Source organism: Macaca nemestrina, chromosome 11 (genome assembly GCF_043159975.1).
Source record: "Macaca nemestrina isolate mMacNem1 chromosome 11, mMacNem.hap1, whole genome shotgun sequence".
NCBI lineage: Eukaryota > Metazoa > Chordata > Mammalia > Primates > Cercopithecidae > Macaca > Macaca nemestrina.
In genome coordinates this window covers 113,626,722-113,698,810 of record NC_092135.1, presented here as the reverse complement: position 1 = coordinate 113,698,810, position 72,089 = coordinate 113,626,722, and the positions used below count along the sequence as shown (strand labels likewise).

At 38.9% G+C, this 72,089-nt stretch overlaps 1 long non-coding RNA gene across 1 annotated transcript; it reads left to right on the top strand.

Moving 5' to 3' along the window:
• Positions 1-17,950: 17,950 nt before the first annotated feature.
• LOC139357211 (uncharacterized) lies at positions 17,951-56,248 on the top strand. The gene is made up of 3 exons (XR_011610017.1): positions 17,951-18,178; positions 41,143-41,264; positions 52,034-56,248. It is a non-coding gene; the product is annotated as an uncharacterized lncRNA (long non-coding RNA).
• The last annotated feature ends 15,841 nt before the right edge of the window (positions 56,249-72,089 follow it).

Sequence of the window (72,089 nt, the reverse complement as noted above, 5' to 3'; positions counted from 1 at the left end):
CCGTCAAAGGGAGGGCATTGATTATACAGCACTTGTATAGCAGGGGATGGGAATCTTATGAGCCATCTTAGAATTCTACCACAGATATTTAAAAAGTTATTACAAAAAAATTACTAAACAATTAGAACTGTGCAAAACTTTATGAAGGAGAATTATAGGATTCCACAGATACTATCTGAGAGGTTGAGGGAGACTTTCTGAGACCAATGAGCTTGCACTAGCAAGCTGCTAGGATGAGAATGGGGACGGGGAGAGGAGAGAAGCAGAGCAAGTGAGATAACATAAAGGGAGTTAACTGATGTAGCCCTAAAATGAATCAAAGTGAAATCATGCCCTGGCCTGCGCTACTGTACCCAAATATTTAATTTCTGAAAGTAAAGTTGTGCATTTTCCATGTGAAAGGAAGCAAGCAACAGTTCTAAAGGTCTCCCCTTTCGACTTCCTTTGCTGGAGACCTTAGGGGTATCTGTCTATTTATAGCAGAGTCTGAGCTTCTCCCATAACAGGGAGATGAGGGCAACAAAAGGCTAATTTTGTTAGCTCCTCATTGGATGAGAGCTACCCAATTCCAAAAGGAGGTAGAATTAGGTGGCTCTCACCCATATTTTGCAAGCTTTCAAAAATATCCATAAGTGTGAGGTGTTGGGTGGTTCCATTACTTACAACATCAAATTAGAAAATTTAAGCATCATTTTTCCATTTGTCTTTGAACACTAACACAGCCCTTTGGTCAGAGTAAATGGAGAAAAGACATTTTTTTAAAAAAGCATTCAAGCTGGAAATCGGAATGTTCTTGTCAGCACTTTGAGAAAACTAACAGATGGGGAACTTCATGCCCACCGCTTAATAAATATGTGCTGATTTTGGCAAAGACTTGTGACATCCCACAGGGTTTCTGATCTACCCCTTTCCCTCTCATCCCAGCAGCCAAATTCAACTCGGTTGCCAAAATGGGAAACAAAACACGTGAGTGTCTAAAATGTATGCCAAATTTAAAAATGGAGAGAGTTTTCATTTGATCAAATTATAGGTCTCTTTCTCACCAAATTCCCTTTTTGTACTTTAGCATAAGTTTTAATTAAATGTCTTCTATTGGAAATACTCCGGAATGATGAGTTGGAATGCAAATGTTTGAAATCTGAAATACAAAAAGTACAGCCACTAACCAGCTTTACCAGCAACTTCAATGGAATAGAAACATACTGTAGAGTTCATTAAATTCCCCTTCCTCTTGAATAAACATTACATTTTAAAGGCTGTAGTTTAAACCTATTATAGATACACATGTCACTATCTGGAAGAATACATTAAATAGATGAATCACCTTTACCAAGTGACTCCCATATAAAGAAAGACTTCTAGACTGGGAGAAAGATAAAACGAACCTGGAATAATAAAATATTTTTTTCTTTCTCCTTGTGTTTCATAATATTTCTTTTCTCTTTTGCTGTTTAGCCCAGAACTTTACTTCCCACTGTCTGCTTCTTAAACTCATGAGATGGAAACAAGCAGGATCTCAGGAACAGCTGAGGATGGCCTGCCTTCTTCTAGTTGTGTTCTCAATGACTAATTCATAAACACAAGGTTGTGAGTCACCCCCAAATTCCCTAAGACCCTGATGACCATGTTAGGTAGGCAAGAGGAAAGACTCTGAGACCCAGTTCAAATGCAGAAGGTGGTTCTGCCGTTTAGCAGCTATTCTGACATTATTTTATTTATTCTTTCTTTATTTGTTTATTTTTCTGACTTTTTTAAAACACAGTTTATAACAGGCGCTGTTTCCTCCTGTTGACATTTCAGGCACGCTGTTGTTCTTTCTTCTGTCAATGGATCCCAATTGTTTTTGTAACTCACCTGACTATAACAGTTTCATAACAGTGTCTTGGGTTTGTTGTCAGAATTTTCTCCCAGAGTTTCTGATTTAAGAATTAGGTCCACAAATCTGTATTTTTAACAAACTTACCTGAGAGATTCTAATCATGAGGCCAATATGAGAAACATTCTACAAGGGCACATTCAATTGAGCAAATTTCCATCCTTTTATTCCCCAACAACAGGGAAACTGTAAAGAGGAAAAGATTTCGAACAGGGAAACTTATGGCCCAACAGTAAATTTAGAAGTAGGGAGTACCACCTGCTTGCTTTGTCTGGTGGGCATCCCTGAATCACAAACCTTTGAACCAACTCATCTTCCAGTATAATTCACTTCCAAACTATGGAATAACCTTCTGAAAACATCTCTGTTCATTCATTCATCCATTCATTTGACATTTATTGAACATCTGCTATGAGCCAGGCACTGTTCTTGGCACAAAGAATAGAGTGGTGAACACAGATCTGGTCCCTACCCTTAAGGGGGCTGAAATTTAGTCTTTTTTCAAATCATAGTCCTCATATATAGCCAACTAAAATATCATATGTCCTTTTGGATAATACCCTGCAAAGCATAATGTGAAATCACAAATGTACACAAGTCGCCTCTCTCAGACATTGGTTGAATGCTTACTATGCATCAGATTCTACTGTAGATATCTGGGATACATTGATGAGCACATCAGCCAAAGCTCTCTGCCCTCATGGATCTGACAGTCTAGATGGTGTGAGACACTAAGCAATAAACCTAACAAACTACATAATGCATTATAAGGTGTTGGTACTGCAAAAGAAACAAATTCAAGCAAGAAAACATCAGTTGAGCATGCGGGAAGGGTAGTCATGGCAAGGTTCATTGTTAAGGTGAGATTTCAACAGAAACTCAAGGAAGGTGAAATATTTTGCCCCCTGGGGTCTGAGAGAATAGCATGTGAGGCAGAGCAAACTGCTGGAAGAAAGGCCCTAAGCAGGGAGAATGCTTGGAGTATTTGAGCAGAAAGAGGGGGGACATGGAAGTAACAAGGGCAGGGCTAGGGTGAGGTCAGTCAGGGCCTTGTAGCTGTTTTGAGTGAAATAGGGTGGGGAGGCATTTCAAGGTTTCAAGCAAAGGGTAACATGATGTGACATGTTGTAAGAGGGTCACTACGGTCACTGTGTTGAGCAGTCTGTAAAGGGACAAGTATGAAGAATTCCAGATACACACTTTGGATGGCATTTGGCAGTATCTAGATCTAGTAAAGCTAAAGATGTACACACCCTAGAACCCAGCAATTTGAGGCACCAAGAGAGAACCTTCTCAATGTATGCAAGGATATATGTAAGGATGTTCACTGTGGCACTGTTAGCAGTAACAAAAATAAAAATCCACATAGCCTGAATGTCCATCAACGGGAGAATGATTCAAGAAATTGTGGCTCACTTATACCATGGAACACTACCCAGTAATTAAAAGGAATGAACTAGAGTTACATTATCAAGGTGAATACATTCACCAAATATAAAAACAGAGCAACAAAAATCAAGTTGCAGAAGGATAAACACAATATGACGTCAAGTTTAAAATATCCCAAATAGGCTGTGTGGTGTTTTATAGCCAGTGGCTCACACCTGTAATCCAAGCTTTGGGAGGCCTAGGTGGGAGGATCACTTGAAGCCATGAGTTCAAGACCAGACTGGGCAACATGACAAGACCCTGTCTCTACAAAAAATAAAAATGATTAGTCTGGTGTGGTGTTGCGAGCTTTTAGTCCCAGCTACTGGAGAGGGTGAGTGAGGCAGGAGGATCCATTGAGCCCAGGATTTCAAGTCTGCAGTGAGTTATGACTGCACCATTGCATTCCAACCTGGGTGACAGAGAGAGAGATCTTGTCTCTAAAAAACTGACATAAAATACCATGATATTACTTTCTGTGTTATGGCTATGTATATATTTAGTTTAAAAACTTAAAATGTCAAATGAAGAATACCCATTTCATTATAATTACACCTGGAGGGGGAGAGAGGAAAAGAGTTTGGGGAAGGATATAAAGATAATTCCAATGCAGTGTGTTAATTTTTTCTCTCTCTCTCTCTCTCTCTCTCACATGCCATTAAAAATACCCAAATGAAACTCTGCAAAATATTAAAACATTGAAGTTTCCATGTTTTTATGGAAATAAAATCAATAAAATAAATAACATACAAAATTATTTCTTTAAAATAAATAACAGAAAAGAGAAGTAATTCTATATTGCAATATATCTGGCAATTTTTAAGTTGATTTCTATCTCCATTTCTGAAATAGCACACATAATACTTATATATTTCATGAAGTTTTGTTTGCTGGCATTTACAATCAAAACTGTAAACATCTTATGTTGGGGCTCAGGACATAATACCCCAAAGCATGGTGCTTTGACATGTTGAATACTGAACTGAAGGAGATTGGAAAGGCCTTGGACACAAGGCCTTTCTGTCCCTCATCCACCCTCCTGTTTCTTGCCCAAATTCTCCTCAAAGGGAGTCACAGAAGCGAGAATTCCTTTCCCCTAAGGCACATCACAGAAACTAGAAATCTTCCCCAAAGCAAGTCATAAAACCCAGCAAGGTCACTCTTTTCCTTCTCCCTTCTCCCTTAAAGACCCTCATTCCAGAGGGGTTCTGTCAGACCCAGGAGGAAGAAATGCTACACAGAGAGGCCAAGAAGCAGCTGAACAGGCAGGCCTTGCTGGGTTACACCATATCCTCTGTCCAATCACATTTCTACAGGACTGTCCATCAAACCTAAGCATAAACATGAATAGTTTTCTCTGTATCTTTAGATCTTCATCCTGAAGCTCCCACGTTACATAAAACTTTTTAATTAAATAAATTTGTTATCCTTTTCTCTTGTTAAGCTGTTTTATGTTATAGGAGACTGACCACTACCCTTATGAAGGGTGAAGAAGGTGGCGCACCTTTCCACCCCTGCATTTGTAGATATTCTTTTAAAAATCTTTCTGCCTACTACTTTCTAACTTTTTTTTTTTTTAACATTTAACAAACTTTATATTGTTGATAGTGCATACTACACATCTGAGTTAAAAACAATCCTTGCCGATGTTATTGTTTGACTGCGGCAGCAACTTCTTTCAACCAGGATCCCTAAGTTCATGAACTTGTGTTCACTCGTGGGGATTGGCACTTAATGGCACCAGTTCTACATGCCCAGGTGACTTTCTTCCTCTGCCGTTTGCAAAAGCTGGCTGTATGGTTTAGGAGCCTTGAGTATTATTTGGATAGTTGTCATGTTATTCACAGAAGAGCAACCTGAGCAAATGGTATTTTATCAAGTGACAAGTATGTTTGCTATAATGTATTGAAGACAATTTTTCCTCCTCTCTGTCTCTCTTTTTATCCTGCTTTTGTATAAGAGACTTCTTTTAAAGCAAGTGTTTTCCTATTGGAGCATGTTATGGCCAAGAGCCCAGAAGAGGTGGATTTAGTGCACTGAAGTTCTGTTTTCAATTATCTAGAATCCACGAAACCACAGGGTTAGGTTTTAGAGGGGCCAATTTAAACGTTTGCCTTTCCAATGTAAATGTATAAAATATAAACTATTCAGCAGTACTGGGGTCTTTCTCAGTGACATGGGTCCTCTCTCTCTAGCAGAGTGCCTACTACACAGGCTTATCACAAAAACAGGCTTATAGAGTCTTCATTAATCAGTCTGTAAACTGACTAGACACCAGGATGTGCAACTCATTTTTTTCTAAGCTATCATCCACCACACATATTCAATTTAATATATTTCATTATGCTAATTTTTTAAAGAAGATGATATTTTTATTAGTTCAGCACATTTTCCTAAGACAAGGAAAACCTCTTACTGTTACCAATGCTTTATTAGATTGTTATGTAACAATTATATAACATTTTAATGTAGGAAAGTGACTTGAGATCATATGACACAGAAAAAAGAAGGGGTAGAGACAATGGAAAGCAGAGAGAGGAGAAGCAGAAAGAAAAAAAAAAAGGAAAAACTCTATGGCTTGCAGAGCACTGATGAAAGCAGTAATGTGTGGACCTTATGTTGGGCCCCACCCATGTTGGAAGCTCATGAAGTTGGTTTTGACAGCATTAGAACATGCTTCTGAAAAGTTGACTTAGCTTTTTTATTTGCAAAAATGTCCAGTGTTGGCTTTTAGTTTTATATTGTCTCTCTTCCTTCTACCCACCCCTCTCTCCCTGCCCAAATTTATGAACGTCTATTTCAGGCCAGCCTACTGGTAAGCTGCATGAAAGTCACAACATTCTTTTGCAGGTTTCTCTTGCATTAGAAAGAACAAGTAGTTTGAGTCACAGGTCATTTAAATCATCAATATGTCTTAGAGCATCCATTTCTTCAAGTGTAATGGAGATGATGATAATACTTATCCTATTGACCTCAGAGTGTTTCTTAGAGAAGCCAGTGGTTATATGAAATTGTCTGTAAATGCTACTGTGATGTTCACATTGTCAGTTATATTACTATATTACGACTATTAATAATGAAACAATGACTGAAACCTCATTTATTTCAATTAGCATTGCAATATGTGGTCCTGCGTTGCTCTGTCCAATATGGTAGCCACTAGCCAATGTGGCTATTGAAATTAAAATGATCTTAAATTAATATTAAATGATATAAAAGACAATACCACAGTCACACTAGCTACATTTTAAGTGTTAATAACTACATGTGTCTAGTGGCTACTTTATCAGACAACATAAATATTAGAACATTGCCATCAATGCAGAAAGTTCTACTGAACAGCACTGGTCTGAAGTTTTAAGGGATGGACTTTCAATCTGCTGAAATACAGTACTATATACAAATAACTTTCCTAACTAGTAGTCTGTACCTGTGCATTAAAGGGGATTCAAATTATTTTTACCAAGTTTGAAACTCAGCTGTGGTTCATGTAAGAGCAATCAAGAGCTCATATAATTATTTTTTTTAAAAGTCAGTTTTCCCTTAGCCCAATGCAACAAATACTGAAGTAATAAAATGTTTTATGCACCATAAACTGTTATTCTCTAGCTTTGTTCAGTGGAAACTCATTTAAATCTAATTTACTGTGACTTGGAATTTAAAACTTAGGATGAGATTAATGAGTTACTTTTGGTTACGTCATCTTCATGAGTCGTCCAGTGGAGCCTACACTGAAGTCACTCAGGACAGGTCAGCTTTATTCCCTTGTTGGCATAATGGAATGCTTGCTCTTTCCAAGTAACTTACCATATAACATAACAGATAGATCACATGAGGCTTGCAGCTGGCATTTCTCACCCACTGCCTTGGCCAGCTAGCATGACTGTTTGGATGGAGTGTTTTATGTAGCACAGGATGCCTAAAGGAGAATTTAAGAAGAACCAGTGGGAATCAGACTCAGGTCATAAGGCTGATATGCAGAGATAGTCTCCTTTGCCTCATACTTATGTGCTGTTTAATACTTCCTTATTATCTGTTTAGATTATAAGCATATGAGGCATCAGACATTTGTGAACGTTGTTTCAGGTTACAAATTAGTGTCTTTGGTAACAACGCATGCTTTTACGTTTCCTACATTTATCTATCTATCTATCTATCTATCTATCTATCTATCTATCTATCTATCTATCTAAAATCCGTAAATACCAGTGCAAGATTTCCAACCTTTATGCTTTGACTCTATAAGAGAAAACTGACTTTTACCAGAAGGGAGACTCGGATAATGTCTGTATGCATTTGTTGACCTCACGCTAGAGGTCCCGCTCCATTGAGTCTATGATCTGAGAGAGCAGTGAGGGTTGAGCAGAATACTGGGTTCAGAAGGTGGAATACAAAAGGGACTTGATGTTGACTTGGAACAGGAGGTCCTGTTCTTAAAGGGACCAGGGAACCGAAGAATTTAATCAGGTGGCTTCAGGAGACATTTGAAATAAAGAGGATATGCTGGAGAAACACAAGTAAGTGGGTATTATTACAGAAGACTGCCTCATGAGCAAGGAAGAGGAAATGATGTGAGGAGATCGATGCAGCCTATGATGATGGTCTTGGCTATTACCTTTTGCAAAAGAAGAAAGAAGCATGAGAAAGATATGGACAAAGCAGAGGAATCTGGTAGAATTCCATAAAAACCCGAGATGATCATTTCACTGGTGGAAAGAGAAGCCAGCACCAGAGAAAGAAATTTGAGGAATATTGATGAGAAAAGGCCAGAGGTTAAAATCAGGGATAATTTCAGTTCTCTCATTCTTTATTTCCCTTCCCTTCCTTTTCCTTTCCCACCTTCCTTTCCCTCCTTCGTTTGCTCCTCCCTCTCTCCCTCCCTCCCTTTCTTCCTTCCTTCTTTCCTCCCTCCGTCCCTCCCTGCCTTCCTTTCCTGCCTTCCTTCCTCCTTTCTTTCAGCTTTCCCTCTTTCCTTCCTTTCTTTATGTATTTAGATCTACTGAATATTATGCATCATGGAGACATAATGATGTGAAAGCCATGAGAAGGAATAATACAAACACTCCACCGTTCAGCTAGTAGAATAGCAGTTTTACACCGCTAGCCGGTTAGACCTCAAAGATTGTTGACTAAGTCAACAAGGGAAGGAAAGAAAATGTCATGAGAAAAGAAACACAGATTCATATTTTTTGCAGTTCTGTTCATCAGCAAAGGACTAAAAATATATTCTAAGTTCTGTGTAAATAGTTAACAATTGATTTAGTTCCCAGGTTGACCAGATTTAAATAAAGAATAAAAATCAACTTTCTAAAAAAAAAAATACACCAGACCTCCTAAGGGGTCACTTAAGTATTTTTGTTTTGAAGGAAAGGCTCAATAGAGATGAATTTCTCCTAGTTAATAAGACACCTTGACCCACAAAGAAAATTTTAATGAAGGCAAAATTAAAACCACTCTGTCATAAAGAATACTACAAACATTTAATGAAGTGTTATCTTGACAAATGTTATAAAGATTTGAGTATTCACTAAAAAAAAGCTGGGTATATTCAATTATATATATACATTTCTTAAATAATTTTGGTTTTAAAGAAGCTGTGATGGTGATGTGAAATATCAAAAAATTATTAAGATTGTAGGATATATCTTGCTTGAAGGTAGAGTTTCTGAGATGCTCCTTTTAATAACAGAGCATGAAGTATTTTAAACACGGAGAAAAGTTCCAAGAATATTATAATGAACACTAAAGTAACCACAACCTAGATTATCCTTTTAAAAATAAAATGTGGCACAGTCTGGAGATTTCTTAAAGAACTAAAAGTAGATCTACCATTGGATCCAGCAAAATCCACTACTGGGTACCTACCCAAAGGAAAAGAAGTCATTATATCAAAAAGACACCTGCACACATATGTTTATCACAGCACAATTTACAAATGCAAAGATACAGAACCAACAGCAACCTAAGTACCATCAACCCATGAATGGATGAAGAAAATATAATGTCGTGTATAAAAAACTGCATGTGAAATAGTGCTCCTGGTACAATGCCTTTTGTATAAAGTTCAAAAGCACATAAAATGAAACTTAATATATGTGTATGTGTGTATATATAAGACAAAAAGCACATAAACCAAATATATATAATATATAACAAAAACACATAAAACAAAACATATATACATTATATATGTATATATTAAGTTTTATGTATGTAATATATGTATACATAACATATACAATTTTATGTACATGTGCATACATTTATATATATATGTATATATACACACACAATGGAATACTACTCAGCCATAAAAAAGAATGAAATAATGTCTTTAGCAGCAATTTGGATGGAGCTGGAGGCCATTTTTCTAAGGGAAGTAACTCAGAAAGAGAAAACCAAAAATAATACGTTCTCACTTCTAAGTGAGAGCTAAGCTATGCGTATGCAAAGGCATACAGCATGGTATAATGGACATTGGAGACTCAGAAGGGGAAGGATGAGAGGTGAGCGAGGGATTTAAAAACTGCATGTTAGGTACAATGTATACTACCGGGGTAATGGGTGTACTGAAATCTCAGGCTTCCCCACTCTACAATTCATCCATGTAACTAAAAACCACTTTTATCCTAAAAACTATTGAAATAAAAAATACATAAAATAAAAATAAATAAAACATGGCAGATACAGTTGAAGCCCCTTCGTCATCCTTACTGGTTCCATTTCTCTCTCTTCCTCCTTAGAGACAATTCTGTCCTGACATTGAATATCCTTCATTTGTATCTTTATATTTTTACCACACATTTTTTTAACCTATAAACAATATTAAGTTTTGTTTTATGTGCTTTTGAACTTTATACAAAAAGTATTATACCAGGAGCACTATTTCACATGCAGTTTTTTTTATACACAACATTTTATTTTCTGTAAGCTTGACATCTATGTATCATCTCTAGTTTGTTTGTTTTAATTCTAAATCCTATCTCCTTTTGTGTAAATTGACAACTCCTTCAACAACAGATACTTATTGAGCATTGTTGTAGGTACTTAGGATACAGCAATAATCAAAACGAAGATCCCTTTCCTGGAGGAACTTACATTTCAGTGAGGGAATTTAAGACAATTTTTACAATTAACCTAATAAGCAAATTATATAGCATGTTAGATGTTGTAAATTGCCATAAGAAAATACAAGGCTGATTACTATAGTTTGGGGTGTAGAGGGTGGGATGAGAAAAAGTTGCAATTCTCAGCAAAGAAGTTCAACATGGGCCTTGTATGTTTTGTCTGGGACCATGTTTATTGGTAGAGGTGAGAGCAGGCATTGTTTTTGTTTTATTTCTGAGTTTTGTGAAATGCCCCTGAAGTTTCACCTTTATGTATGTTAGCTATAATTTTTAGATAACTCCATTTCTTAAATAAAGGACATGTTTCTTTGTTCTTTGTTTGCTGAGCATTTTTAAAAAAATTATAAACAAGTTCTTAATGTTACCAAATCATTTTTCCCCTCCAACTGAGATAATCACAAAATGTCTTTCCTTTCCTTCAATCTGTTACTATAGTTGATACATACCTAGAGTTTCAGATATTAAGCTATTTTATCACTTCTGGAATAAACTTCCCTTTGTCATAATGATATTTTAAAATACCCTGATGAATTTATTCTGCATGATAATGAACATATTTAGATATTTTTAGATCTTTTTTTTTTCTTTTGAGACAAAGTCTCGCTCTGTTGCCCAGGCTGGAGTGCAGTGGCATAATCTTGGCTCACTGCTACCTCCAGCCCCCGGCTGAAGTGCCTCAGCCTCCCAAGTAGCTGGGATTACAGACATGTGTCACCATGCCCGGCTAATTTTTGTGTTTTTAGTAGAGACGGGGTTTCACCATGTTCATCAGGCTGATCTCGAACTCCTGACCTCAAGTGATCTCCCTGCCTCGGCCTGGCAAAGTGCTAGGATTACAGGCATGAGCCCCCACGACCAGCCAACTTAAAAATCTATGTTTATGTGTGAGATTGTTCTATAGATTTTGTGTGTGTATGCTGTTTGTGGTCAGTTTTTTTGCTTTTGTTTTTGTTTTGTTTTGTTTGAGATGGAGTTTTGCTCTTGTTGCCCAGGCTGAAGTGCAATGGTGTGATCTCGGCTTACTGCAACCTCCGCCTCCTGGGTTCAAGCAATTCTCTTGCCTCAGCCTCCCAAGTAGCTGGGAGTGCACCACCACACCCAGCTATTTTTGTATTTTTTGTAAAGATGAGGTTTCACCATATTGGCCAGGCTGGTGTCAAACTCCCGACCTCATGATACACCCACCTCGGCTTCCCAAAGTGCTGGGATTACAGGCATGAGCCACCACGCCCGGCCTGTGGTCAGTTTTTACGTGAAAGTCATTAAAGACAAAATGAGTTGGGTAGTTTCTCGCAGGAATTATCTGTTTATTAAAGGTCTTGGAAAACTTCCCTCCAAAACAACCTGGGCCTTGTTTCTTTTGATATGGATGAAGGAAAAAATTTGGGTTATTGGTTTGACTTTTGTTCAATAGAGTATTAATTTCCTAGGGCTGCTGTGACAGCCACCACAAATTAGGCAGTTCAGCACAACAGATGGTTCTTATCTTACAGTTCTAGAGACCGCAAGTCTGAAATCAAGGTGTGGGCAGGTCCATGTGTTCTCTGAAGTCTCTAGAGAGAATCCTGCCTTGCTCTTCTAGCTTCTGCATCTGCCAGCATCCTTCAGGATCCTTGGCCTGTACCTGCATCACTCCAGCTGCACGGCTGTCTTCTCCCTGCATGTCTTCACACAGTCTTTGCTCTGTGCATGTCTGCCCTCTGTTTCCCCTTTTTATAAGGACACCAGTCATATAATTAGGGCCCACATTAATAATCTGATTACCTCGAAAAGACTTCATTTCCAAATAAGGTTACATCCTGGGGTACTGGGGATTCATATTTCAGTATATCTTTTTGGGGGAACACAATTCAACCCATAGCAAATAGGGAAATAGTTACTTCTTTTTTATTTATTTATTTTTTATTTTTTTGAGACTGAATCTAGCTCTGTCACCCAGGCTAGAGTGAAGTGGCATGATCTTGGCTCACTGCAACCTCTGCCTCCTGGTTTCAAGTGATTCTCTTGTCCCAGCCTCCTGTGTAGCAGGGATTACAGGTATGAAGCACCACACCCAATTAATTTTTGTGTTTTTAGTAGAGACGGGGTTTCACCCTGTTGGCCAGGCTGATCTGGAACTCCCGGCCTCAGGTGATCCACCTGCCTTGGCCTCCCAAAGTGCTGGGATTACAAGTGTAAGCCACCAAGCCCAGCTAATTTTTGTATTTTTAGTAGAGACAGGGGTTTCACTATATTGGCCAGGCTGGTCTTGAACTCCTGACCTCAGGCGATCCTCCCACCTTGGTGTCCCGAAGTGCTGGGATTACAGACATGAACAACTACACCCAGTCGCAAGTGGTTACTTTATTCTTATTTTCTACTTCCTCTTTACTCAATTTAATGGTTTATACTTCTCTGGAAATTGGTTCTTTTCATCTAAGTTTCCACATTATTGGCATAAAATTGTAATTTTTAAAATCTTGAATTCAAATATTAGACTTTATTTGTTTTCCCTTTGGTTTTTGTTGATTGATCTTGCCAGAAGTGTGTTTAATTTGTCTTCTCAAATAATCTTCTTTAGATATTCTTAATTTCCTTTAGTATTTCTTGATTCTCTTGTCTTTTTCTTTAGAAAAGAAATACTTATCAAAATGGCTTTATTTTGGTAGAAATGATTTACAATAAACTACATATGTTTAAGGTGTACAATTGGATAAGTTTTGATATATGTATTTGTGAACCTATGAAATCATCACCACAATCAAGATAACAAACTTACTCATCACTCCCAAAAGTTGCTCCCTGATCTTTGGTAATTCTTTCCTGCTGTTCCCTGCTCCACCCTCCCAGGCAGCCACTGATCTGCCTTTGGTCATTTAGAATACTATAAATTGAATCGTATTAATGTTTACTGTTTTCGTCTAGCAGATTTCAAACAGTACAATAAATGTGAGATTAATCATGTTGAATCTCCATGTCTTTGACTTCTCTTTCATAATTTTAATCTACTTGTTCCTTCATGCTTTATTCCTGGTGAATTCCTCAAGACAACCTTCCATTTCACAAAATTGTCACGTGTGTAGACCTATTTGTCCAGCTATTAACTGTTTTAAATCTTAACTATGTTTTTCATTTTAAAGATTTCTAGTTGGCTCTTTTCTCATCTACCTATTATTGTTTTATTTCTGCCTGTTTGGTTTCATTATTTCTTGTTATTTTTTATTTTTAACCCATAATTTATCACTCTGAAGAGTCTAAGCATATGCATTTTCAGATCTTTTAATCATTTCTCCACTATTTTAATTTTACCTGAATTGAATTAATCTCCTAATAGTTGATGTTGTTGGCTATCTTTCTCAGAATTTTATTTCTTTCCATATATTAGCACTTTGGTTTGCAAACTCTTCTCATATTACCAATTCTTCCTCTTCTTTTCCCACTCCTAACATCCTCTTCCTGTTTAGGAGTTTAGTACCTGCTTTCAAATGGTCATTTAAGACCTTTTAATCCAGAACCAGTTAAAGGAACGTTGGCAAGTCAGTTACCCAGCCAGTGGGTGGCTCACTTCAATTTGTTTGTTAGGTTGCATTTGTGTGTATGCAAAAGGGAATTTGAAGGCATAATCTTAAAATGCTATATTGACTGAACTGATTTTTTTGTCAAATAAGTGGCCACTTTGAAGATAACTCTTTTGGAGAGATAATGATATAATTATTTTCAGAATCAAGTTAATATTAGAATTTCTAAAATAAATTATTTCTAGAATTCTATGAAAGTAATTTTCTTTTGCTCATGAAGTGTCTCCAGAGACTTTCATATTTTCATTTGCCTCTGTAAGAACAAAATTTCCAATTTCAGTCTTGGTAATTTTGTTTTATAAACCATGGACAAGAGGCCTTATCTATTTCAAGACAGACAATACTGAAACTCATGATATCCAGAAATGTGTAGGGCCTAGTGAGAAGGTCAATTACAAGCATGTCTATGTCCACCAGAAATCTATTCGCTGTGAGAATTTCCACTGGAGGATTGCCTGGGCAGGCAAAAGGTTGCTGGGTATTTCTTATTTCTCTAGAATTGTCCTGGAATTAAAGCCAACATGTGACAAACATCACAACGGAGCTCTGAAATGGGAGCAGTACGCACCCAGGGCTATCTGGGGGTGCGGAACAGGGTGGTGGAATTCTTTGTAAGAGAGGAGGGGCAGGCCTGTTTTAATCCAAGTGCTTCCTTGGAAAAGCAGGTTGCCTGGAATCTAGTACCGTGTCCCTGACTGGGGCATTTTTCATTGATTCCACAACTGGAAAACTCCCAGGTATGGGCTTGGGGCCACTGAAATGAACAATTGCACTTAAAGTTTGACTGAGCTTGCCCAGTGATAATTCCTTGCAGACAAGAAAAGTCATATGAAGACTGCTTGCTAAACCATCCCAAACTAGGTCCAAAGAAATATGGAAATTTAATTTTTGAACGTTTTCATCTGAATTAAAACCTCTTGGGTGATACATTGGAAAACAACATTTCTTTACAGTGAAAACGTGTTTGTGAGCCCCTCTATATACAAAGTTCAACTTTAGGGCAAAGAGAAAAAGACATGATATTATCGGGTCAAATTATTGGATACAGAGAAGAGTTCCCTGGTTTGGACCTCATCTGTTACATGAAATAGATATTAGGTCTTTTATACTGCCAGTGCCATTTTAATCACAGCAATTCTTTATTCTAAGTGTTTTCACCTTGAAGATCTCTCCCTATGGTTTCTCATTTGTTTAGATATTGTTATGTAAGACACACAATAACATCAGTGAAGGCAAGGTTGACTCCAATTCAAAGGATTCAAAACTAAATAAATGAAACACTAAATATAGAGGTAGTTTTCTAAATTCCTGGGTAAAGAGAAGTAGGGGTGAGAGGGAAAGAGGTAGAGCCGGGATCCCTCCAAATTACAGTTTAGATGACAAAGAGATGAACATGGAGATTCTATGTTTTGCCTCTTTTCTTATTTTCTCTTCATTTAATTGAACCTTTGTAAATCTCAAAACTCACTCTTCAAAACTAACATTCATGTTTGCTGGGTATGACCTGCATACATTTTTGACAACTTTTGAACCACATGAAAAAATCAAAGCTTTCATTTAAAAATCAAGATTTTTTAACTTCTTATAAAAAAATCAGATCTAGTAGGCCAGGCATGGTGGCTCACACCTGTAACCCCAGCACTTTGGGAGGCCGAGGCAGGTGGATCAACTGAGGTCAGCAGTTCGAGACCAACCTGGCCAACATGGTGAAACCCCATCTCTACTAAAAATACAAAATTAGCTGGGCATGGTGATGAGCACCTGTAATCCCAGCTACTCGAGAGGCTGAGGCACGAGAATCACTTGAACCTGGGAGGCAGAGGTTGCAGTGAGCTAAGACTTGCCATTACACTCCAGCCCAGGCAACAAGAGTGAAACTCTGCTTACAAAAAAAAAAAAAAGAAAAAGAAAAAGAAAAAAAAAATTCAGATCTAGCTGTCTTGGGTCCATCATTCATCAAGTCAACAACTAGTGGCCTTTAGGTAATGGAAGAAGTGCTCCACTTAGCCACAGTTCTGACCTTGCTTGCTTCCCTTGCTATATTAACAGCTGGATCCATCAGGCATTTTGCACTGGTAATTCTTGTGTAAAACATATTATTTTCTGTGTTCTTGTTTGTTAATTCAATAAATGTTAATTGAGAATCTCTGTTCTAAGAGCTGAGGGTACAGCAGCAAACAAATAGGTAAGTTCCCTGCCCTCACAGTGCTTACATTCTAGTAAGGAGGGTCAAATAATAACAAATAAAATATATTAGATGATGTTAGATGAAAAGTGTCATGAAGACAAATAAAGCATGATGTGCCAGACATTCCTACATCCACTTGGACACGTAGGAGGATGACACTTCCCTGTCCACGTGTAGTTTAGTGTGACTTTGGCCAATGAAATGTAAGTGGAAGTGATCTGTGTCATCTTTGGGTGGAAATCTTTACTTCCTGGCCTTGACTGTCCACCACACTTTCACTTGCTGTAGAAAGTGTATTGGTTTATACTGATGAGGATTTATGAAGGAGGACTGCCTAGGAGAGTTGCTTAACTTTCAGCAGATTTTTCATAGTGATAAACTTTTTTTTTAAGCCACCAAGATTTGAGGATTAGCTATTATGGCACTATAACACAGATTATTCTGACTGGAAGCACAGTGAGGAGTCAGAAGTGATGGGAATGGGGTGCTGAAATTGTAGATAGAGAGGTCTAGGAATTCCTCTCCGAAGAGGCAATGTTTGAGAGGAAACTTGATTGAAGCGAATGGATGAGCTCAAGGACTGTGTAGAGTAAGACCATTCCAGGTGGAGGAAACAGTACAGAGCTGTGTACATTCTTAGAATATCCACTTGGAAACTCAATGATTTTCAGGTTTTACTCTTCTCGCCAAGGTTTTATTAAAATGAACATACTATAGTAAATGGGATAGTCAGTAATTTGTATTGCTAGCATTTTGTTCTCCACCTAGAATTTTGTGTTAGCTTTCACCTACTTTCTAACTGATTTCAGCCCATGATTGGAACTGTGGAATCCATCAACACATTCATGTCGATTCTCAGCAGCAGCAAAGGCCAGACGGCTTTCATTGGTGTGTTCAGATCTGAGCTTATTCCCAAAGGAAAAAAAAGGCAGAATAACACACTCTGTTTTATTTTGTTTCCATTGGCCTGTCATGACTCTGTTTTAGAGAAACATATAAAATATATCAACTCAAAGACAGACAACTTAATGTGTTCTTCAGCCATGAAAATTGTCTTGGCTGTACACAATTACTTTTCTCTCAGTGTGTCATACCAATATTACAATGATACTACGAATAGGCACTCTGTTTCCTTATTTGTCAGTGCCATTCAGCTACTCAATTTATAATAATTCAAATTCTAGTTTTTTATTGAAACACGTAAAAGCAAGTGTTTTTTATGTTCTATTATGCAACTCACTGTGATAAACTATGATTCCGCATCCTTTAGTCACCAAATTAAATATGAACTGATGATCATAATGATTAAGATAAAATGGGTAAATCCTTTTTAGCCTCCTCTTTCTATTATTTACTATTTTCTTCATTCCTGAAAACACCAGAATATAATTATTTCTTGATTTTACGTTTTTTAGTGTATAATTTGCATTCTTGGAGCCCAGAAACTGTCTTCTACAAACTTTTCTTCGTAGTACTATGTAAACGTACACAGGAAATGTTCAGAAAACATCAGCCAAATAGAATTTGGGAATTCCTTCACTGACTAGATATTGATGTTTGATTCTGTCCTGCTTTGTACTCAATGGATATTTCGGGGTTTCCATTTTGGAAAACTATTTGGAAAATTGCAAGCCATGAGAAAAGCCTCTAAGCTACTCCAGGAGCACTGAGGACTCTTCATGGGTTCTTATTATTAAAGAGTTTAACCCCTCAAGTCACTCCATTTTTACTATATGCCTTGAACTACAAGATGTGTTAAGATTTATAGGATAAGGTTCTCATCTCTAAAAACTCATGGTCTCGGTGGCGAAGCAGTATTTACACACATGGAGCAAGTTGAGAGTGCTTGAATATGGAGTATAAAGTGTGTGATACTGACAAGAATTTCTATTGAAGATCAGGAAGAGGAGGAGCAAATGAGGATGGAGACGGACTTTGCAGAATGGAAGAGAGGCAAAGACATGATTAGAAACAATCTACATAATGAGGAGTCACTTTTGGGGTAAGGAAATGACATGAAGTTACCTTTCTCTTAACGTTTGCTTAACTCTTACACAATTACATAGATTTAAATCTTAAACTGGACCAGAAAAGGGGCAAAGTTAAGAACCTTTTGAGTTGCTTTATTTCTTGTTAGTGGTCAAAAAATGAAAATAGCTCTAAATAGGGAAAAAGAGGGAGTGAAGCAGGCAAGATGTTAAAATAGCATAAACATGTGAAGGAGATGGAGAAAATGTGGACCTATACATGCTTATCAATAATGTTTCACCCAAGAGAGTAAAGCAGGGATTCAAGGGAATGATGAAGGTAAGTAGATCTGCCTGGATAGCTTTTCCATATGTAAAATAAGAATACTATGATCTCATTGTCTTATATTTAGATTTCATCCTAGAATATTAAACAATATTTTGTGAAGCAGAGTACACTAAAATGAATAGCATAAGTTAGCGCTAACTTATTTTAGTGTTATAATACTACAGACTAAAATAAAGGTTGCACTTTTTCTTCCCCCCTTGTCACATGGTCCAGAGGTTCACTTGACTATACGAGAGTTTAAAAATAAAGCAAATTCTTAGGCTGAGGCTAGGATTCCAATAAAGACAGTATTATTTAAATTAGGTCACTTAAACTAGTTTTCTTCTAACTTTTCACTGATATTGGAAATAGTAAGGAAGTTGAAGTCTTCAAAAGTGAGGGGATATACAGAGAGAGGGGGAAAAGAAGGAGAGTGAAGTATCTGGAGGGCACCAGAGTAGGACGCTGGGCAGTGGGAGGGCACGGGTCACCTCTGGTAATTGGTCCCCAAATGTGGGAAAGTGTTTAAGAATGGGGCATGAAAATGAAAAAATATATATATCTTTATCTACGTCACAATTCTATTTATAGTAGGGCTGACTTCAGAACAGTTAGAAGAAGGGTTAATAAATGAAAACTTGAGTATGAGGTAGGCATAAGGCAAATCCCTCCAGTGGTATCTGTCACAGCTTAATGCATAAGTGGTCTCTCTATTGGATAACTGCCAGGGGAGGGAGAAAGGGAGAGAGGGACGGGTAAATTGGAAAGGCTGGTCCCTTGGTTCTTCCTACTAGTCTTATCATTTTTCTGGGTACATAGTGGTGGATTCAGAGCATCATAAAATCCAGGGACATAGAGAAGGAAGGGTAAGTGGTAATATGGGCAGCAACTAGGCAACAACTAAAGAATAGTCAGAAACCAGCCTGTCAGTCTGCAGAGCAAAGCAGGTGGCTTTTGTCTGGCCTGAAGCTCAGAGGCTGCTGGCTTTTGGCCCTACTCCTTTGCTCAGAGATGGGAGGGTGGACCAAAAGACTTTGTGACAAACTATTTTACAAATCTCCTACTCTTCTATAGTTTACATATATTTCTCTTGATAACAGCGTGAATATATTAAATTTTTTTCAATAAATCATGTAGCAAATGGTGAAAACAAGTCACACAAAAACCATAAATTTTTGAGGACAGAGATTGGAATTTGTATAGGAGAGACCCATACTTTGAATTGCTTGCCATCCGTCTCCACCTATATGATCTCACCTACACTTCAGACCTGGTAATACCATAAGTAAACTCACCATTTTCTTCCCATGGTAGTCCTGTCTACAAAGTTCCCTGTTTCTTTAATGATAATACCAACTTTATCACCCAACCCCCCCCTAAAATGGAAGTGCTGTTTAACATCACTTTTATTTTCCCTGTACCACTTCCAATCAGTTTCCAAGTCCCATGGGATCTTCCTCAATACATCTAATATGCTGCTCCTTCTCATCTGTCCTGTGTCATGCTACTGTATGACACTTCTAAAGGAATAGTTTAAATTGTGTCACTTTGCTGCCCACTTCTTTGTTCAAAAATTTGCCAAGATTCTCCATTGACCATTAGCTCATTTATACTCTCTTCCTTATTTTTACATGGTATTTAATGACAAACACAGGAATTATTTTTCCACCAAACTAATATTATTGCCATATTTCCAAAAATATTGTAAACCTCAAAATATATTATTTTCCTTTAAACATTTGACTCTTGACAAATTTAAGAAAAAAAGAAAAGTAGTCCTTTATATTTACCCATACTTTAAATATTTTCATCTCCTTATATCTTCCTGTAGATCCAATTCCAACCTACTATTATCCTTCTTCAATTTTAATATCTTTCTTTAGCACTTCTTGTAGTGTTGGTTTGCTTATGAAAAATTTTCCTGGGTTTTATTCATGAAAATATGTCTATTGCACCCTTATTTTTGAAAGATATTTTATTGATAATAGGCTTTAAAGATAACTTTTTATTGTCTTCTGTCTTCCATTATTTTCTGATGAAAAGTCAGCTGATTTTCTTGCCTTCATTCCCTTGTATATATGTCTCTTTTCCTTCCTCTAACTTCTTTGAATTTTATTTTTAACTTTGTTGTGCTTAGTTGCATATCTTGCTGTATACAGTTCACTGAACTTCTTGGATTTATGGGTAGCTGTTTGTGATCAAACTTGGAAAAAATATTGTCCCACATTTCTTCAAATACTTGTTCTATCCTAGTCTTCTCTTTGCTTTCTTGTACAGCAAATACGTGCTTTTATACCATGCAATACTGTCCCACGAGTCGCTGAAGCTTTGTTATTTTGCAATTTTTTTTCATTTTATGCTTCAGATTGAATGATCGTATTGACCTGTCTGCAAGTTCAGTGATCTGTTTTGTCATGTCCAGTCTACTGTTAATCACATGCAATGAATTTTTAATGTATGATATTGTATTTTATTTAGTTCTAGGATTTCTATTTTGTCCTTTCTATGGTTTTTATACCTCTCCTAAAATTTTCATCTTTTCACCCGTTATATTATTTTTTCGTGTAGTTCCCTTAGCATGTTTCTAACACTTTCAATTCTTTTTCATCTAATTTCAATGACTTCGTCATCTGTGAGTCTGTTTATTTTGACTAATTTTACTTTGACTCTAGATAATATTTTCTTGTTGACTTATATGCTTAGTAATTTTTAATTATATACTGAACATTGTGGTTGAAACATTGTAGAGATATGAATTCTGTCATCTTCCTCTGCAAAGGAGTTTTGTTCCAGTAAGGAGTTAAATTAATGGCATATTATCTTGAACCAATGTTGGTTTGTCCTTCAGTCCTAGGGTGAATTTCTTAGCCCTAGAACATAGTTATTACTCCTAAGACATGACTTTTCTGGTTTTTATTGAAAGTTTAAAATTTTTACCAAGTCCCTTTAACCTCAGACTCTGTCTCTCCTGCATTGGACAGCTGCTAAAACATTTCTTAGATCTTCAGCATTTTAAGAGCTGTTTTTCCTGCTAAGTTTCCTGGAGTCTCACCTCTCATATGCATAGTTCAACAGTCAATCAAGGATTAAGTGAAGTTTATATGCAGATTTTGGAGTTTCCTTTCTATGACTCTTTTTTCTCTGAGATTTTTTCCCCTTAATTTCCAGCCACTACAGCAGTCCCAACTATGTTCTGACTTCTATAATAAGAGTGTGGTTTTACTTCTAGCTCAGTGGGGCTAAGGACTGACCCCATAAGAAAGTCAAGGGTGGATCTTGCCCCTTATGGGTCCTTTTTTTTAGGATCAAATCATCTCCATTTTGGCCTGCTTTTGACTACTTTTTAGCATCTTCAAACAATTGTTTTTAATATTTGCTTAGAGTTTATCATTGTTTTCTTTGGGAATGTTAGTCCAATATTAGATACTCTGCAATTATAGGACTCCAGAACCTCTCTATTGGCTATGAATGAATTCTAAAGCATTAGCCTGGCTCTCTGGATCTTTCAAGAATAGTCGTGATGGTTAATTTTATGTGTCAACTTGACTGAGCTAAGGGATGCCCAGATAGCTGGTAAAACATTATTTCTGAGTGCACCTGAGGGTGTTGCTGGAAGAGATCAGCATTTGAATCAGTAGGCAGAATAAAGATGATAGCTGTCACAGCATAGGCAGGCCTCAACCAATCTATTGAGGGCCCGAATAGAACAAAAAGGTGAAGAAAGAGCAAATTTGCTCTGTCTGCTTGAGCTGAGACGTCCATCTCCTCTTGCCTTCAGAAATTAGTGCTCCTGGTTCTTGGGCCTTTGGAATTAAACTGAGACTTACACCATTGGCTTCCCTGGCTCTCAGTCCTTCAGCTTTGGACTGGAACTGCAGTATCTGCTTTCCTGGGCCTTTCGCTTACAGACAGAAGATAGTGGGAGTCTTCAGCTTTCATAATAGCTTGAGCCAGTTCCTTATAATAAATCTCTTTTGGTATATCTCTCTATATTTCCTATTGATTCTGTTTCTCTGGTGAACCCTTACTAATACAGTCCCCAGTCTTTCTTTTTAACTTTATCTTCTATTTCTCTCTTCATTCATACTTAATTCCTGTTTATTCGATGTACTCAACGTTCCTCCAAACTTTGTATCTGTGTCTTTGCTCATCTTTTCCCCTCATCTCTTCTATCTCAACATGTCTGAAGTCTATTATTAGATTGTTTATGAAATAATAACACCCTTCTTCCTCTTCTATGATAGACTTAGGAGACAAGCACAGGTTATATGCTCACTTTATTATTGATAAAGTTAACTGAAGAAAGAGGCATTAAGGATTTTTTTTTATTGCATAACAAAAGATAGATCAAACCAAAGGGTCATACAGAAAGACTTGTACTCCAAAGGGTCGAGCAGGAGAAAGCAAAATGGGCTAAGCCAAGCATGCTCAGTTTCTGCTCTTGAACTCATTATTTAACTCTCTGTGGAAAGTGAAATGAGTGGGGAGAGTGGTCAGAAGTGTTATTCCAGCTGAAGTTCTTCCACATGGAAACATGAAGAAAGGAGAATAAACATTCCACCCAACACTGCCAAATATTAACCAGGATCCAATTTTCAGTCATCTTTTTGCAAATCCTTCCCTGTCCCCTTCTACCTGGATTTAATCTCTCCTTGCTGTAAATGCTCATTTTACTTTACTTAAACTTTTCTTTATTCTATTTTGTAAGTATAATAATTTACTTTTCTCACTGTCCCCCTTCCTCTTTTCTAAGATCTCCTAAAAATTAGGTGCTATATATTATTATTCATACTTTAATATCCTCAGCTATTAACATAGTAATGGAAAAATGGCAAACCCTCAAAGAGTATTTGTAGAATGAGAAATGAGTAAATAAAATGACCCATGAGGAAAAAAAAATGGGGGCCAAGATAGTGGACTAGAAGCAGCTCATACATGCCACTTTCATGGAGAGGAAACAAATGGGCTAGTGAACACCGATCCTGCAAGCTGATCATCTAAGAAATTATGTTGGGATCTATCAAGGCAGCAGGCGGACACAGAGAGCAGAGATGAGAGAAGCTGGGCACTAGACTGTCTGGGCTCAGCAAGGAGCTAGGAGAATCTGTTAAACCTGGGAAAGACTGAGTAAGTGAGAGCCCTTTGGGAGATTCACACTTTCCACAGGGACCTGTGAAAGACTCAGAATGGAAGAATACTCCTGAACCCCTCCACCATGCTTCTAAGCTAAGACAGAGAGTTGCATGTGCAACTCAAGAGTTCAAGGGGACCTCTACAAGCCTTGAGCCCTGGAGCAGACCAGCACTGCTATCACCGCCCCAGTAGAGGCCATATAGTTGTGGCACCTGGGAGCAATAAAATTGCTCCACCTCCTTCACCAGATGGGGCTTGGTGCCAGCTTCTGATTCAGTGGCCCTGCTATGGCCTGAACTTGGCCAGCAGCTGCAGTCTCCTGTTGTCCCAGAAAGCACCCAGATGGCAGGGTCGGCAACTCCACCCACCCCCACCACTGGTAACCAGGTGGGCAATTCCTCCTAGAGCTTCCAGATCAACAGTCTCACATCTGTCTGAACTTAGTTGGTGGACACAGCCTTCTGCTGTTCCAAGTAATACCTGGATGGCAGGATGGGAGACTCCGCTCAACCCCACCTCTCATGAGCAGGCAGGGTACATCTGCTAGAGCTTCCAGCCCAGCAGTTTTACTTATGTCTGAATTTGCCAAGGGGTGAGGTCTCCTGTTGTCCCAGAAACAAGCAGACAGCAAGGCAGGAAACTTCACTGACTCCTGCCTCTCATAGCCAGACTGGTCACACCCACTAGAGCTTTTAGTCCAGCAGTCCTGCTTCTACTTGAACTCTGCAGGCAGGTGCAACCTCACATTTCCCACAGTAAGCACTCAAACAGCAAATTAGGGCCAATCTGGCAAGGATGCAACCTGTCTATCAATTGCGACCCCTGCCTGAGGGAACCCCATGGACCAGAAAACCCAACAAAAGAAATGCAGGCATGAAGAAAATAATTGGAAGGGTTCCTCCAAGATCCAGGAGCAGACTAGAACCAAATCCAGTCACTTGAACCTTATACCATAATCAAACCCCCAAATGTATCAAAGAAGATAAAGCAAAACAAAACAACAAACAAACAAAACAAACAAACAAAACAAACGGACAGGAACTTCAAAGATTGAAGGAACATCAGCTCACATAGATGTGAAAGAACCAGTTCAATAACTCTGGCAACCCAAAAAATCAGAGTGTCCTCTTACCTCCTTACAACCAAACAACCCCAGCAATGGCTCCTAATCAGGCTGAAATGGCTGAAATATCAGAAATAGAATTCAAAATATGGATAGGAATGAAGATCATTTACATTCAGAAGAAAGTTGAAACCCAATCCAAGGAATCTAAGGAATACAATAAAATGATACAGGAGATAAAAGATGAAATGACCATTTTAAAGAAGAACCAAACTGAAGTGATAGAGCTGAAAAACTCACTTCTAGAATTTCATAATAAAATCACAAATATTAACAGCAGAATAAACCAAGCTGAGGAAAGAATCTCAGAGCTGAAGATGAATTCTCTGAAAAAACCCAGGCAGACAAAAATAAAGAAAAATCAATAAAGAAGAATGAACAAAACCTCTTAGAAATATGGGTTTATGTAGATACCAAATTTATGACTCATAAGCCTCCCTGAAAGAGAGGGAGAGAAAGGAAGCAACTTGGAGAACATATTTGAAGATATCATTCACAAGAATTTACCCAATATTGCTAGAGAGGCCAACATTCAAATCCAGGAAATGCAGAGAATCCTTGTGAGATAATATACAAGATAACAATCCCCAAGACACAGATATCAGATTATCTATGGTCAAAATGAAAGAAAAAAATGTTAAAGGCAGCTGGAAAGAAAGGTGCAGGGCACCTACAAAGAGAGCCCCACCGGGCTAACAGCAGACCATTTAGCAGAAACCCTACAAGCCAGAAGAGATTGGGGGCCTATTTTTGGCATTCTTAAAGAAAATAAATTTTCACCAAGAATTTCATTTTTAGCCAAACTAATCTTCATAAATAAAGAAGAAATAAGATCCTTTCCAGAAAAACAAATGCTAAGGGAATTTGTTACTACCAGGCCTGTCTTACAACAGGTCCTTGAGGGAGTGCTAAATATGGAAAGAAAAGACTGTTACCAACCAACACAAAAACACACTGAAGTACATAGACCATTGACGCTATAAAACAACCACACAATCAAGTTTGCATAATAACCAGTTAACTACAAAATGACAGTACCAAACCTGCACATATCAATATTAACCTTGAATGTAAATGGGTTAAATGCCACAATTAAAAGGCACAGAGGGGCAAGTTCGATAAAGAAACAAGACCCAACTATATGTTGTCTACAAGAGATCCATCTCACATGCAGTGCACTCATAGGCTCAAAGTAAAAGGATGGAGAAAAATCCACCAAGCAAATGGAAAACAGAACAAAGTAAGGATTGCTATTCTAATTTCAGACAAAACAGACTTTAAACCAACAACAATAAAAAGACAAAGAAGGACATTACATAATGGTAAGAGTTCAATTCAACAAGAAGATTTAACTATCTTAAAAATATGTACAAGGGCAGATCCAAGATGGCCGAATAGGAACAGCTCCAGGCTACAGCTGCCAGAGTGAGCGATACAGAAGACAGGTGATTTCTGCATTTCCAACTGAGGTACTGGGTTCATCTCACTGGGGCTTGTTGAACAATGGGTGCAGGCCAGTGGGTGCAGCCCACCAAGCATGAGCCGAAGCAGGGCAAGGCATCACCTCACTCGGGAAGCACAAGGAGTCAGGGAATTCCCTTTCCTAGCCAAGGGAAGCTGTGACAGATGGTACCTGGAAAATCGGGTCACTCCCACCCTAATACTGTGCTTTTCCAACAATCTTAGCAAATGGCATACCAGAAGATCACATCCCGCACCTGGTTCAGAGGGTCCCACGCCCATGGAGCCTGGCTCATTGCTAGCACAGCAGTCTGAGATTGAGCTGCAAGGCAGCAACGAGGCTGAGGGAGGGGCACCTGCCATTGCTGAGGCTTGAGTAGGTAAACAAAGCAGCTGGGAAGCTCAAACTGGGTGGAGCCCACTGCAGCTCAAGGAGGCCTGCCTGCCTCTGTAGACTCCACCTCTGGGGGCAGGGCATAGCTGAACAAAAGGCAGCAGAAGCCTCTGCAGACTTAAATGTCCCTGTCTGACAGCTTTGAAGAGAGTAGTGGTTCTCCCAGCGTGGAGTTTGAGATCTGAAAATGGACAGACTGCCTCCTCAAGTGGGTCCTTGACCCCTGAGAAGCCTAACTGGGAGGCAAGCCCCAGCAGAGGCAGACTGACACCTCACACGGCCGGGTACCCCTCTGAGACGAAGCTTCCAGAGGAACAATCAGGCAGCAACATTTGCTGTTCAGGAATATTCGCTGTTTTGCAACCTCCGCTGCTGACATCCAGGCGAACAGGATTTGGAGTGGACTTCCAGCAAACTCCAACAGACCTGAAGCTGAGGGTCCTGACTGGTAGAAGGAAAAGTGACAAACAGAAAGGACATCCACACCAAAATCCCATCTGTATGTCAGCATCACCAAAGACCAAAGGTAGATAAAACCACAAAGATGGGGAAAAACAGAGCAGAAAAGCTGAAAATTCTAAAAATCAGAGTGCCTCTCCCCCCTCCAAAGGAATGCAGCTCCTCGCAGCAATGAAACAAAGCTGGATGGAGAATGACTTTGATGAGTTGAGAGAAGAAGGCTTCAGACGATCAAACTTCTCCAAGCTAAAGGAGGAAGTTTGAACCCATTGCAAAGAAGCTAAAAACCTTGAAAAAAGATTAGATGAATGGCTAACTAGAATAACCAGTGTAGAGAAGTCCTTAAATGACCTGATGGTGCTGAAAATCATGGCACGAGGATAATGTGATGAATGCACAAGCTTCAGTAGCCAGTTCAATCAACTAGAAGAAAGGGTATCAGTGATTGAAGATTAAATGAATGAAATGAAGCGGGAAGAAAAGTTTAGAGAAAAAAGAGGAAAAAGAAACAAACAAAGCCTCCAAAAAATATGGGACTATGTGAAAAGACCAAATCTACGTCTGATTGGTGTGCCTGAAACTGACAGGGAGAATGGAACCGAGTTGGAAAACACTCTGCAGGATATTATCCAAGAGAACTTCCCCAACCTAGCAAGGCAGGCCAACATTCAAATTCAGGAATTACAGAGAACGCCACAAAGATGCTCCTTGAGAAGAGCAACTCTAAGTCACATAATTCTCAGATTCACCAAAGATGAAATGAAGGAAAAAATGTTAAGGGCAGCCAGAGAGAAAGGTCGGGTTACCCACAAAGGGAAGCCCATCAGACTAACAGCAGATCTTGCGGCAGAAACTCTACAAGTCAGAAGAAAGTGGGGACCAATATTCAACATTCTTAAAGAAAAGAATTTTCAACCCAGAATTTTATATCCAGCCAAACTAAGCTTCATAACTGAAGTAGAAATGAAATCCTTTACAGACAAGCAAATGCTGAGAGATTTTGTTACCACCAGGCCTGCCCTACACGAGCTCCTGAAGGAAGCACTAAACATGGAAAGGAACAACCGGTACCAGCCACTGCAAAAACATGCCAAATTGTAAAGACCATCGGTGCTAGGAAGAAACTGCATCAACTAATGAGCAAAATAACCAGCTAACATCATAATGACAGGATCAAATTCACACATAACAATATTAACCTTAAATGTAAACTGGCTAAATGCTGCAATTAAAAGACACAGACTGGCAAATTGGATAAAGAGTCAACACCCATCAGTCTGCTGTATTCAGGAGACCCATCTCACATGCACAGACACACATAGGCTCAAAATAAAGGGATGGAGGAAGATCTAACAAGCAAATGGAAAACAAAAAAAAGGCAGAGGTTACAATCCTAGTCTCTGATAAAACAAATTTTAAACCAACAAAGATCAAAAGAGACAAAGAAGACCATTACAAAATGGTAAAGGGATCAATTCAACAAGAAGAGCTAACTATCCTAGATATATGTGCACCCAATACAGGAGCACCCAGATTCATAAAGCATGTCCTTAGAGACTTACAAAGAGACTTAGACTCCCACACAATAATAATGGGAGACTTTAACATCCCACTGTCAACATTAGACAGATCAACGAGACAGAAAGTTAAAAAGGATATCCAGGAATTGAACTCAGCTCTGCACCAAGCAGACCTAGTAGACATCTACAGAACTCTCCACCCCAAATCAACGGAATGTATATTCTTCTCAGCACCACATCACTCTTATTCCAAAATTGACCACATAGTTGGAAGCAAAGCACTCCTCAGCAAATGTAAAAGAACAGAAATTATAATAAAGTGTCTCTCAGACCACAGTGCAATCAAACTAGAATTCAGGATTAAGAAACTCAGTCAAAACCACTCAACTACATGGAAACTGAACAACCTGCTACTGAATGACATGAAGGTAGAAATAAAGATGTTCTTTGAAACCCATGAGAACAAAGATGCAACATACCAGAATCTCTGGGACACATTTAAAGCAGTGTGTAGAGGGAAATTTATAGCACTAAAATGCCCACAAGAGAAAGCAGGAAGGATCTAAAATCAACACCCTAACATCACAATTAAAAGAACTAGAGAAGCAAGAGCAAACACATTCAAAACCTAGCAGAAGGCAACAAATAACTAAGATCAGAGCAGAACTGAAGCAGATAGAGACACAAAAAACCCTTCAAAAAAATCAATGAATCCAGGAGCTGGTTTTTTGAAAAGATCAACAAAATTGATAGACCACTAGCAAGACTAATAAAGAAGAAAAGAGAAAATACTCAAATAGATGCAATAAAAAATGATAAAGGGCATATCACCACCGATCCCACAGAAATACAAACTACCATCAGAGAATACTGTAAATACCTCTACACAAATAAACCAGAAAATCTAGAAGAAATGGTTAAATTCCTGGACACATACACCCTCCCAAGACTAAACCAGGAAGAAGTTGAATCCCTGAATAGACGAATAACAGGCTCTGAAATTAAGGCAAGAATTAGTAGCCTACCAACCAAAAAAAGTCCAGGACCAGATGGATTCACAGCCAAATTCTACCAGAGGTACAAGGAGGAGCTGGTACCATGCCTTCTGAAACTATTCCAATCAATAGAAAAAGAGGGAATCCTCCCCAACTCATTTTGTGAGGCCAGCATTATCCAGATACCAAAGCCTGGCAGAGACACAACAAAAAAAGAGAATTTTAGACCAATATCCCTGATGAACATCGATGCAAAAATCCTCAGTAAAATACTGGCAAACCAAATCCAGCAGCACATCAAAAGGCTTATCCACCAAGATCAAGTGGGCTTCATCCCTGGGATGCAAGGCTGATTCAACATACGCAAATCAATAAACATAATCCCGCATACAAACAGAACCAAAGACAAAAACCACATGATTATCTCAATAGGTACAGAAGAGGCCTTTGATAACATTCAACAGCCCTTCATGCTAAAAACTCAATAAATTAGGTATTGATGGGACTTATTTCAAAATAATAAGAGCTATTTATGACAAACCCACAGCCAATATCACACTGAATGGGCAAAAAGTGAAAGCATTCCCTTTGAAAACTGGCACAAGACAGGGATGACTTCTCTCACCATTCCTATTCAACATAGTGTTGGAAGTTCTGGCCAGGGCAATCACGCAAGAGAAAGAAATGAAGGGTATTCAATTAGGAAAAGAGGAAGTCAAATTGTCCCTGTTTGCAGATGACATGATTGTATATTTAGAAAACCCCATCGTCTCAGCCCAAAATCTCCTTAAGCTGATAAGCAACTTCAGCAAAGTCTCAGGATACAAAATCAATGTGCAAAAATCACAAACATTCTTATACACCAATAACAGACAAACAGAGAGTCAAATCATGACTGAATTCCCATTCACAATTGCTTCAAAGAGAATAAAATACCTAGGAATACAACTTACAAGGGATATGAAGGATGTCTTCAAAGAGAACTACAAACCACTGCTCAATGAAATAAAAGAGGACACAAACAAATGGAAGAATATTCCATGCTCATGGATAGGAAGAATCAATATTGTGAAAATGGCCATACTGCCCAAGGTAATTTATAGATTCAATGCCATCCCCATCAAGCTACCAATGAGTTTCTTCACAGAATTGGAAAAAACTGCTTTAAATTTCATATGGAACCAAAAAAGAGCCCACATTGCCAAGACAATCCTAAGCCAAAAGAACAAAACTGGAGGCATCATGCTACCTGACTTCAAACTATACTACGAGGCCACAGTAACCAAAATAGCATGGTACTGGTACCAAAACAGAGATATAGACCAATGAAACAGAACAGAGCCCTCAGAAATAATACCACACATCTAGAACCATCTGATCTTTGACAAACCTGACAAAAACAAGAAATGGGGAAAGAATTCCCTATTTAATAAATGGTGCTGGGAAAACTGGCTAGCCATATGTAGAAAGCTGAAACTGGATCCCTTCCTTACACCTTATACAAAAATTAATTCAAGATGGATTAAAGACTTAAATGTTAGACCTAAAACCATAAAAACCCTAGAAGAAAACCTAGGCAATACCATTCAGGACATAGGCATGGACAAACACTTCATAACTAAAACACCAAAAGCAATGGCAACAAAAGCCAAAATTGACAAATGGGATCTAATTAAACTAAAGAGCTTCTGTACAGCAAAAGAAACTACCATCAGAGTGAACAGGCAACCTACAGAATGGGAGAAAATTTTTGCAATCTACTCATCTGACAAAGGACTAATATCCAGAATCTACGAAGAACTCAAACAAATTTACAAGAAAAAAATAAACAGCCCCATCAAAAAGTGGGCAAAGGATATGAACAGACACTTCTCAAAAGAAGACATTTATGCAGCCAACAGACACATGAAAAAATGCTCATCGTCAATGGCCATCAGAGAAATGCAAATCAAAACCAATGAGATACCACCTCACACCAGTTAGAATGGTGATCATTAAAAAGTCAGGAAACAACAGGTGCTGGAGAGGATGTGGAGAAATAGGAACACTTTTACACTGTTGGTGGGACTGTAAAGTAGTTCAACCATTGTGGAAGACAGTGTGGCGATTCCTCAAGGATCTAGAACTGGAAATACCATTTGACCCAGCCATCCCATTACTAGGTATATACCCAAAAGATTATAAATCATGCTGCTGTAAAGACACATACACACATGTGTTTATTGCGGCACTATTCACAATAGCAAAGACTTAGAACCAACCCAAATGTCCATCAATGATAGACTGGATTAAGAGAATGTGGCACATATACACCATGGAATACTATGCAGCCATAAAAAAGGATAAATTCATGTCTTTTGTAGGGACATTGATGAAGCTGGAAACCATCATTTTCAGCAAACTATCGCAAGGACAAAAACCCAAACACTGCATGTTCTCACTCATAGGTGGGAATCAACAATGAGAACACTTGGACACAGGAAGGAGAACATTACACACTGGGGCCTGTCTTGGGGTGGGGGGAGCGGGGAGGGATAGCATTAGGAGATATACCTAATATAAATGACAAGTTAATGGGTGCAGCACACCAACATGGCACATGCATACATATGTAACAAACCTGCAATTGTGAACATGTACCCTAGAACTTAAAGTATATTTATGTAAAAAAAAAAAAAATGTACACCCAACACAGGAGCATCCAGATTCATAAAGAAAGTTCTTATACATATGCAAAAAGACTTAGACAGCCACACAATAACATGGGAGAAGACAATACCGCACTGATAGTCTTAGATCACTGAAGCAGAAAACTAACAAAGGTATTTGGGACCTGAACTCTGCCTTTGACCAAATGGGCCTAACGGACATCTGCAGAACTCTCCACTCAAAAACAACAGAATATACATTCTCATCTGCACATATCACGTAATCTAAAATCAATCATACAATCAGCCATAAAAATTCTCAGCAAATTCAGAAAAACTGTAATCATATCAAACGCATTCTTGGACCACAGCACGGTAAAAATAGAAATCAAAACTAAGAAATTCACTCAAAACCATCCAATTACATGGAAATTAAACAACCTGGTCCTGAACGACATTTGGGTAAACAATGAAATTAAGGCAGAAATCAAGAAATTATTTGGAACTAATGAGAACAAGCAAACAACATACCAGAATCTCTGGGACACAGCTAAGGCAGTGTTAAGCAGGAAGTTTATAGTGCTAAACACCCACATATAAAAGTTAGAAAGATCTCAAATTAACAACCTAATATCATCCCCAGCAGAACTAGAGAAACAAGAGCAAAACAACCCCAAAGCTAGCAGAAGACAAGAAATAACAAAAATCACAGCTGAACTGAAGGAAACTGGGACACACACAGAAAACATATAAAAAATCAAGGAATCAAACAATTGGTTTTTTGAAAGAATAAATAGGATTGATAGACCATTAGCTAGACTAGTAAAGAAAAGAGGGAGATAATCCAAATAAACACAATTAGAAAGACAAAGAGCACTTTACCATCAACCCCATAGGAATACGAAAAACCCTCAGAGACTACTACAAACGCCTCTGTTCACACAAACTAGAAAATCTAGAAGAAATTGAAAAATTCCTGGAAACATACAATCTCCCAAGACTAAACCAGGAAGAAATTGAATCACTGAACAGATCAATCACAAGTTCTGAAGTTGAATCAGTAATAAAAATCTTACCAACCAGAAAAAGGAATTCACAGCTGAATTCTACTAGATGTATAAAGAAGAGTTGGTACCATTCCTACTAAGACTTTTCCAAAAAATTGAAGAGGAAGGACTCCTTTCCAACTATGAGGCCAGCATCATCATGATACCAAAACCTGCCAGAGACAACAACAACAACAACAACAATCTTCAGGCCAATATCTTTGATGAACATAGATGCAAAAGTCCTCGACAAATACTAACAAGTTGAATCCAGCAACACATCAAAAAGCTAACCCACCATGATCAAGTAGGCTTTATCCCTGAGATACAAGCTTGGTTCAACATAGGCAAATCAATAAATATGATTCACCACATAAACAGAACTGAAAACAAAAACCACATGATCATGACCATGATTCAGAAAAGACTTTCAACAAAATTTAACATCACTTCATGTTAAAAACCCTCAACAAACTAGGCATTGAAGGCATCTTATTCCAAAATAATAAGAGCCATCTATGACAAACCCACAGGCAACATCATACTGGGCCTGTGATGTTGGCCCAGTGTGAATGGCAAATACTGGAAACACTCTCCTTGAGAACCAGAACAAGACAAGGATGCTCACTCTCACCACTCCTATTCAACATAGTACTGTAAGTCCTAGACAAAGCAAGCAGGCAAGAGAAAGAAAGAAAACACATCCAAACAAGAAGAGAGGAAGACAAACTATCTTTGTTTGCATATAATATGATTCTATAGCTAGAAAATTTCATAGTCTCTTCCCTAAAGCTCCCAGGTCTGATTAAAAAAAAAAAAAAAAACTTCAGCAAAATTTCAGAACACAAAATCAATGTATACAAATCAGTAGCATTTCTATACACAAACAACATCCAAGCTGAGAGCCAAATCAAGAATGCTATCCCGTTCACAATAGTCACAAAAAGAATAAAATACCTAAGAATACAGCTAAGCAGGGAAGTGAAAAATCTCTACAGTGAGAATTATAAAACATTGTTACAAGAAATCAGAAATGACACAAACAAATGGGAATACACTCCATGTTCACGGATAGGAAGAATCAATCATGTTAAAATGGCCACGTTCCCCAAAGCAATTTACAGATTCAATGCTATTCCTATCAAACTATCAGTGACATTCTTCACAGAATTAGAAAAAACTATTTTAAAATTCATATAGAGAACCAAAAAGAGCTTGAAAAGCCAAGGTAATTCTAAGCAAAAAGAACGAAGCTGGAGGCATCAAGTTACCCAACTTTAAACTATGCTACAAAGCTATAGTAATCGAAACAGCATAGTACTGGTAGAAATATAGACACATAGACCAATGAAACAGAATAGAAATCCCAGAAATAAAGTCACACACCTACAACCAACTGATCTTTGACAAAGTTGACACAAACAAGCAATGGGGAAAGGACTCCCTAGTCGATAAATGGTGCTGTGATAACTGGCTAGCCATATGCAGAAGATGGAAACTGGATCCCTTCCTTACACCATATACAATAATCAATTCAAAGTGGATTAAAGACTTAAATGTAAAACCTAAAACTATAAAACCCTGGAAGATAACCTAGGAAATACCATTCAGGACATAGGCCCTGACAAAGATTTCATAACAAAGACACTGAAAGCAATTGCAACAAAAACAAATACTGATGAATGGAAAGTAATTAAACTAAGAGCTCCTGCACAGCAAAAGAAACTATCAGCAGAGTAAACAGACAACGTATAGAATGGGAGAAAATATTTGCAATCTGCATCTGATAAAGGTCTAATATCCAGTATCTATAAGGAACTTAAAGAAATTAATTAGCAAAAAACAAACAACCCCATTAAAAAGTGGACAAAGGATATGAATAAACACTTTTCAAAAGAAAACATACATGTGGACAAAAAGCTTATGAAAAAATGCCTCAATATCAATGATCATTAGAGAAATGCAAATCAACACCACAATGAGATACCATCTCATACCAGTGAAAATGGCCATTATTAAAAAGCCAAAAATAACTCTGCAAGATTGTAGAGTAAAGGGAATGCTTGTGCACTGCTGGTGAGAATGTAAATTAGTTCACCCATTGTGGAAAGCAGTGTAGTGATTTCTCAAAGAACTAATAACAGAAGTATTATTTGACCCAGCAATCCTATTATTGGGTATATAACCAAATGAATAGAAATTATTCTACCATAAAGACACACGCATGCATATGTTCATCACAGCACTTTTTGCAATAGCAAAGTCATGGAATAAACTCCCATCAACAATAGACTGGATAAATAAAATGTGATAAAGGTTGGTGCAAAAGTAATTTTGATTGTTGCCATTTGACAGTAATAGCAGAAACTGCATTTACTTTTGCACCAACCTAATACATATACTCCACAGAATACTACACAGCCATAAAAAAGAACAAGATTATATCCTTTGCAGCAACGTGTATGGAGCTGGAGTCCGTAATTCTAAGCAAACTAATGCAGAAACAGAAAACCAAATACTGCATGTTCTCACTTATAAATGAGAGCTAAACACTGAGTACACATGGACACAAAGAAGAGAACAACAGAGACCAAGGCTTATTTGAGGGTGGCGGGTGGGAGGAGAGAGAGGATTCAAAAACTACCTATTAGGTACTATGCTTATTACCTGGCTGATGAAATAATCTGTACACCAAACCCTCAAGATATGCAATTAACCTAAATAACAAACCTGTTCATATACTCCAGAACCTAAAATAAAACAAAATCTTCCATTCACTGAAATAAAACAGCGCATTTTAATTGTTTAAAAATATATATATATATGGCCTATCTCAAATAAATTCAAGCACAGAATGATTGAATAGTTTTGACAAGAGTAAGCAAAGCCACCATGGGAATTACAGAATACATTTTTGCTGAAAATAGCTAATTGCTTCTCACTGGAGAAGGTGTTAACGACATTACCAGCATTCTGATGTTGTGCACAACCATCATCTTCTAATCTACAAGGCAAGAGTCTGCTCTAGGAGGTGTGCTTAGAACAGAATTCAAGGGACATCTGAGATCACCTCCTTGGAGCCTCAGACCAGCCTCTCTAGAGGTTTTAAACATCTTAAATTACATAAGAAATTAGAATCAGGAAAGTGAATGAATTAAAAGGGGGAATTGGAATTCCTCTGGAAGATTAATTTGAGACTCTTTCTTGACTACGTTTTGTCAAACTCTTAGTTTAAGAAATAACTATTCTTTACATTTATCCTTAGGCACTATCAAAGAGCATACTGGGAGAAGACTTTTAAATTAAAAAGTAATTTTTATATTTTTCTCCCGACAGAATTATTCCATACTGCGTGCCTGTTAAATATTTTTAGAAATTTTAAATACTAGATATGATTCTTCTTTTTGTACTTAAATCAGGGAAGTATTCTGGTCCAAATAAAGACTCACAACTTATTTTTCTTTTTGTATTATAAAATCACATATACAGATTAACAAAATAAGAAAATAATACTTTCTAATCACACCACCAACAATAGCCACTGTTAATATTTTGATATAGCTTTTTTCTTTTTTCTACATGGCCATATGTGTATCTATCTATCTATCTAAGTATCTATCTATCTACAAATTCAGAAAAATTATAGAACATGCTCTTTGTTTAATTAACTTTCTATTTTATATTAGTTTAAGATTTATACTTAAAACTTAAATTTTTTAAGTTGTAAAGATAGTGGAGACTTCCCATATAGACCACATTGTTATAGTATACGTTATTACTAACTGAAGTCAATGCTTTATTCATATTTCTTTACTTTTCACCCTATATTCCTTTTCTGTTTGAGAATCCCATCCCGCTACCACATTACATTGAATAATTGTGTGTCTTTAGGCTGCTTAGATTACAACAGTTTCTCAGACTTCCTTGTTGTTGATGACTTTGACAATTTTGAATAATAATGGTTGGTTGTTTTGTAGAATGTGCCTCATTTGGGATGTTTGTTTTTTTCTCACGATTATGCTGGGGTTATGAATAGTGGGGAGGAGAACCCCAGAAATGCCATTATCATCCCAACATATCAAGGATACGTACTATCAGCATGACTTATTACTGTAGATGTCAACCTCGATCATCTGGCTGAGGTAGCTTGTCAGTTCTCTCCACAATGAAGTTACCCTTTTCATACTGTGCTTTTTGGAAGGAAGTCACTGCATGGAGCCCACTGTTAAGAAATAGGAGTTACGTTCTACTCCTTAAAGTGGGGGAGTATCTACATAAATTATTTGGACTTCTTCTTGATAGATAATTTATCTATTTTTATTCTCTCTCACTTATATATTTAATCACTTATTTGTAACAATGTTAACTCATATTTATTCAATATGGTGGGTTATAATCCAACATTGTTATTTATCTATTTGTTCAAATTGTCCCAGGTTTGTCCATTGGGAGCTCTTCAGTTGGCTGCTATATCCCTTTCACATGCTCCATTGTTGTGGGTTTTCTTTAGCAAGTTTTGCTTTCTGGCACTTACAAGATGTTTTGGACTTATATTCTCTCTGCCTGACCGGAAATCAGCCATTTCTCCGAGGAGCTCTGGATTCTTTTATTGGAGAATGGTATTAGAAACCAATATCTGGGCACTGAGTGGGCTCATTGGTACTTGAATTTGTTGCTTTGAGACGCTCTCAGCTAACAGAGCCAGAAAACATGTATATGGTGTACACTAACTGGTGTATGCAAACATGTCTATGATTATTTCTTCCTATATATTCATTTGTATCTATATTAAACTAAATATGAGTTCATGCTGGTATCTCCAACTCTTATCCAGTACATGAATCATTCTAGACTTATTTTCTTGGTTCTCTGTAAACTCCTACTCCATTAGTGAGAAACCTAGTTTCCACCATCTGCCATTTATTTACTTAATTGCTCAATTCTAGTATGCATGTATGGTGGTTTCAGAATTGTTAACTCCTACTCTCATGGGAAATAATTTTACCAATTAGAGTACAGTGCCTATGTACAGCTTTACTTTCCACTCATTCCAAAAAGTTATTTAGTTTGGCACTTTTACCCCCACTCTCTTCAGTGAGGTCATTTTATACATTTCTAATGGAAATTCCTTTGTGATAGTCTGCATTCCATCCTGGGATCCTCTGGTCTCCTAAATGACTTTTGAAAATTCACATGCTTTAAGTTTCACTCTTTGTGCTATCAAGTTCTATAGATTTTGACAAAGGCAGTGTTAGGTATCTACCATTGCAATATGGTATGCAGAAGAGTTTCACCACCCAAAAAATAACTTCCCATGCTTCACCTATTCGACCATCTCTCTTCTAAACCCCTGGCAACCATAGATCTGTTTGACGTCTCTGTAGGTTTTTTTTGTTTGTATTTGTTTTTCCCCAGAATGTCATAAAAATTGGATCATATAGTATGCAAACTTTTCAGATTGGCTTATTTCACTTTTAAATATGCATTTAAGATTTATCCATATTTTTGCATGACTTGATAGCTCATTCCTTTTTATTGTTAAATATTATTCCATTATATGTATGTGTCACAATTTATTGATCCATTCACCTATTAAAAAGCATATTAGCTGCTTCTAGAAAATTATAAATAAAGCTGCCACAAATATTTTTGGATGTGGATTTTTCATGTGCATGCACATATTGTGCACAAGCACATATATCTTCAGATCAATTGGGTAAATAATTGAGAGCCTAACTGTTGGATCATATAGTAAGACTGTTTTGCTTTACTGCTAAGCTGTCTTCTAAAGTGCCTATATCATTTTGCACTCCCACCAGCAATGAATGAGAGTTCCTGTTGCTTAGCTTCCTTGCCAGCAATTTGTATTATCAGTGCTTTGGATTTTAGCTATTCGAATAGATGTGTACTGGCATCACATTGTTGTATTAATTTGCATCTCACTAGTCACAAATGATGTTAAGTATCTTGTCATATGTTTATTTTCCATCAGTATTTTTTTTTTGTGATGTATCTGTTTAAATCTTTTGCTCATTTTAAAATTGGATTTTAGTTTCTTAAGGAGTTTTAAGACTTTTTGTATTTTGGATACAAGTTCTTTATCCAATATATGATTTACCATATTTTGTCTTTTTACCCTCTTTGTAGTGTCTTTCATGGCATGACTCTCAATTTGCTTTTTTTTTTTTTCTGAGGAATGTTATTACATTTTTTCATATTATTCTATAAAATCACTTTTTAAGGACTGCAAATTGTTCTATTATAGGACTGTACCATACAATATGTTACTGTTGGACAAATATTTATATGGCTTCCTGTTTTTCCTTTCAGGAAGAAAACAAAACAGTGATGGACATACTTGTAACTAAATATTCTCTTAAGTATTCACTGAAAATAAAATTCTTTAAGTGAAAATTCTGTATCCAAAGGTATCACCTTTTAAAGACTTTTGCTAGGACAAATTCTCTGTTTCCTTGATCTGCCATGCTTATGAATTATTCCATTCCCTCTTTAGGTCAGAGTCAGAGGTAGGCCACAAGTGCATTTTGAAGTATCAGATGCTTTGATACCTTACTGTGTTAAACACACATGAAGCTGAGACATCAGAAGTATTCGGCCTCAAGTGAAAGCTGGATTCTAACCTTTATAAGAGTGACACCTCCCCATTTGTTTCAGTTTGCACTCTAAACCTTAATGTAGGCCTCATGTCTTCTAGAAAACCTGTATACCAATCCTACACACAGTGAAGGTGTGTAATGAGGCAAGCTGGATGCTGTATGTCCAGTTACTCAGATTGCAGAGTTATCTAGGGTTCTGGGGAAACTGGTAGCGGCCCCCTGGTGCCACCATTGCCTTCCTTCCTGTCTCAACCTGGGTTAATGTCCCTCCACTGCATTCCTGTGCCATTTGATCTTGGACTTATTTTTTTTTAACTTTTTTTTTTTTATTATACTTCAAGTTCTGAGGTACATGTGCACAACGTGCAGGTTTGTTACATAGGTGTACATGTGCCATGTTGGTGTGCTGCACCCATCAACTGTCATTTACATTAGGTATTTCTCCTAATGCTATCCCTCCCCCAGCCCTTTTTAATGTTTCTGCCTCTATGAGATTTTGAATATCTTAAACTGAGCTACCTAAAAATGTCATTTTTAAAAAATTTTAAATAGATAATCAATGAAAACAAATGTTTTTGAAAATTCTACCACATTGCCTGTTCCAAAACAGGGTTGGGCATCTCTCTCCTGGAGTAAAAGAATCACCCAGGTTTCCTCTCTGTTTCTATGCACCCAGTGTAGTCTGTAAATTCCTACCCAGACCAAGCAATGGAGAGAGTGAGCGGTAGCAGTCACTGGACTCACTGGACTAGTGCTTACTTTAGCCTTGTAGACTTGGGTTTGTGCTGCCAGATGCTGCTGCTAACCTTTGGCTTACAGTAGTTTTGACGAATATGGAGGCTGTTAGTCAAAGCAACTCTGTCTCCCTAAGAATGTGTTGCAATACATTTAATTCAGAGCTACATCAGTTGCAACAGATCTTGTGCTTTAACAAGTACCTTGGATCTTTGAGAGAATAAACTAGTCACGGCTTTACAGGCCTTTTAGGGAAAGCTACTGCTGCGCTCCATGCTCTTTGGTTCTTGGGAATGCACAGCAGTACTGGATGCCAAGAATATAAACAGCCAGAACAATATGTTCAGTATTTAGGAAATACAGCTGGATCTAGCAAATGTATATGACAGATTGACTCTGTGGCCAGAGAAATTTCCTCTGCACATTTTACCCACTTAAGTAACGTTAAACTGAAAGTCCTAGCATGACGTGATTTTGAATATATGCTAATTAAAGGGCATGTCTATTCACTTTATTTGTGTCTCCTGTGTCTTTCTCTAGAGTTATTTTAAGGCAGAGTATCACATCGCATCAAAACAGCTCCGTCTCCTGCCACTCCACGTGCAATGCCATGAACTTAAATAAATTGCTGGTAAGAGGACGCAAATGCTGTGACCAGGCAAGTAAGTGTTGTCAAAGTGTTATAAAACTACCCTGAACTTTTGGATCCAGAGTACTTTCCTTCCTTTCCCTTCCCTCGTCCTCTCTTTTCTTTGAGTATAAGTGGTCACAGGAACACACTTCCAAAGCTTGAACTTAGAACTTTCATCTGGGAAGTTTGTTTGGACAGCATTCAAACATAAGTGATAAAAATATACAAAGGCTGGTCAGGCACAGTGGCTCACGCCTGTAATCCCAGCACTTTGGGAGGCCAGGGCAGGCAGATCATGAGGTCAGGAGTTTGAGATCAGCCTCGCCAATATGGTGAAACCCCGTCTCTGCTAAAAATACAAAAAATTAGTGGGGCATGGTGGCAGGCACCTGCAGTCCCAGCTACTTGGGAGGCTGAGGCAGGAGAATCACTTGAACCTGGGAGGCGAAGGTTGCAGTGAGCTGAGATCACACCACTGCACTTCAGCCTGGGTGACAGAGCAAGACTCCATCTCCAAAAACAAACAAACAAACAAACAAAAAGCAAAAAAAGAATACACAAAGGCTATTTATGAATTTTTTAAATTTGAATTCAAGGGAAGTATTGTAGCTACTCTTAAAAGTTTTCACTTAAGAAAATGTTCTCATCTTCATTTTCCCTCATTCATCCTGAGGCCTTCATCCCTCCCATAGCAAGAGAATATAAAAGAAGTGGGACAGAAAGAGTGAAGAGGGCATCCTAACAAAGATTGTTTTCCATTTTCCTCCGTATCTGGCAGCCTCTGTTACTACCGGGAGAGAGAGGAAGCAAATCAAAAGTGGAATGAATTTGTGCTGTTTTTAGAGCCTGCTCTTTCCCACACCCTTTATATACCTCACCTTACTTAATTCCATGACGACATAGTGAAGTCTATATTTTTATTCCGCTATTACAGGCACGTATATTAAAGGGCTCAGAGAATCAGTAGCTTGCTCAGAGTCACAGAGCTATAGCTCGGATTGGAGCCCAGAGCTGTGTGATTGTACAGAGCCTATTACGTGGTCCCTACCTACATTATGCTGAGTCCTTTTGCCTGCAGTTAGGTTGAACGGCTGTCAAGTCAGCTGAAAACTGTGGTTATGGCTATAGGCCATAATCACAGGCAAGCAATAAGGAGGCAGCATCTTTTGGGAGTGAATTTGCAAAATCCTATGAAGTCATGGCAACTGTGGCCCTGAAGACAAGGCCCAGGTAGTACTCAGGCAGATTCAGAGAGAGCTGATGGAGAATAGGTGTGAGTCTCCTACCTGGCCATTACTGTTTGGGTAGAACTTCCCTTCTCCCTTCTTCTGAAAACAAAAAACAAACAAACAAAAAAACTTGAACTCCACTCAGGTTTTTTCTATTGCAGCTGCTGCAAACCAATGGGCTTTGGGGAACTGTGCTTCCCTTCAGAAAGGAAAGAGTATTTGAGGATGAAAAGGAAGGTAAGAAAGAGGGATTTAGGTGCAAGGAAATTTACATCATCTTTAGATGAAGGAGGGCTTGAAGGAAACATCCCAGCATGTAAAAGAAAAATGATAAATTAAGACTAATTTTTTAAAAAGTATCTATGTACATTTTTTCACAGGCATTGCTAAATCCCGTGTTTTAAAAATTAATTTTTCCCTCATACTAGCAATGTCACAATAGTCACTATCACTGGAATGACACTGTATCATGCAAGGGGGTGGCAGAGGAAAGCACAGGCAGTGATGGATATACAGATCAACGTAATGTGATGTGGCATCCCTTCTCAACTGCAAATACAGTTACCTTCAGGGTGACAGAACAGCCAAACTGCTTCAGTAAATTACTAGGATATTGCCTTGCTGCTCTAAATTCTGAGTCTGTTTTCTGGGTTTCTATATGTTTGTGGAGAAATGAATTTCCAGTTAAATCTTTGTTATTCTCTCCCTAGAGCCAAAAATTGTGGGTGGGGCAAAGACTTATATTCAAAACAAATTTTACTCCTCGATGCTATCGCTATCTTTCTTCCAAGGTCTCTTTGTCAAAGTACCATTAATCTATGCAGGCCACTGCATTGATCCTACATTATCGATTCATTAACCACCATTTATGGAATACCTCCAATGCATCAGTCACTGTGCTAGACATTAGGGATATAGAGACAAACAACACACTCCATGCCCTCCAGGAGCCCATGTTTAGTAGAGAAGAAGGACAACTGAACAAATAGTCACTATATAAAAGTTCAATGGTCAAGGGTTATACAAGGTATGATAAGCACATCTGGTATGTATGAGTATCTTCCAGACGGGGAAAATTTCTTACATTTTCTGTTGCAAAACAAATTTCCCCTGTTTTTTAAAAAAAATAAGTTGGCACCATTCAAATCGTCAATCCAAAATTAACTGGTCTCTAAGTTATTGATGCCCTGCAGCTAGAAAGTCTTTAATTTTATTACTGAAATCTACTGCAACATAGCCAAGTCTAATATAATACAACCCAAAGGGGAAATATCACATTTATCTAGATATGCAATTGAAAAAATTCTGTATACTTAGAAACTATGATATTTTCACTGCATAACAATTTGGGGAAATCACATCAGGCCACATATTTAGAAGGTATCCCATGGCAACCATGAGAAGTTGCTTTGGTCTCACATAGCTGAACATAAAAATGACTCCTTGCTTATCAGATGCCTGGAAGAAGAAGGGGCAGCAAAAGTTATATCTCCTTTGGATTATTAAATTAAGCTCCTCTCTGGGCCTCCATGAGCTCTTGTGAAGCAAGAAAATGCATGTCCTACTCTTGGTCCCATGGATGTAGTAGATGTTCTTCATGCTTGATTTTTTTCTTTTTTATGGCATGTGTCTTGCTCATACTTAGGGGCTTGTGGTTCAGTGGAGACCACACTGGACTGGACTGAACAGACAACTGAAGAGCTCTCTCTACCTTTCAGCATCTCTGCCTGCCTTTCTGACTACCTAAAAAGTACTACAACCTCTGACTCTGTTTCTAAGGTGGATTTTTCCTACTCATGCTTCCTAGCGACTTGGTGAGGATTTGTTGAATCATGGGACATTTGAGCTTGCCAAGGTAAGGCTTCATTGTGGCTTTGTGTGGCCCTTCTGGGATCACTGATGTGCCTGGGCCAGGTTCCTTTGTATTTGAAGGAGGGAGGAGTTCGTTTGGAGGCACAGTCTAAGAGGAGAGAAGAAGTGGAGGGTAAAGATGAGGGCACAGCAACTGGTCTCTTTATGGCATCTCATACAGAGTTGGCACCTTGACAATTAGGATATTGGGGACCAAAAACTGATGCACCACTTTAACGATTCTTTGTAAATGTAGGGCAGGTTGGAGGTCAGAAACACAGGCAGGACTTCCAAAGGCTGTGGGCACTGTTCCTGTGAGGCTCAAGTGACAAGGTGGGAGACAGGATTGGGTGGAGGGCACAGGTCTTCCATGTTGAAGAACCCTCTAACATCCTGAAGACTGCCTACCTTAAGACCAACCCAGCAATGCTGGGTGCTTTCTTGGTAGACTGCTTGGAGAGGCAGCCGTGAGGAGTCTTTGTGGTCCATGGACAACTGGGGACTGGAACATGGGGAAGTTGGGTGGTTACAACTGTAATTATTAGACCAATCTGTGGCCCACATGATACCCACCTGAAAGAATTCTTGCCCAGCTCTGTGCCTCCTTCCTCAGATGTGGCACCCAGAATGGCACCAAACACGCCTAGTGAGGTTTGGAACAAAAGTAAGCTAGCTTCTCTGCTATGTTTTCAGTAGCCTTCCTGATAACACCCAGCATTTTTTGAGCTTCTTTAGCTTCAGCACATGTTTCCACCAGTGTCCCCTAACAGAGAGGATGACTATGTCACTAAAGAAGTGGAGCAGCTGAAAATAGACTCAGCTCTTGGCCCCTGTAGAGACTGCAAGATTCTGTGCACACCGTGACAGTCGGGGCTTCTGAGCACTGTGCTGTTCAGCTCTATTGCACAACCTGCCACACCCCGTTACTGTAAATGGAACACCGGCTGTGAGTTGGTCAAGGCCTTGCCATGACAAGGCCACTTGCATGGGACTCTAAATTAAAAAAAAAAAAAAATAGGTCTCTCTTATTGACTGAAAAACTGGTTCTCTTTTTCATATTTCTCACTGTCTGGAGCTGAATTATTAACAGGCAAAAATTAGGTGGGGCTTCATTGATATTCTCATGAGCTTTTACAACAAGATCGGAAAGTGTGCCTCGGTGAATTGCCTTTTGTTAGCAGTGTGGAGATGCAGGCAAAAATGAGCAGCGTGGTTTGTGTTTGCAGCCGCCCCTCCCCTCTCTTCAGCGTCTCTCCTTCCCGGCTGCAAGGTGCGTCTTTAATGCGCCACACTGACAAGGCATTTTAGTCATGCAGCTAATTAATATCATTCCGAGGCTCAATGTGACAGTTCCTTCAGACTCATAAATCAGAAACCACTAACAAACGTCATTCCTTTTCTGATCTCTTTCTCTTTCTTTTTAATATGTTGATTTACTTTCAGTATGCGTAACCAAAAAAGAAAGAAACAAACCAATAAAAATACTGATGAAAATGCCGGGTGCCATGACTTGAATGCATTTTAGACTTTCCAAGCCAGCAATGCAACAGCCAGGAAAACAGCAAAGAAAAAAAAATCACCCTTGCCTTTCAGGGAATGAACATGGGAGGAAAACAAAACATCAGACAGTGTTCTATCCTTTAGAGACTATGAGTCAATCCCCGGGGGCTGTATCAAGACAGACCCAATTACCTGGAGAATACAAAAAATGGCCTGGCCAAAGTTCAAACACTAGAGTGACCAAACAAAAGGATTCCCAGGGAAGAAGAGGCACTAATCAAAGCTCTGACAGCACCCAGCCCTGATGAAAAATGACTGTGGAGAATTCCCATTAAGGATATTTGAAACCACAGTTCTTATCTTTCCCTCCTTCCCCTTTTCTCAGCTGGGGACATGCAGTCTATCTTTTCCCTCCAATCTTATCCATGTCCCGGAGACAGACTGTTCACTTAGGTCAAATCTGGTCAGGGTGGAGGGGTCAGGTTACGGCTACCAGCTGATGAAAAAACTGTAGCTTCAAAGTTGCCTGGTTTGCCAGTTCTCTCAAAAAGATCCACACCCAGTAAAAATAATTCTTAAATTTACCCTACTGATGGGAGCACCTGGAAAAAAGGATTTTTTTTAAGCCTGAATATCAAGTTTGATAAAAGCCAATTATTAGCAGCCTGGAAGAATGCTTTACAAGATCTTGAAGAAAGATTGATTTAAAGAAAATAGTGGAATATTTTTTCATTAATTCATAGCCACAATAGCCCTATTCTTAGGGAGCTTTCTTTTCACAGCCATACTGATTTTTCAAACACTTATTTCCTCTTCCTGGTTCTGCTCCTTGTGGAATTTATTAAAGAAAAGAAGAGTAGAGTCTTCTACTTATTGCATGGTTGCCAGATAAAGTATCTAAACATAAAAATTAAGAAATTGCTTAGATTACATAGACACAGGCACTTACATTTTAAAAGGTAATGGTTAAAAAGAGAAATTTATCAGTTACATTCATGGGAATGAACATTAAGCATTCATCAAAAAGATTTTCAGAAATAACTGAGAGTAAGGGGAAATAAGAATATAAAATTAAAAAGTATTTCTTAGAAAAGCATAGCACAGCGTGTCTCTACTAGAAGGAAGCAAAATAAAATGTTACACATTTTAAATCGAGAAAGTTATCAAAATGTCTAAATCCCTGCCCTAAATCACTGAAATGATCATGTGTATCCATTCTTTCTCCCTCAATGGAGAACACTTGCATATACATAGGTTCTTTAAAAGGCTTTGGTGAGAATGGATATGGTAACATTGTGTCAGAGGTGTGTGAACCAGAGCACCTCCATCTTGAATAGGGGCTGAGTGAAATAAGGCTGAAACCTGCTAGGCTGCATTCTCAGACGGTGAAGGCACTGTAAGTCACAGAATGAGATGGAAGGTCAGCACAAGATACAGGTCATAAAGACCTTGCTGATAACACAGCTTGCAGTAAAGAAGCTAGCCAAAACCCACCAAAGCCAAGATGGCGAGAACAGTGACCTCTGGTCGTCCTCACTGCTATACTCCCACCAGCGCCATCACAGTTTACAGATGCCCTGGCATCGTCAGGAAGTCACCCTATATGGTCTAAAGAGGGGAGGCACTAATAATCCACCCCCCGTTTAGCATATCATCACAAAATAACCACAAGAATGGGCAACCACAGCCCTCAAGAGTTATTCTTTTATTTTTCTACTTTGTTAATAAACTTGCTTTCACTTTACTCTACAGACTTGTCCTGAATTCTTTCTTGGACGAGATCCAAGAACCCTCTCTTCGGGTCTGGATTGGGACCTTTTTCCTGTAACAATTGGGTGGACTAGGTTATGCTGCAATAACAAACAACCCCAAAGTCTTGGTGACTTAAACCACAAAGATTATTTTTTGCTCCTGTTACATGTCAATCAAGATTCAGCAGGGCTGTTTTGTTCATCATGCTTGAAGAATCCAGGCTGATGCCAATGCTGGCTCAAGAGAGACCTGGGGAGTCTCTTCCCAGACCTGGGAAGATCATGATCTTCTTCTCAGAAGCGGGAAGGGACACAGACCAGTTCCATTCACACTTCATGAATCAAGTCATGGCCAATCCTAAATATCAGAGTGTGGAAAGTGCAGTCCAACTTGAGGAATATCTTATGGAGCGGGCAATATTGATGTCTCTCTGGAATGTTTGCATTGGTTCTTTTTCATCCGTGATTTGACTTTCTTCTAGCAGGTGTTGGCCTGTTTACAGATGCCAATAAAATGCTCCTTTGAATGTAACTTCTTCCTTCTGGAATTCCAGGCATCTTGCTATCTGTGGAAATCTCTTGGACTAATAACAGGGTATTGACAATGGATTTCAATGCATAATGCCTAAAGGCAGGTGCAAATTTGAAATTCCCAAGTCCTTGTTTGTTCTGGAAGTCAAGCCTCTTGCAAAGTTAAATGATTTCAGTTTTTTTTCTTCCTGTTTTTTTCCTGTTTCTTTCCTCTAATCATCTTTATCTCCCAGACCTTGTTCCATGGCCCCTGTTTTACTGACTAAAACAGAACTTGGTCAGAACTTTTAAAACATATTCTCCAAGGCTTCCAGCATACCATTTCTGCCATATTTTCAAGATCAATTGTGGATGACCATAATAGAGCCAGACTCTGGTGCCAATGTGCAGAGGAAAGAGTTTATAAATATTTACATAGAAAAATGATTGACGATTTTTTTTGTCAAAATGAAATTCAAGATGACAACTACACCCTTCCTTTTAAACAGAAGGTGCATGAGGTTTAGGAGAAAGCAATGAGGAATGAAATTCATAGAACTTGCTGGCTTTTACTCTTCCTTAAAAATAAGAGAATTAGGCCGGGCGCGGTGGCTCAAGCCTGTAATCCCAGCACTTTGGGAGGCCAAGACGGGCTGATCACGAGGTCAGGAGATCAAGACCATCCTGGCTAACACAGTGAAACCCCGTCTCTACTAAAAATACAAAAACTTAGCCGGGCGAGGTGGCAGGCGCCTGTAGTCCCAGCTACTCGGGAGGCTGAGGCAGGAGAATGGCGTGAACCCGGGAGGCGGAGTTTGCAGTGAGCTGAGATCCGGCCCCTGCACTTCAGCCTGGGTGACAGAGCGAGACTCCGTCTCAAAAAAAAAAAAAAAAAAAAATAAGAGAATTAAAAAGAGAAATTTAGGCTTTTTATCAGGCCAATTCAGATATGTTTTTGAGACATGATATAATAGTAAATCACAGTATAACATTTACAATAACAGGCTCTTGAAAATAATTGCTATTGTAAAAGCGATACATTTATTGTTGATAATTAGGAAAATAATGAAAGGTATAAAGGAAAAAAGAATCAGCCATAATCTTAGACTCTAGAAATAATAATTGCAAGCATTTGGTGGTATCCTCCCAGTATTTTCCTTGTGTCTGCAGTTTTTCTATGCAATTAAAAAATATACTGCAAAGGGTATAACTATCGGTCCACAAATTCAGACATACTTGAAACAATAATTTCCTTCATTTTTTTAAGGCTCAAGTTGGTTTCTTTCTTTCTTCTTTTTTTTCCCCCCTTTTTTAGAGGCAGGGTCTTTCTCTGTCGCCCAGGCTAGAGCACAGTGGCATGATCACAGCTCACTGCAGCCTCAAACTTCTGGGTTTAAACAATCCTCCTGTCCCAGCCTCCTGTGTAGCTAGGACTACAGGTCCATGCTGCCATGCCAGGCCAATTTTTTAATTTTTATTTTTGTAGGGATAGGGTCTCATTATGTTACCCAGACTGGTCTCAAACTCATGGTCTCAACTGACCCTCCCTCTCTGGCCTCCCGAAGTGCTAGGATTACAGGCATGAGCCATCATGCCCCATACAGATTAGTTTCTATTTTAAGTCCTCACTTTGCCTGGGAACTGAAATTTAATGTTGGTCAATGTGAGACAACTTCCTTCTTTCTAGAGGTTTGTCTAAATTGACGGGGTGGGGTGATGGAGGCCCAAGACACAGGAAGGAATGTGCTACATCCTTGAACAATGATTTACAAATGTATCTGCAAAGTTTCTTCTTCCTGTTTGAATTTTTTTCTTTAGTTCGAAAGCCTCTGCCTAGGAAATAAGGTCACAGGACCAACCAAACTCTAGCTCTCTTATTAACAAACTCCCAATTTATTCTGTCCTAAATCCAGTGGTACCTTTTTTTTCAAGTACAAGAACATGCTAGTTATCTACCTATTACCTTTCTGCTCGAAATCCACCCTCCCCGTGCTGTGCTCTGAGATTCTGGAAACTTTATTTTCCAGGCTCCTTTGCTGGCTGATGTTCTGCTAATTCTGCAGCTGGTTGCAGCAGAGGAGGATGGACAGCAGAAGGAAGGGAAAAGCGGTTTCCTTCCCGATTATTGCCAGTCCTGTCAGTGTTACCCAAGACTGGCAATTTGTTCCACCAGCAGCAATGCCTTCGGACTTCTGCCTCAGTGTTTTCAAGAAGTCCCGGTGTTACAGGAAAGGTGTCCTGATTCAGACCCCAACAGAGGGTTTTTGGATTTTGCACAAGAAAGAATTCAGGGCAAGTCCGTAGACTAAAGTGAAAGCAAGTTTATTGGGAAAGTAAAGGAATAAAAGAATGACTACTCCAAAGAGCAGCCCTGAGAGGGCTGCTGGTTGCCCATTTTTATGGTTACTTCTTGATGATATGCTAAATAAGGGGTGGATTATTCATGCCTGCCCCTTTTAGACCATGTAGGGTAACTTCCTGACATTGCCATGGCATTTGTAAACTGTCATGGTGCTGGTGGGAGTGTAGCAGTGAGGATGACCAAAGGTCACTCTCGTGGCCATTTTGGTTTTGGTGGGTTTTAGCTGACTTCGTTACTGCAACCTGTTTTATCAGCAAGGCCTTTATGACCTGTATCTTTTGCTGACCTCCTATCTCATCTTGTGCTTTAGAATGCCTTAACTGTCGGGGAATGCCGCCCAGTAGGTCTCAGCTTCATTTTACCCAGCCCCTACTCAAGATGGAGTTGTTCCGGTTCAAATGCCTCCGACACTAGCACCCACAACATCAGGGACCCTCAGAAGAGAAGAGCCATCAATGGCTGGGCGAGGCCGCAGGAGCACCACCTCCAGGAGGTCCTCTGCTGTAGCTTCCAGCGTCTACTAAGCCCCCGCTTTCTCCCCATTGCTATCCCTCCCCACGAGCCATCCATTGGAAGCTTCATATTATTTCCTCCAGATTATTCCCTCAAAGCCTGCTTTTGCTCTTTTAGCCTTCCAACACCTAGAGAGTTTCTAGGTGTTTAATTTCCATAATTAAACCCACTCTGTTGAAATACCTAGTGAGATTTAGAATTTCCTCAAGAGACCCGACTGACACTTGGAGGCGGGATTCTTCTTTCTCTTAATCTTGATGTTTTTCTTCAGAGGAAATCCCTCCATCAGTGATGTTTGCATCCCAGGCATCTGGCCTGAGCTCGTGAAAGGATTCACGCAGGTGAAAACACAAAAACTAGTGACTCATCCGCGATCTCTGTTTCCTGCCCAGTCTCATAATGCTCTTCTCCTGCCATTATAAACACAGAACTGGGCTACGTGCCTGAATGGAGGAGGGGAGGCGGTGATAGAAAAAGGGGGAAATCATTACTATCACAAAAGTGCGATATAATTACGGTACTTTATATAAATATTGCATTTTAGAATTTTTTCACAAGCATCCTTATATTCCCTTTCTCTGCTAAGCCCTGCCCAAATTGCAGATTGATGGACAACATAAATATTGTTGTTGTTGTAAGTCAGTAAGTTTTGGAGTAACTTTTTCTTTTTTTTTCGAGACAGGATCTTGCTCTGTCTCTCAGGCTGGAGTGCAGGCGTGTGAATATGGCTCACTGCAGTCTCAACCTCCTGGGCTCAAGTGATTCTCCCTTTTTGGCCTCCCAAACAGCTGGGACCACAGGCATGTGCCACCACACCTGGCTAATTTTTTAATTTTTTGTAGAGATGGGGTCTTGCCACATCACCCAGGCTGGTGGTGAGCTCCTGGGCTCAAGCAATTCTCCCACCGTGGCCTTTCAAAGTGCTGGGACTATACATATCAGCCACCACACTCAGCCTGGAGTAAATTTTTACACACCTACATTGTCTAGTACCGGCCCTGTCGTGTGTGTGTGTGTGTGTCTGTGTGATATGTTTATAAAAATAAATAACTTGCATTATTCTGACATGTCTTGGTTTTCAAAGGTTAGAAGAATCTTGGTCATCCAGAAAGCTTGCTACAGCTGCCCAGCATTTGCCTCCTCCACGAAGAAGGACCAAAATAACAAGTAGACAATCACATGCCAAATAAAATGTCTAAGGGAGAGCACTGAAACTCAGCAAAAACGTTACGAAGACCCTCTGAGGTGCAGAAACTCAGGAAAGCAAAGCAGCCAGCCAGGATCAGCTCAGAGCCAAGAGGGCCCCCGCTTGAGGAGGAAAGGTAAGCAGGAGATGCCCCGCAGGCAACATTCCCACCACAAATGCCTGCAAGCCTAGCTGTAGGAGAGCAGTGTTGAGTCCAGTATAGGAGCTGCCTGGAGTCTCTGCGACCACATTGCTCCAGAGAGACCACTGGGTCCCTCCTTAGTCCCTGGGACCAAGCTGCTGCAGCACAGTGCCATTTTGAGTACAGAGCCACTGCCAGAATGCTTCCTGTCTTGGGGCCCAGGAATCCCTGCATGTCCTCATCACTGGAGCCCCAATATCATTCCATCATACCCACACACAAGGCTGCAGGGCCATGACTGCAGTTGGACCCAGTGGTGCAGCTGTGAACCTAGCGCCTGAGCCCACATAGTGCATAGAACTCCAGGAACAGGTGGTCCAGCAAAGTGGGAAGGCTGCCTCTAAGGTAAAGAAAGCAAAGGGGCATGGTCCTCAGAGTCTGAGAGCTGACAGCCAGGGACCTGCTGCTGCCTGCAACCCTGCCCACTCCAGCAGCAGAGCCACAACACACCTGCATGTCACCGCATACCCTAGGGGGCTGAGGGCTGGCTCTCCTGAGGCTCACTGTAGCTAGCCTCCCCACCTACTCCAGCAGCAGAGCCACTGCATGCCCACCACCAAGGATCCTGAGGACCAGGCCACCCGAGGCTCGTTGATGATGGCTAATACACCAACTCCAGTGATGAAGCTACCATGTGCCCCTACCCAAAGGCCCAAGGACTGGCTTGTTTGGGGCCCAACATCACCGCCAGCAACCTTGCCCCCTTCAGCAGCAAAGCCTTCATGCACCACCCCAAATGCCTGAGGATCAGCTCTTCTGAGTGCCGCCACCACTGTGAGCTCAAAGAAGTAGAGAGAAGAATACAGTTACTAGAGGCTGGGAAGGATGAGGAAGACAGGACTGGGAGGATGAATAGGGAGAGGCTGGTTAACAAACACAAAATTACAACTAGATAAGAGGAAAGGTTCTAGTGTTCTAAAGCACTGTAGGATGACTACAGTTAACACTAACTTATTGTATATTTCCAGATAGCTAGAAGAAACTATTTTGGATGTTCCCAGCACAAAGAAATGATAAAAGCTTGAGGTGATGGGTATGTTAATTACCCTGATTTGGTCATTACACATTCTATACATGTATGGAAATATCATTCTGTACCCCATAAATATGTACAATTTTTATGTGTCAATTAAAAATAACAAAAAAGGATCTGCATTAACATGGCTTCAAATTAGACTTGAGAAACTTTTGAAAAACATTTATTATATTTAATACATACAGAGCTCCAAAATCTGCAGCTCATTTATCGGAGGGCACATAACTTTGTTGGATGTATTGTTAAATGCAAGTTACAAGTTTCTCTTCTTCTAGATTATCAAGCATTTGAACTCCCCCCTCCTCATTAAAGTTGATTTAAACATAGAGACTTATACAGGTTATATGGGATTTAGTTCCGTGGTTGCTTGAGCCAAAAGAAAGTCAAGATGGATGATCTGTGTTAACTCTGTGCATCCATTTGTGTATTTATGAAGCTGAGAAGCAAGTCTGAAATTTTATGTGCCCTTTAAAAGATAAAATCTTCTGAGAGAAGCATATCCTGCCTCCATAAATACTGCACCAAAAGCTTATGCATCATCTAATAATAATAAATATTTCCAGGTCAAAAACAACCACAAGTTTGCAATTGATTTTGACCGTTATTTCACACTGAATAACTGCAGGATGCAAGAAAGCCAGAATAATGATGTAGACCAACATGCAAAGACAATTTGCAGTCAATTTGAATAGCCTATTTTCCCTCCAAATGGCGGCAAAGACAGGATTTTAGGTACTCTAAGGCTGAAGTACTTAAAATAAAAGATAGGTTTGATGGGGAAGACAGGTTAGAATAAAATTAATTTAGAAATATTGCAAGTGATCCTAAATACAGTACCAGAATGAATAAACAGTATATTTTCAAAACATTTTAACAGTTGTATGAGGAGTAAAAATAACTATAAATAAAGATAACTCAAGAATTCTATAAGCAAGCACACACATGAAATTCATTTTATAAGAGGAAAGCTAACTCCATTTCTCTTGAAATATGGAATAGCTTCTTGAAGCAATTCTAAATGCTAATCTGCTGGAATGATGGCTTCATTGCACAAGAATTCTGCTCAGTTCCTTGGAAGTCTCCCTGAAGAAGTCAGTCTGAGAATGGGGGAATTCCATTATTGGTCAGAAGAATTCTTTGGTCACTATTGGAAGTGGGTTCAGTTTAGGGTGACTGTTGATCAACAGGGTTCATGGGTTTGCTAAAACTCATTTCAGGCAAGCTTTGGAAGTGCAGTTCGCTTGGTGCTTATGGGGTTAAAAACAGGATAGAGGGAATTTCACATTATTGGGGGGCCTGAAAGGGAACTGATTCCCACAAGATGCTCAGACAAGATCAACCCCAGCCCCTTTTCTGGTTTAGCATTTCTCTGGGCTATAGAGGTAGAAGAAAAGGCCCTGCATGGGCCCACTCTACTTATGCTTTGAGGTTTTAGATAATCTTATTAAATTGTAGCAATCTTAAACAGAACTGCAAGGTTGCTTTTAAAACCATATCTCAGATTTCTTTGAGCTAACAAATGGTAAAATGTATCTTTGGTATTAGAGTGAGATAAAGGTAGTTATAACTTTCTTTCTTTTTTACTTATTTTATGTTAACGTATGCAACAAAGGGTACAAATTGTAGGTACACAGCTCATTGAATTTTTATGTCTGCACATGCCCATGAAACCAACACCCAGAGTAAGAATAGGGATAATTTTCTCCTCCCCTGAAAATTCCCTTGTGCCTTTTCCTCATCAGTACCTCCAAAGGTAACCACTATTTTGATTTCCATTACCATAAATGAGTTATACTTGTTTTTGAAAAGATTATTTGAAATGTGTAATATAAGTATTGGCAGTTATTTATCTTACAGAAGTATCACTGAGAAGTCATTTCTTCTCTCCTTCATTTATTCATTTGTTCCAAACACTATCTAGTACCAACATTGTCCACCTGGCATTGAGAATACAATATTGAAAAAAGAGTCACTGCCTGCCCTCAGGAAAAAATCAGCATATTTAAAAGAATACACACAAGTAAACAGGCAGTTATGGCAAAGTGTGGTAAAAGCTGCAAAATAGGGAAGTGTCAGATGCCAAGAGAAAATGCTGTATGACATAGACTTGGGTGGTCAGTAGTGGTTTCTGGAATGAATGACATTTAGACTGAAACTGGAAGGATATGAGTAAGGGCTAATCGGACCAAGATGAAGAGATACAGAGCAGAAGGAACGGTAGGAACAAATGCTCAGAGGCAAAAGAAAGCTTTGAATATTTGAGGAACTGAAAAGCAAAACAACAAAATAGCCATCCCTTGACTACACAAGCGAACTGGGGTCAGATCCTGAAGGACTTTGCAGATCATTTTTCTGCTTGCAGACTTTGTACTTGACTTTAAGGGCCACGGAGAGCCACTGAAGCATTTTCAGCAAGGGACTGTCATCATCAGATTGGTATTTGTTTTGAAGTAGCACATGTAAGAGAAAATGACAATATGGATGAATAAAGAGTTTGAAAAACAACTTTGCTTTGATACTTTTGTTTAGGATGAAATATCTGAGATAGCACCCCCCCCATCAGCCATTTTTAATGGCACTACTATTTGAGCAGAAGTTGCAAGAACATTTGCAACAGATAAGCTTTTTCTGTAGAACATAAAGCAGGGATGCTTGAATGATGTGTTACTTGAATTCCATTTTAGTAGGAAGCCGTCCATAATAGGAGCAAGTTGAGGAATATGCCTAATGTTTACAGTGGCACATGTAGGGTTTGCATCTGCCTTCAATGTTCCTATAATATGAATCCTCCACTGCAGAAAATTCCTTCTGGAATTTTCTATTTTATGTGTTAAACTTTATCAAAATCTTTTCCTGATGTTTATATTTCTGTGATAATCATTATTAAACTGAAAAATGAAGATGAAAAGTCTCAAAACCGTCTTCACTGACTCTCTAGTTTCCATGTCCCCTTCTTTGAAACCTGTACTTTAATTAATGGTCTGGATAATTCTTTCAAACATCTGCCCTGTTTGCCTACTGCTTGAGTACCCAAATGGATGTCTAAGCTGATGAGATTAACTAGATAGTCAACGAATTCCCACTCTACCATGTCACGTAGACACAGTTTAAGTAAAGTGACTGCATGCTTTGCCTTCTTCATTGTGATAAATTGAAATTCAATGTTTTCATCAGTATCACTTTTATTTCCCTCTTTCTTACTTGAATGGAATCCATTTTTAAGCTTTTTGATTTTTTTGTCTTATTAAAAAAAAGCACATAACATTCCTTCACAATAGTATTGTTATTCAACTTTTTGTCATGGTTGAAATATTAGTGCAATACTGAAGTATCTATAAACCAGATTTATTTATTACCACACTGACAAAAGTACAACTAACAAACAGTTGGTAGGTAGATAACATTAGAAAAATCCATGCTATGAAAGGGAATTTTAGTATGAATTCATCAAAGTAGTAATTTTTAACAGACTAGTGACATATACGCCTCTCTCTCTAACTTGATTATAAACCCTTGGAGGGCAAGTGTTATGGGGGAGTTATATTCCTCCAAAATTCATATGTTGAAGTCCTAACCTCTAGTACCTCAGAATATGACCTTATTTGGAAATAGGGTCTTTGCAGGCTGGGTGTCATGGCTCACGCCTGCAACCCCAGAGCACTTTGGGAGGCTGAGATGGGTAAATCACTTGAGGTCAGGAGTTCGAGACCAGCCTGGCCAACATGGTATAACCCCGTCTCTACTAAAAATACAAAAAATATTAGCCAGGCCTGGTGGCGTGCACCTGTAATCCCAGCTACTCAGAAGGCTGAGGCAGGAGAATCGCTTGAACCCAGGAAGTAGAGGTTGCAGTGAGCTAAGATCACACCATTGCACTCCAGCCCAGATGACAGATTGAGACTCCATCTCAAAAAAAAAAAAAAAAAAAAAGTGGAAATAGGCTCATTGCAGATATAATTAGTTGAGTTAAGATGAGGTCATACTGGAATAGGGTGGGCCCTAAATCTAATATGATTGGTGTCCTTAAAAAATAAAGGAGGGGAGTCTGAACATATGCAGGTACACAGGGAGAATGCTGCATGAAGCTTGCTGTTATGCTGCCACAAGCCAAGGGACTACCAGAAGCTAGGAGAGGGGTCTGGAACAAATTCTTCCCTAGTGCCTTCAGAGGCAGCATGGCCATGTCAACACCTGGATTTTGGACTTCTGGTCCCCAGAACTGTTACACAATATATTTCTGTTGTTCTAAGCCACCCAGTTTGTGGTAGTTTGTTATGGCAGCCCTAGAAAATGAATACAGCAAAGATTACAGCTCACTCATTTTGTATGACCTACAGAGGCCCATGAATGTTGGCTGAATTCAAATTGCAACTATAGACCCCAGCTACTTGGGAATGTGCTAGGATTGATTTCCAACTGCTTGCACCTAGAGCAGACAGGCACATGATCACAGCATCCATCCACTCCCTACCCTACCTCCACCCTGAAAAAGGATGACAAAGAAGATTCTTGATGTACCAGAAGGGACCCTCAGCCAGATGAGGCTGAAGCATCCACAGCAGCATGCTTCACAAGGATACTCAGGCCTAGAAATCTCACCACCCTCAAATCTGCTCCTCTTCTCCAGTTCTTGTAGACATGTGTGAGGGTCAGACAACTTCTTTACCTGCATTCAAGGAATTTCTCCTAAGTGTATCTTTCACTCAATCATACTGTAGCCCATCATGACTCATGAGCATAAGTTAATGAAGCTTGAGTAAGTGAACCTCCACTTTGATTGAAGGAGGAGTAGACTAGCAGCGAATGGCCTGGGAATATACTAGAGACAACTACATAGCACTAGTTTTCACCGTTTGTTTTTATTTCCACTGTATATGGCACAGGCATGGCTTAGATTAGCTCTGACTCAGCTCTACACCCCAAAGAATAAGTCATTGTCTTATCTATCCCTACACTGAAGTTGCCACTTGGTTAAAGTTTTAAAGTTGGTAGTTTGTTCAAATATCTATATATATATTTGAAGATATATATGTGTGTGTATATATATTCATATGTTCCTTGAACATATATGTTTATATATGTGCATGTATTTTGAGTGTGTGACATCAAGTGTGTGAAGCACACAAATCTTAAGTCTTCAGCTCAAAGACTTTTTATGTATAGCTACACTTGTGTCATGACCCAGATCATCAAGATCTAGAACATTTCCAGCACTCCAGAAGATTCTCCTGTGTTCCTCCCTAGGCCTTTGCAAGTATAATATTTAATAAACTTCAAATTCCTTTCTCGTAACCCTGCTGACAAAAAAAAAAGTTTTCTGTACTAAAGTTCTATGGCAGTTCATAAGGAATGTAGAATCTGGCTCAAAGCTTACTCTGCTGCCTTTGTATTGTCTGCAAAGAGCAGAGCTTGCAAACTGGCTGCCTGTGGGTAAAATCTGCTCTACATATGGTTTGTTTGGACTGAAATATGTCTTTAAAAAATGAGCCAAAATTTTAGGTGTAAGGCATTTTACATGATAACCGAAATTCAAAGGGAGGAGAGGTCCTTCTCTTTAAAGATAGGAAAATGTCTTACATCCTCTCTCTCAGAAAAAAATCACCTGGAGCTGAGTAGTAATTGCCTGATTAAAATGGGTAGAGTCAAGGAGCTCTACCTCTCTCCACCATGTATGCAATGTCTGCATGAGCACGCCTGCCTGCTGCCCTTGTGTGTGTATGTTACCTGCTTGGTCCTTGGGCCAGCCACAGCTAGACAAGATGGGAAATGTAAAGCAGACTTTTAACGGGAGACTGTTTATTCCCTGCAAAGGGAAAAGTTACCTTCAGTACTCCCAACATATTTGAAGGGAAAACAGAAAATAGAGCTGGATTTTAAATTAATACACCATTTTGTGTAACTTTGCAGTGATTTGCTTTCTGAACTTGCCTATTTTATTAGGGTTCTCTTAGAGGGACAGAACGAATAGGATGTGTGTGTGTGTGTTATATAACTCCCATATATAACATATATAAACTCCTATTCATACATATGTACACACACACACACACATACATATATATATGGGAGTTTATTAAGTATTAACTTACACGATCACAAGGTCCCACAATAGGCTGTCTATAAGCTGAGGAGCAAGGAGAGCCAGTCTGAGTCCCAAAACTGAAGAACCTGGAGTTCGTTGTTTGAGGGCAGGAAGCATTCAGCATGGGGGAAAGATGTAGCCTGGGAGGCTAAGCTCGTCTCTCCTTTTCATGTTTTTCTGCCTGCTTTATATTTGCTGGCAGCTGATGAGATTGTGCCCATTAGATTAAGGGTGGATCTGCCTTCCCCAGCCCACTGACTCAAATGTTAATCTCTTTTGGCAACACCCTCACAGACACAACCAGGATCAATATTTTGTATCCCTCAATCCACTCAAGTTAACACTAAATATTAACCATCACACCTATTACTTATTATATAGCATTTTAAGTAGCTTTACATGGACACTTTTGCATGCATGCATGCGCAACACACACACACACACACACACACACCCCAATATTAATGTCTAACATCTGGATACTGGCTGATGTTTAATTTTTAATGTAACCATTATGCTGGAAGGCATTCATTTGTGATATAACCACAGCTTCAATTCTGGTGTTATATCTTTTCTACTTAACTAGTTCCATTAGATTTCTAACTGAAGAGTGAATTAACTCATCTTTCATGGCCCTTTATATTGCAAGGTGAACTTGAACCATCTTATTAGATTCATGTTAGACATATGCTTAGTGTTGAACATTCTCTCTGCATATATATGAAGATCTTTATGAATGGCATTTGAAAGTAGGACATAACCATTGTCTCATAAAAACCCACTTCTAAGTCTCATTATAAAAGTTCCTCATTTAAAAACAGTATAAAAAAGAATTGCCATTTTAAAGGAAAGCTACATGAAATGTAGGTTTTGAATGAAGAGTTCCTTGGCTTTGCTTTTCTTCTGAGCAACGCTTCTCCTTTTATGTTTTGCACAACCTCATAACAATTTTTCTTACAATCTTCTAGACTGTAATATCACTACTTTCCATTTTTCATACAAGGTAAGTACCCATACCATCAATATATCTTAACATCAAGGGCTTGTAAGCAATTTCTTTCTGATGTGTCAAATTATTTGTAACCCACTTCAGAGTGATCAGAGATGGTTAACTGGTAAAACTGATTAATAGAGATAAAATCATAGCAGCAGAAAAAAAAACATCGAGGAAATATTTATTTAGGATTTATTTAACTGTATTTGGAATAGTCATTTCACACATACATATAAGCACATGTGCACACCCCACAGTGGTTTTACTTTTAAAGTCTATATGAAAGGTCTTATGTTATTTTACTATATCCTGAAAAATACTTGCTAAGTCAATTTATAAGTACAACCATTGTTATTCAAACTCTTGAGTTACTACATGTTAAGATGACTTTATTTATTTATTTGCTTAGAGATGGAGTCTTGCTCTGTCACCCAGGCTGGAGAGCAGTGATCTTGGCTCACTGTAAGGTCCACCTCCCAGGTTCATGCTATTCTACTGCCTCAGCCTCCCATGTAGCTGGGATTACAGGAATGCAGCACCATGCCCAGCTAATTTTTATATTTTTAGTAGACACAGGGTTTCACCATGTTGGCTAGGCTGGTCATGAACTCCTGACCTCAAGTAATCTGCCTGCCTCAGCCTTCCAAAATGCTGGGATTATAGGTGTGAGCTACCACGCCTGGCCAAATGACATTTTTTTGAAAATGAAATTTTTAATAGTGCTATTAAATGTGATTTTGATCCTATTAATTATCTAGGTTTAGGGAGGGGAAGGTCCAGGTTTAGAGGAAGACAAGGCAATTAGTGGGATGCATGCAAGGCCTTTAAGCCATAGACCCTAGAAGTAGATTTATTTATTATGGCACAGTCAAGCCAATGGGTACATGCCCTTGAAATTATGTCAGAACTCTTGAACACATCAATCTGACCTCAATTTTTCTTTCCACCCTAGTATGAATTTCACAGTAAGAACATCCTTCTACCCCTCTAGCCTCCTTCCGTATTCTCCACTCCTCTTTACAGCAACCACCTCCAGTAAGTTGTCGACACCAGCTATTGCAACTTCTCTTTCCCTCTTCAACCCACTTCTGTTGGACCATCATCCTGGCCCACTCAATGAAACAGTTCTCAAATTCTCTGATGCAAAAGCCAATGATGAGGTATTGCTGCCATTCCCTTGTGGAATTACTTTTCTTGACTTCCATCCACCACACTCTTCTAGTGTTTGTTCCTCCTACTGCAACCGCCTTTCCTTCTTAGTGTCCTTTGATGAATTCTCCTCCTGTTCTGAACCTCCAAACAGAACAAGGCTTAGTCTTCAGACTTTGAGCCAGATCCTTTGATACCCTGCCCCATGTCCCCAGATCCACTTCTCTGCTTCTCTGCCTAAAAGTTTCCTCCAGCTCCTTTGGAGCCTCAAAGTAGCAGGGACTTAAGACCCTCAGGACCATCCTTCAACTGTTGAATTTAGGAATAAGTGGATAAACACTGAGAGTTCTTATCTCTTGGCAGGACAGTTCTCCAGGGTGCTCTACACAGTTCCTTAGAGGGTCCCCAGTGGAACTGAACTCGAGTTTCTCTAAGTAGTAACCGGTTTATCAATGCCCCCTGTATTCCTTTTATTGGTTTGCTTCCTTTCCTTGTTTTACTTTCCCTCTTCCTCACCTGTGTTTCCCACCACTCAGTTAAATTAAAGTCATTCAATACCTTGTCTTAGGATTGTTTTAGGAGAACTCAGAGAACTGAGATAGAACTTTTAGTGAACGGTGACTCCTTTGGTGATTGGAAGTTTCTAGTCCTGATTCTTTAAATTTTGATGTACTTTGACAACTCCCAACAAGCCAGGTCCTGTCTCATGAAACTGAGACTAGCATTTCTGACCTCCAGCCAGACATGTTTACTTGGATATCTGATAGGCAGCTCAAACTTAAACTCTTTTCTTCTTCTAAATGTGCCTCTCCCTATCTTCCTAGTCCTAGTAAATAGTGCTCCATCTTTCAAGTGGCTCAGGTCAAACTTGGGAGACACCCTTAACTTCTACGCCTCTCTGATATCACACATCCAATCTCTCAAACCATCTCTACTTTCTCAATATATCATGAAACTGACTGTTTTTTTTAAAAAAAATCTCTTTCACCACTATTGTCCTGGCCCCACCACCGTCATTTCTCACCTGTGTTATTCATTACAGCAGCCTCCTAACTGCTCTACTGGCTTCCATACTACATAGTCCCCTACAGTTTGCTCAGGACATAGCAGCCAGGATGATCCTGTTGAAACCGTGTCATACTGTGTGACTCTTCAGCTAAAAACCCCGCAGAAGCTGCCCATCCCACACCTGCAATAGTAGCTAAAAACCTTATGATGGCCTCCAAGACCCTCCATGACCTGGGCTCCTCATGCCTCTGACTTCACCACCTACCATTTTCCCTCCTGCTGTTTCAACCACACTGACCCCTCGTTTTACCTTGAACTCAACAAGCACACTCACATTTTACATGTATTTCTTCCTTTGAGTCATGCTTTTAAAAACATTTGAAAGATAGTAGCTTAAATATTCGTCTGAATCATGTTGCCCTCGCTGATGAAGGACTGAAAGCTCCATTCGTTTATGCGTTCCATATTCTCTGTAGTAATCGTTGTAGTATGTGTAATACTGGTGCACACCAAAAACCGAAAGAACAAAACATAATATAAGTTTTTCAACTCCCAAGACATGAGGTTGTAATTAGGCTGTTTAGACTAAGGGGCACAGCCAACTTCCTTTGGAGGTCTTTATTTATTGGGTAAAGGGACTTTACAGAGGATTTTCTCAAAATTGCGTAAAAATTTAAGTTAGCATCTTTTATCACTGAGAAAGTAGGTATGTACTGATATTGGCACATGGCCATTTAGAGAACCAGTAGCACAAATTAGTTGAAGACATTTAAGAGAAAATGACTTTCCTAATTAGAAAAAACATAAAAACTCAAGTAGTACTTAAAACTTTCCACTTTGATCATCATCCTGAAATAAGTAACTTTATTTTCTCCATGTACTTTTATCTAATCCACTCTCAGAATTTACTTGTGATTTTTATAATGGTATCCTTACAAATTGCACAATAAGAAAGTGATCAGAAAAATCCCGTCCAGAAAATGGAAAAGAAAGTAATGATTTGAACAGTGTTAGAAGGGAGCTTGAGCCTAGATGTTGGATGTGGGTTGAGTATAACAGGAAAAAAAAATGCTGCAAGAAATCAGAATGAGAGCAGACATCAGAAGTTGAAGTAGGAAGAAAAGAAAGTGATGAAATATTCTGCAGGATAATTTTGGTACCATCTTGGAATTCAGTTGATATAAATAAATATGAGAGCCTTCAGTAATTATTATTATCATCATTACTGTACTCTTCCAGGAAATTATAGCTTATTTAGTTCTTTATTCTTCATATTAATGAAGTGAAGTTTCATGACAACCCACTAAGAAAATAAAAATGAAAATAATAAATCAGCCTGCGGTTCTTAAAAGCTTAATGAAATCCAAACACTTCCCAATGGAAGATGACTCAGTGACACAGAATTGGCAGTAGTTTGTAGTTAGATCATTGGTTTTTATTGGAATATTTCCGATTTTAAGGAGGCATCTGTAGAACCTTCCTTCCTCTCATAGTCTGCTTGGATTTATTTAAAGAGACCTGGATTTGAGTCATCAACTGGAAAAATACAGTAGAAATATCCCTTAATTGCTTAACTACATTTTTCCAATGGGTGTTAAACTATGGTAGTTTGAATTTAAAAATACAGACTAGCCCCATTCAAACAGCTTTTTTGGGCATTAATAAAAAGGGGGATGAACAGCCCACCAATCTCAAACCTCTGTAAGGGGTGCACAGCAAGATTTGTAATTACGACTTTGCCATCCCCAGAGTTGGGTGAAGAAAATGTTACCTTTGAGTACAAGCTCATTTTATCCCCTTGTCCTGACTGTTCTTTAGGAAATGAAAGCTTTGAAAATGGGCTGCTACTGCTTCTACATCTGGAAATATCTTCAAATGGGCAACACCTTGTCTGTTTGAGGGGATTTTTCTCTGTTAGCTGGCCCATTAGTGAGTCAGAAATAACTCTGGCTCTATGTAGGTGGTGGACCTACTATACTTTGCTTTTGCAACCCGAATACAGCTATTTTAGCATATTGAGCTAGATGTACCTTATACCAATTCTCCCCCTAAAAATAATGTTTAAAAAGACTTTCTTTATCAAGAACTTAGAATATGTCATAAATGATCTTGTTTAAGCTGTACAACAACCTTGTGAATGCCAATTTATCCATTCAACACTTTCTATTAATACTAGACAGGCACTGTCTAAACACTCAGAATATGGTGATGAGCAAGACAGCTAGAGCCCCTCAAAGAACCCACGTTTCTGTAAGATGGATATGCAAATTGCAATTAAACCAAAGGAAACTATTATAAACTGTGGCAAGTGTTATAAGACAGAAAATAATAGGGGAGGTTAGTAAGGTCCCCTCTCAAAAGATAATGGTTAAGTTGATCCAAAAGATAAGGAACTCCTCATGAAGCCCATGGGTGAGAGGGGAAGAGCCTTCCCAGCTTGATGGTGAAGCTTTGCAAATGTCCTGAGGTGGAAAAGAGCTCAGTATATTTAAGGAGCCTAAAGAAGACCTGTTCAGGTTTAGTAAAAATAGCAAAGAGAGAAGTGTTACAAGATGAAACACTATTTTTATTTTTGGCAAGTAGTCTGGCACTTATTGATAGATTGGTATATTAGTCAGTGTTCTCCAGAGAAAGAGAATAGGAGACGATAGATAGATAGATAGATATAGATAGATAGATAATAGATAGATAGATAGATAGATAGATAGATAGATAGATAGATAATAGACTAGAAGGGATTTATTATGGAAATTGGCTCATGTAATTATGGAGACTGAGAAGTCCCATGACAGGCCATCTGCACACTGGCGAACCAGGAGAGCCAGTAGCAGAGCTCGGTCTAAGCCAGAAGACCTAAGACCCAGGGGAGCTGATGTTATAACTCTTAGTCTGGGGCCAAAGACCTGACAATCTGGGTGAACTGCTGTTCCAGAGTCCAAAGGTCAGAGAACCTGGAGTCCTGATGTCCAAGGGCAAAAGAAGATGGGTGTTCCAGTTTCAGAAGAAAGAGAGAATTCACCTTTTCTCTGCCTTTTTGTTTTATCTGAGCCCTCAACGAATTGAATGGTACTTATTCACACTGGGTGAGGGCAGGTCTTTCTTACCCAATCCACTGACTCAAATGCCAATCTCTCCCAGAAACACCCTCACAGATACACCCAGAAATGATGCTTTACCAGCTCTCTGGATATCCCTTAACCCAGTCAAGCTGACAAGTAAAATTAACCATCACAAGTAGGGAATGGAAGTTCAGATAAATTAAGCAGTATCCTCAAGACTGAGTAACTAGTAATACCTCAAGGCTCCTAAACCAGCTCTGTTTGATTCCAACATATTTTCTACAAAGCTATAACTAGTTATAGCTTTTTAGAGTATATGGCCTAAGTTTGGCATTACTTAAAATCAAAACTCACCCAGCAGTGATCCCTGTCAGCAAAATGCAGCTTCCTCATTGCTACCCTGCAGAAGTGCCAACGGCCTCCTTTTTGAGTGAGCTGCCCGAAAAGACCGTCTACCACACGAAGCAGGATGTAAGCGATCTGTGTTTTCAGTGAGGCTGAAGATATTATGGTATAAACTTTTGCACTTCACAGTCCAAACTCATCAAGTGTGTGATGTGATCACTAGGGAATATTAAGTCATTCCTGGGTAGACCTTCAGTAGTTATTGAGTGGTACTATTTTCCTATTTATTAATGAAAATTATGTGTGTGTATGATCATATGTGTATATCTGTAAATACTTACACACAAAAACACCATCCAATATTATCTTCGTTTTGAATCACAAACACACAATGCATCTTTAAAAAGATACATTCAATTGTAAAAAAGTTTAAAAATAAGATATTAAATTCCAATTTATTTAATTTTTTAATCAAAGATCTATTTCTGTTTGCTAAAGGTAGGGAGTCTAAATATTAAGCCAATCACTTTATAGATGTTAATTTATTAAATATTCTCAATAATTCTATGCTGTGACATTTAGAATGTCTGTTTTACAGGTGAAGAAACAGGCTCAGTGGGGTTCAGTCCCCTGTTCCACCTCACAGAGCTAGGCAGGATCAGAATTCAAGTCTCCTTTGCACCTCCCTCTGCTGATTTCCCCAAGACTTTTAAAAATTATTCTTTGGGAGGCCAAGGCAGGCAGATCACAAGGTCAGGAGATTTGAGACCATCCTGGCTAACATGGTGAAACCCTGTCTCTACTAAAAATACAAAAAATTAGGCGGGTGTGGTAGTGGGCGCCTGTAGTCCCAGCTACTGGGGAGGCTGAGGCAGGAGAATGGCGTGAACCCGGGAGGCGGAGCTTGCAGTGAGTTGAGATTGGGCCACTGCACTCCAGCCTGGGTGACAGAGTGAGACTCCGTCTCAAAAAAAAAAAAATTGTTTCCCTCTTTTAGGGGAACTATTACACTGATGATGCATATTTACACTCCCATATTTCAAAGTTATTATCTCGTCTCTGGCTCGTGTCTCATGAATTATAAATATTTCTGAGAACTATTTTCAGAATGAAGGAAGAAGTCATTTGGGTCTTTTATCTAAACTTTCACCTGCCCTTAGAAATTAATTGCCTGGGATGTGCCAACTTTCCTTCTTCTACCAGCTGCAAGACGTGAAAATGGCTCTTACTCAATGCTTTTTTAGTGGAAGAAGGGAGAACGGTGGCAAACGAGCATTCCCCTTTCAGTTGAATCATTTGAACCACATGTACCGATATGTGACTTTGATTCCTCCATCAGAAATACAACACATTTCATTATATTTCATGATGACAGCACTGAAAACAATAGTAAGAGTTTCCTCTTTCTGGCTGTTTATCTGTAACTGGCATTTTGTATAGCATGTTTAAGAGAGAAGAATGTTTAAGAAGGAAAAGACTAGAAAAGTTATTTTATAATTTATCAATATACAAAGCTGACATCTCAAATTTTACAACAATTACCAAAAAAGGCATGCTGTTACTGAATTGTCAGAAGTATTTGTGTGTGTGTGTGTGTGTGTGTGTGTGTGTGTGTGTGTGTGTGTAGGCCACCACTTGAACTCTAAGATCAGAGGTTTCCTTGTAGATTAAAAGAAATCCAAGGATCAGAAAGAAGAGATGTAGTTTTTATACTCTGTTCACAGTCAAGATATGCATGAGATTGGTCATATTTGAATATTAGTGTTTTGAGTTAAGCAGTACTACTAGATTTGGCATTGTTGGCCTAGACTAATTGGGATATAATCTAAAAATAGATGTTCTATGGTGGCATTTTGCTCTCTTCCAGTAACATATTTTAGGAAGAAGTTCATATTTAGCTTACTCAACTTCTGTCCATCCACCAGGAGATAGATCCTTTCAGAGACCTATGTCCTTCCAGCTGTGCCATTGAAGTAAGAGCTGGGGTGGAGAATTTAGCAACATGACTTGGGCAAAACTAGTGTTTGTAACTGACCACCAGGCTTCCAACAAGTGGTCATGGGAAAGAACCTTATGAATGGAAAGAACAAGGGGGGCAAGTTTCACTAAAGGTGAACCCAAATACAGGCTGCTCAATTTTTAAATAAAGAGGAATGGACTTCTCCAATGAAAGTAATGCAAAACCAAAGACCAGATGTTTTAATTTTAAAAACAGGGCTGGGGAAAGATAAATAAGCTTTGGTACCATTGTGGAGAGAAGCCATATATAATATGGGCTGTGGCTGACTGAGTAAAGGGATACCCAGCTGAATATCCCAGGGTAGAGCAGAGTGTAATGATGTCATTAGGTCCCTTGAGTTATTGGGAAGAAAACCTATGTTTAGAGCCAAATCCCCATAGCTTTATGGCAATAATGGATAGAGAGAATTACAGACATTTATATTTGAGAGGGGTCTTGCCCTGTCATCTCTTTTATCTCTTTTATAGTATCCCAATAGGTGAACACACAATTTTTCCTTCAGAGGGGTCAGAAATTATGTTCATCCCTCACAAGGCAGCCCTTTCTTGGCCATACAGTTGTAGTTGGTAGAATGCTTTTCACTAGTCTGAGTAAAAATATACATATCCATTGTTAATAGTATTGATGACTGAAATCAGAAAGCAAAAATTTATGTATACTTCTATAAAATATGATAGCTACTCTAATATTTGAATATGTTTATCACATCTTTAGCCTTTGCTTCTCCAAATGTTATTCAAACATTCCTCATCTGACATGCTTCCTATTTCACAGTCTCTTTTACCATCCCTTGAATGTTCTCTAATTTGTTAGTATTGCCTTGATGCCTTCACACTCAGAATTGAACACTGTATTCTAGCTAAGCCAAAGGATAGAAGAGGCAGGGGATGCTCAAGGCTGTGTTTTCCTTTCGTATCTTATTAGAGGGAATGTCAGAGTTAACTACACCAAATCTGGACCTTATGTCTAAAAGTGTAGGTTGTTCAACAATTCAATTAGTTTTAGATCCCTGTGACTAGTGATAGGGCCACAACACAGAGGGCAACGCTCAAGACCTTGAAGGAAATAGAAATATTTCACCCCAAAATATACTTCTTTACATATTTCGAGATGGCTGTTCAGAGCACCTGCAAACAGAAGTAGCCCTGCAAAGCTGTCTTTTGTAGGGGTGTGGAGGGAGGGCAGAGGGGTTGGTTTGCATCTGTAGAGAATCTGTATTGATGCAGCCAGGCTATCTCTGAGGGCTTCCCTTGTCCAGATCTAGGAAAGATTAACAGAATTTGACACCTTTAAAGGTCTGAAAAAAAGCATTTACCATCTAGTCTCTCTAAAGGCTGCTGCCTGTGAGGTTTCATCTACATATGAAGAGACTTCAAAAAGTTCTTGGAAAAATGGACTTCAAAGATAAAAATTAAAAGTGTAAACTTTCTTACTCAACATAAGCTGCATCAAGGTTAAGACACTTGCAAGCAATGATACCAGCCATTTAGCCCATTCCTAAAGAACTGAAGATTCTGGGAATTTAACCATGTCAATGGAGTTCTTTTTATGTTATTAACTGAAGAAAAATTGACACCGTTTGCAGGTTTTTTAAAGATAAGGAAACAAAAAGATCTCAGAAGTAGCCAAACTGGGACTGTAAGGTGGATGCCTAATAATTTCTGATCAAAACTCTCATAAAAATGCACTTGTTTGATGAGAGGAATAAGCAGGAGCATCGTTGTGGAGAAGGACTCTCTGGTGAAGCTTTCCGAGGCATTTTTCTGCTAATGCTTTGCCTTATTTTCTCAAACACTCTCATAATAAGCAGATGTTATTGTTATTTGGCTCTCCAGAAAGTCAACAAACTGCCTTGAGCATCCCAAAAGACCATTGCCATGGCCTTTGCCCTTGACCAGTCCAGTCGTGCTTTGACTGGGCCACTTCCACTTTACTAGCCATTGCTTTGCTTCTGCTTTGTCTTCTAGATGGTCCTGGTAAAGCCATTTCCATCTGCTGTTACAATTCTTTGAAGAAATGCTTCAGGTTCTTGATCCCACTTGTTTAAGATTTCCACTGAAGGCTGGGTGTGGTGACTCACGCCTGCAATCCTAGCACTTTGGGAGCCTGAGGTGGGTGGATCACTTGAGGTCAGGAGCTCGAGACCAGCCTGGCCAACATGGTGAAACCCCGTCTCTACTAAAATTACAGAAGTTAACCTGGCATGGTGTCGCACACCTGTAGTACCAGCTACTCGGGAGACAGAGGCAGGAGAATCCCTCGAACTGCAGAGGCAGAGGCCGCAATGAGCCAAGATCACACCACTGCACTCCAGCCTGGGCAACAAAGCAAGACTCAGTCTCAAAAATATAAATATATTTCCATCGAAATCTCTGCTCTTGTCTACAGTTAATCTGGGTGTAATGATTTTGGCACCCACTGAGAGGAAAGTTTGCTGAACTCTAATTTTTAAGTCAGAATTGTGTAAGCAGGATCAATTGAGATGCCTGTGGTTAACACAACACAAACTTAGAGCACAAACAACATTAATTTTCTTCACTTAGGGCACAAGCAAGATTAATTTTTTCCTTGCAAATTGATGTTGATCATCTGCGTTTGGCTTCATCTTCAACATCATCTCATCCCTTTTTAAAATGAGTTATCCATTTGTAAACTGTTGATTTCTTAGGGGCATTATCTCTATAAACTTGTCGTACAGAATCAATGATTTCACCATTCTTCCACCAAAGCATCACCATGAATTTGTTGTTTGTTCTTTCTTCAATTTCAGCAGAATTCATGTTGCTCTAATAAAGACTCCTTTCAAACTGATTCTTTATTCTTCTTAGTGCCTCAAACTAGAGCCTGTTCAGTCAGACATGTTATAACAAGTTAGCATGAGTTTCCTTTGGCGCAAAAAAGATTAAAACCCATCTAAAGTGTTTTCATAATACACATTTTTCACGAACTTTTTGGAGACCGCTCATAACAAGACTACTTTGCTAGCCAGGCCTCCTCTTCTCTCCCTCCTATAACCTGTCTTGCCACTGTAACATGATAACCTGATTTTGGCCATGCTCTGAGCCCTCAATATTTCTGTAACCTCAAGATGATATATAAGCTTCTGTACCCCAATGAGGGACTGGGATAATCACTTTGTGGTTCTCCCCGTGCACATTAATATATGTACATGTCTTTTCTCCTATCAATCTGCCTTTAGTCAGTTGATTTTCCAGCAAACCTTCAGAGGGTAAAGGGGGAGTTTTTCCTTGGCCCTAGTACCTCACTCCTGGATTCTTAAAAAGTTACCAGGTAACTATGGTGGAATGATGGAGTTATTAGAGATGAAAATAATGTTCTGGCTATTCTATAATCTTATTTAGAATAAAAATTTTGCCCCCATAGTAATTTCTAATAACAGCCTTTTATATTACCTGTTTCGTAACTTCATGAATTAAAATAATTCTTCTTGATTTATATATAGAAACACATATGTGTGTGTGTATGTGTGTGTGATAGACATATGTACACAGTCACTGTTTCTTAAAAATGGGGGTATGTTCTGAGGAATTGAGTACATGAGTGGATGCACAAAACAGAAGAACAAAGAAAATGCAGTAAAAGCTATATTCATGTTAAAAGAGAAAGCTGAAATTTTTATGCAATTTAAATATAATATAGTCCATGCATCATATATATATATCAAAAGAATGAGAAAATGAAATATATAGAGTGGGACTACTTTTCACACCAAAAACATTTAGATATATAATTGTCCAACAAAAAATAAAATTTTGAAGAAAGCATCTTCAGAAACTCTGTAATTAATCTATCCACCTGTCTATAGTCATCTCTTGCTATCCACAGAGAATTGGTTCCAAGATCCCATTTAGATACCAAAATTGCAGATGCTCAAGTCTCTTAGCCCTCCATATCCAAAGGTTCTGCGTTCTGAGATTCAGGCAACTATGGACTATATTTTCAATCTGCAGTTAGTTGAATCATTGGAAACAAAACCACAAATACAGAGGGCCAACTGTGCATGTATATAAATGCATGCGTTTGCATATGTATGTATAG